General features: G+C 39.4%; 1 protein-coding gene across 1 annotated transcript; it reads left to right on the top strand.

Annotated features, from left to right (window-relative positions):
- The first annotated feature begins 31,340 nt into the window (after positions 1 to 31,340).
- LOC145131632 (REF/SRPP-like protein At3g05500) lies at positions 31,341 to 33,297 on the top strand. Its single transcript, XM_079066296.1, has 3 exons — positions 31,341 to 31,449; positions 31,541 to 31,771; positions 31,984 to 33,297. Exons 1-3 carry the CDS (start codon positions 31,435 to 31,437, stop codon positions 33,094 to 33,096), a joined length of 1,359 nt encoding a protein of 452 aa, XP_078922422.1. The 5' UTR covers positions 31,341 to 31,434; the 3' UTR covers positions 33,097 to 33,297.
- The last annotated feature ends 38,792 nt before the right edge of the window (positions 33,298 to 72,089 follow it).

Raw genomic sequence — 72,089 nt, 5'->3', positions numbered from 1 at the left:
ATATAAGAATGAATGATTTACACAATCAACCCATATATTTAATTAGTCTCCTTTTGATCACTTAATTAATTCCAAATTAATTCTTGATCAATACTAATTAAATAACCTTATTAATATATTAGAACTTATAATATATTAACCAACCTTAAGTGTTATTTCTCTCATTATAGTCTATCCAAATGCATGATGCCATGCAACCCAAATGGACCATGCCGGGTCGGGTCAAGTCTTACCAATTATAGTTATGGACTTAGACATTAATCCAACAGTCTCCCACTTGGATAAGTCTAAAACTATTATTGCGTATGACTTCAGGAACCGATCAGCAATCGTAGCTCTCAAAAGCTTCTGTCGAACTCTGACCTTGTCGATGAACTCTGACCTTTGTCAATGACTTGTCCATTAGATAAGGGATCATATATTCCTCCATTCTAGATATCATATGGACTGAGACATGGATTATCAATCATTCTCTCTGTCCATTTGTTGTTTCCCGATTTCCGATTCATGATGACTGACTGATTGAACAAATCAAATCAGTCCTGGCTTGGCCAAGCACTCACATGTATCATCTTTAAATCATCGAGGGGCCCACAGATATCGCTTTTATCCCGAAGGTAAAAGGAATGGATAAACTTCGAATCATATGGCTTGTTCTACTACTTGTTGAATCATACACAAAGGCACGTTTTATAACATCAAGTTACCAATGCGTTTTCGTGCAATCAATGTATAACCAACTCATAGTAACAACTCATATCTCTAGGTTTGAAGAATATAAGATATTATCGTCTCATGATCACTCGTGATAAAATCCATGAAGTGATTCAAATGAGCGCGGGTTGAATCCAATACTCAGAACTTATGAGCACTCATGAGTGTTGTAGCACCACTTTGTCCACCAACTTGGACCTCTACAAACCAACCCATGACAATCTTGATTCATATCTACTTCCAACATATGACCGACTGTGGATGGTTTGAATAACTTAATCATTCAGGAAGAGCGACTTAGTTATTCTGGAAGTCAAAACATGCAAGTGAAACACAAGAATAAATGAATCAAATATGGTATCAAACCCTATGAATATAAATAAACACTTTTATTTATCACCATACTGATTACTCATTATTCATTGTTTCGGTTTTATCAACTTTATACTTGAATTTAAAACAATAGTTGTCCCATGCTCCAAGCATGTACACTATGTTTTCTAAATACTAGTCATGCCATACACCAAGTATGCATACTATGTTTGTCTATGATCTTTACTTTGTAAAATGGATCAATTGAACATCACTCCAATGATCCTCTTTTCACAGTCCCAAACCTTACTGCAAATGCAAGAATTCCAAATTCATGCCATTTACTGAAATCTGTTAGATTCTAAAATTATATGCATTGATCCTCTTAATGATTATGCACAAAGTCAGAAAGACTTGACAACAATCATTACAGAGCATTCCAAAGGAGATCAGCTCCTTGGAAACATCCTTCTTTCATTAAGTTTCCTAATCTTACACAGATTGAATAATTTCTAACTTTGAAACATTTCCATATTCCATTTTGACTATCACTTCTGAACAAGAGTTGCCTCCTTACAGATTATGTCAATATGGTCCTTCCTGAATTAACATTATACTTCCAACTGTCCTTGAGCAACCAATCTTTGGTAAACCTTAGATTTTCCTCGCCAATTGCTTAATCATTTTAGTCATATCCAATTCTAGACCTTTTCCCTTCATAATGCCCCAGTCATTTAGAAAATTTTAGAAATGATGAATATAGCACATGTAATCGATCCTATATCCGAAGCATATGGGAAACGATTCATGATGTCTCACATAAAGACTAAACCAGTCTTTTGCTATAATATTTCCATTTCAATTTGCCAAGTTCTCAAAATTCAGATTATGAAAAGGGATGCCGTAATCATAATCGAATTTTAGAACGCAAATAATGGACCCATATATAGAATTTCCTTATGTTGAGCCATTCCAACATGAAATTCATATATATATCCTTGATTAAATACGATTAAAATCTCAATCTAAGCTTTTAGAATTGAAATGAAGTATAATTTCCTCTCCCTTAATTATAGCAAAACAACTTTTTCAACCCCTGCAACCTCACGAATTGAAACTTTTGTTTTCTATAATTAACATTGCTAACTTGCAACCTTTGTCATAATTATCATGCTCCCACTAACATGATGATTATTAGCATAACACTTATGCTCCCACTAGCTTTGACATGTACTCAGAAATCAGGTGACTTTCTTACCAAAGTTCAGATTTCTGATACTAGATTGTTTTGATAAAACTTTTTCAAAATCATACACCTCTCTTAGATAGCTCACATGTGTGTCTAAACAATTTTAGAACTATGAAAAGGGATGCCGTAATCATAGTCTCAATTGTTTAGACCTTTGCCACTTCTCACAAGTCCATGTTAGTGTGCCGGTAAACCACACACGCTCCACTAACAACTTTGAGAATGCAAATATCACAATTGCTATCTAGCTAAAATCTACTTAGTGAAAGTGTTTCCTCACCATCATTTTCATGAATCGGAGAGAAACCTTATGACACTTAGATTTAATTGTGTATGTGTTCTTATCCATGTGATTTTGTCAAAACCATAACCACAAGACAAGGTTAGTGACAAATCCAAACTCATATTGATTAAACTTGTGCAATCTTAAATTCTTGCCATTTGGCAGCTCAGGTGCCTGCCATTGCTTCCAAGTAGTTGTGCAACCAATTGAGAACTCTCAGAACTCCTATGCAAAGCCAACTTGAATAGGCACAAAAATTTTAACACGATAGGTTATAAACCTCAAGTCGTGTGCTAGTGAAGGACTTTAGGTTTTATTCTTGATTAAGTCTTGAAACTTTCAAGAGCTTTAAGACTCCCACTGTTCTCTTGACATATAAGACTCCCTTGTCAAATATTCAAGAGATAGTGCGGATTATTTATCAAGACTAACACTTTGCACAATTGGCCTAAGTTGGTCTCTGTTTTATCCAAAACATCACAACTTACCAATTTCAAATGTACAAGAGTAGATAACCTTTTACTCTTACATTTGACTAGTGTTAACAAACCCTCTTTAAGATATGTCACTCAAGTTACAATCTTGGAGTATGACTCTAAGAATTGTTTTGGAACGAAGTATGACTCATCTTTTTGATTTAACCATTTCAACAATTCATGACTCCTCTTCTTAGTCATAAGAATGCACTAAGATGACTTTAGAGGACCAATTGTGATATGGTATCTTAATCATTAAGATGATCATAAACATGATACTAAAGTACTCTCCCATGTTTTCAGATTTGAGAAACTTTTATCTTTCTGCCATACTTTGATTCTTCTTATTCGTTCTGTCTCACATTGAAACTTCTCCAATGCTACAGACTTATACTTAAACTTATAAGTATAACCATATTTACTGAACTTAAGTAAATCATGACGAATAATCTTCTTGATCTTTTGTGGTGGACTTGACCAGTGCACAAGAATGTGTACTCGATCCCTTAGTCCTTTCCTTATTCACATAAGGAATTAGTCTTAATTTTCCAAGCTGAAAGTTCTCATTCATCATACTATACAACTTGCATGATTCCAAGTTTCGGTCCAATCGAACCTTGGGTGATGAGAATCTTTCCTTATTTGGTAATATTAGACACTACCACAACCGAAAGAATCAAATCCATTTTTCCAATATTGCTATCAATGGAATCTTATAAGCAACAACTTTTCACAAATGCCATTATAATGTTACTTAAAATAAATAAAATCAAAACCTTTTTCTTTTATTTTAAAACTTTGCGGAAAAACTTATCCTTACAATCCATATGAAAACCTTGTTGTTATCTATTCCTAAGCAATATAAATATCATAACTCTTAAGTAATAGCCCAAAATTCTGATCACCGAACCATGCGATTGAAATCCATCTTCGCGATCAGAATCAGCATGTACTTAATAGAGTTAGACAATGGACTTTACCTGAAGTAGCGCCAAACTTATTGACTTTAACATCCTTAGGTAAATTTGGCAGCTTCGTAACCAATGCCCCTTCCTTTGGCAATAGTTACCTATGGACCCTTGATAATATGACTATCTCAGACTTCGCCTCTCTCTTTACCATTGGGTCAACCGAGTTGACTATGGCCGATCCCTTTCCATTGGGAAGAGAGAGCTTTACTGGATATCCAATGTCATCATTGTCAATGTCCATAGCGTTTTAGGAAGTTGATCTTAGCAAATAGATAAGATCATTAAGGTTCTTGTCTTAGTCTGTTTCATAGGATTCCCAAAAGAACTCACTATGTGACTTAGAAAGTAGTTGAGCCACCAACTTTCTCAAGACTTTGACACCCAACTCTCCCGGCTTGTCAATATGTGACTACATCTCCAAGATGTGATCACACCTAGACCTTGCCTTGCCAATAGGGCTTGAGTGACCTTAAACTTTTTAGGAACTTGTGGGTTAGGGAGAATAATTGGAGGAGGTGAAAGAAGTATGATATCCATGGGACATCATCTTCATTTAGGAAAGCTTGTTTCAAGAGATTTGGGAAGATCATAAATGTCTAGACCAGACATCTTTTTGGGAGATATTCAAGATAGTTGATTTAAAGTCCTTAATATGACACCCAATATGAAATATTAAGGCTAGGACCCAACAAACTATTTTATAACTTAGAAGAGGGATGCCGTAATCCAAGCTATAAAATATTTGAAGGTAGGTGAATGACGATTCACCAATTTCCACCATGAAAAACGAAATAATTTATTAGGTTTTAATTGGATTTGAAAGTCCTAGATCTTTGAGAATCATTGAACTGTTCAAAGGCATGTTTCAATCTCGAGTGTGCCCTTCAAGTTTTGTGACTGGGATGCCGAGGATCACAAAACAAGGTGTGAATAACCATGCAAATATACTTGGTACCCTTAATATTTACCCCTTAATCAGTGTGCCGGTTAACCACACACGCTCCACCGATACTATGATAAATATTAAGTTACCCTTTGCCTACCTTGTTAAGTCTAGGTTAGTGTGCCGGTTAACCACACACGCTCCACTAACGACTTAAGCAAAGTGCAAAGTGTAATTTCATGGGTTAGCACCAAATTCACATTTTCCTAAGTAACTAAGATTGGGTATTAATAAGAGTTTAGTTACTTAGTATTTATCATTAATACTTTTAATGAAAGGAGAATTATAGTCCTTGTCCTACCCGTTCGGCTAACGACCCTCCACCAGTCAAGGAAGCGGTGGGTGAGAGTGGACACCCATTAAACTGCCATTTTATAGGCAGTAACCTTATACCCCCCCTTATAGACCGGCTTCGTGAATGAGGCCTACTAACGGTAAGACTGACTTTACTCTTATACATATATATAAATATTATTAATTTATAATATTATAAAGTATAAGGGTTGAATTTTAACTTTTAAAATTCTAAGGGCTAACTTGGAATTAAAGTATTCATAAGTGAAAATTTTTCAAATTCCAAAACTTGAGGGCAAGTTTTGAAACTATTCAAAACTAATTAATTCCATCACTTATGAGTTTAAAGTAGTTTTAAAAAAAAAAAAAAAAAAAAAAAAAACTCTTCAAGTTCCATAACTTGAGGACAAGTTATGGAAGACTTTAAACTAATTAATAAAAAAAAATAACTTTTTTTTATTGTAATTTATGGAACTAATTAAGGTTACACTTTTTTTTTAATTTAATGAAGAGACTCTTCATTTTGTAACCTTTGCCAACTTTTATGAGTTTTATGATTCTTAAATGTGACTTTTCATATAACTTGAGGACAAGTTACAAAAACACACTTTGGAATCAAATCTTAGATTAAAATGGATTGAAAACAACTATTTCACACAACTTTTCTATTAATCTAAGAACCTCATAAGAACAAGATAATTCAAATCATCAATCTTCAAGAAATTAGCATGAACATACAAACTAATACAAATCTTGAAATTATGACAATTATCTTAGAAATTGGATTAGCATGAACATTACCACATCAAAAACAAGTTTATAAGTCCAAAAACATCTTAGGGTAATGTTCCTAGTCCAATTCCAGCCAAAACAATCGAATATATGCATCCAACTCGATTTTTCAGCTACTTTTGCAAGTATAACAAGAAAACAAGCCTAGGCTCTGATACCACTGTTGGGTTATGAGCATTCTAACACTCCTAAGTGTACATGCAACCTTAAATACCTTGGATCTATGTTTTCTCTATTATACATACAATTATGAACATCCAAGGTATTATCCTAATCTAGCATACAAAATAATAAATATAACAAGATAGAATACATACCTCTTTGATGTAGAATGTCTTCATGAAGCTTGAGTGCCTAGTGCCCCAAGTGTGACACCTCAAATGGTTCACACAACACCAAATGCACTTGGAATAACTTGAGAGAAACTTGAACACTCCTTGAAATCGTCTAGCCCTCACACTCACACATTAGTGCACGATTTCTTGAGCCATGGGATTCTTTTATATGGTGGCTATTAGGGTTACACCATGTAACTCATAACTTTACCCATTCCTTATGCTCAATGGATGTTAACCTCCATGGAGTATCCATGGGTCACCCCATGGACTTAGTCCAATATAAGGAATCTTGGATCACAAGCCCACATATATAAGAATGAATGATTTACACAATCAACCCATATATTTAATTAGTCTCCTTTTGATCACTTAATTAATTCCAAATTAATTCTTGATCAATACTAATTAAATAACCTTATTAATATATTAGAACTTATAATATATTACCCAACCTTAAGTGTTATTTCTCTCATTATAGTCTATCCAAATGCATGATGCCATGCAACCCAAATGGACCATGCCGGGTCGGGTCAAGTCTTACCAATTATAGTTATGGACTTAGACATTAATCCAACAGTTTGTTCTGTTTGATGACTTGAGGGTTGTCGTGTAGGGATTGAGGAGTCGAGGGGAGCCGACCTTCACGCCGAGGACAGTTCAGACACTACACGACATCGAGGTGAGTTACCTTCCAGTAGGAGTGGGTCTAAGGCACCAAGGCCGGCCCACTGGTGATTGTTTAGTTGGGATGATTATCTTTGTGATAATTGTCTGGTCTGTTATGGATGGATATGTGAGTATGCTAGATTGCTTGGTATGGAAGTATGCTAGTTGCTTTTTTTATGTGAGATAGTATTAGTAGGAGGGGACTAGTCCCCGATTCGGTCGTTAGGACCAATGGGTAGGTCGGACACCCCAGATATGTCTGACAGCATGATTGTGATATGATATTATGTGTTAGCAGTAGGGGGTGAAATAGTCCCCGTGTTCGGTTGAGATAGACCGGAGGGTAGGTCAGCACCCCAGAATGGCTTGACATGGGTAGGTCAGCACCCCAGAATGGCTCGACATGGATAGGTCAGCACCCCAGAATGGCTTGACATGGGTAGGACGGGCGCCCCAGAATTGCTCGGCAGTATGTATGCTATGTGGTTGTATGGTATGTGGTATGATGGGGAACTCACTAAGCTTTGTGGTTAAAGTTTCAGTTTTGGATTTTAGGTACCTCTTCGTCTAAGGGGAAGGAGCCGGCGGTGTAGCAGCGCGTCACACACACACCTATGATTTCCGCTTAGAGTTTTCTGGGATTGTACTATGATATTTGATACTTCAGATGTTTTGGGTTGAGACTTGATATTATGGTTCTATGTATTGACATGATTTTGGCAATGATTTGATAAACTATTTTATAAATCACTTAATTAAAATGAAATTTTTGGCCTCGAATTTTGGGATGTTACAGATTTGCTAGACTTTTATCGTGTCTATTCTAGTTACCATTGATTTCTTGTTTGTTTCTATTTTAGTTATGTGCTAATCACCCTAAGCTTCTGTTAGGTATGATGAAGCTTGAACCGATGTGTTGATTTCATGCTTTTATGACAATTTTATTTGGCTTTTCTTGTGTTTGATGAATTATAACCATAACATGTTAAAGTTTTAGTTTTCATTACCTTTCATTCAAGTTATGTGTAGTAGATGATCATTCTAGTTGCATTAATTTGATTTCTAGTTGTTTATGATCATTAAATAATTAGATCTTGTGATTGAACAAATCATAGAGTTAGGCAAAGAAAGTTAATAACTTTGGCTGTATTAGAGAGCATTAATTATCCATATTATGTGCTTGAATTGCTATCTTGGTCATAGATTAGTAGTTCCTAATTTCATCATTCATATTATGTTCAACTTGTGCTTGATCAATGCATAGTAGATCATAAATTTAGAAACACTAGAATTCTAAATCATAGTAAGTAGTATTATTTAATTGGAAGCCAATATGAATTGTCTAGTAGAAATCAACCATTTAGGAAAGGGAATTAAGAACTATCATGAGTACTCTTTAATATTTAAAGTAAAAACCGTTTTCTTTGTTTGCTTAGTCGTTATTTGTTTCATTTAAGTTAGCTGAACTTGCAAAATCAGTAAAAACCCCCAATTTACTTATTTTATTTAGTTAATTATTAGTAGTTATTTTATTAATTAGAATTTTGTTCCCTGTGAAAGACATCCGACTTACCCAACTATACTATAATCCGACTAGGTATGCTACCTATATGAGAATTAGTTAGTTAAGTTAGTTAGGTTTATAAATTTAAAAGTTAATAGGTATATTTTTTCTCATCACAATTCAATATAAACCATTCTGTATTACGTTTTTCCCTTATATCAAGATGTTTGATTTGCGTTGCACTGGCTAGTCGACACTTAGACTCAAACATCCAAAAGTTTGTTTTTTCAATGACAACATCCTCGCTTCTTTTAGGGCGATTGAATTGAGTCTGCACATCTCAAAGGTACATAAAAAAAATGATAAAGCTTCTTTAGCAACATAACCTTCAACTATACAACCTTCCGGCCTTGCCTTATTTCTGACATCGTTTTTTAGTTTTTTCATATACCCTTTGAATGGATACATCCATCTCATACATACCGGGCCTCCGACAATCGCTTCATCAAGTAAATGCAAAAATAAATGAATCATAATGTCAAAAAATGCTGGAGGATAAATCAACTCTAACTTGCACAAGATTCTAATAATGTCTTCTTTTGCTTTCCTCATTTCCTCCACCTTTAGTGTTCTGGAGCAAATTGGCTTGAAAAACATACAAAGATCTACAATTGGTGTAGAAGTTTCTTTTTCCAATAACGCTCTAACTCCATTCGGTATCAAACATTGCATAAGAATGTGATAGTCATGAGATTTAAACCCAATAATGTTAGTATCATTATCTACCACTTTCTTACTGATGTTAGATCTAAACGCATCTGGCATTTTAACATCTCTTATAAATTGACAAAAGATTTTGCAGTCGGTTTTCTTGAATGAGTAGCGTGCATGCGGTCTAGTGACCTTGTTACCCTTTTTTTGCAACCATTGATTACGCCGGATATTCAGATTTCTCAAGTCCCCTTATACATTTGATGTGTATGTACTCTTATCATTCATCATAGAAGTACCCAAAACACTCTCACCCACATTTTTCTCGACATACATCACATCTATGTTGTGCTTCAGCTGCAGAGAAGACGAATACTCGAGCTCAAAAAATATGCTACGTTTCGACCAGTTCAACTCGAATCCCCGCCGATCCATGTTATCCTTGAGAGTCTTAAGATCTTTACCCAATTTACGATGTAGTAGACGACCTAGTTGCTCTTGTGTATCTTCATCAGTAAAGTGTCTTGGAGTGGGTCTTGTCTCGGGTTATCCGTTAAATTTCAAACTCATCCTTAATGGATCACTAGCATCTAAGAACCGACGATGACCGACATAAGAGACTTTATTTGTTGCACGGTACGAGGGAGTGTCTTCATTACAAGCCGACCATTCTCTATACCATTGTCTGCTCCAACCTGATAAACTACTACGAGCTGGAAAATCGTTTATTGTCCATAACAACATAACTTTCATCGTGAAGAATGTGTTTGTCGATGTGTCTTTAATATGTACGCCTGAGTGCCACAAAAACTTAAGTTCTTCCACTAACGGCATGGTGGCAGATTGTATGTGGTGATTAAGATCGGGCACGTACTATACGGATTACACATGTTACCAAATCGATTAAAGCCATCAGCTGCCAGCCCTAGGCACACGTTGCGAGGTTCACTTGAGAAGTCAGGGTAGTCTACATCAAAATTTTTCCAAGACTCTCCATCAATGGGATGATGCATCACACCATCTTCTGATCTCCCGGTACTATGCCATATCATATTTATAGAAGTGTACCATGAACAATACAAGCGTCGTAGTCTAGGGGTCACTGGAAAGTACTGTAACACCTTATGAGCTACCTTCTTACCCTTGGTCTTTTTATCAATCCATAGACTCTCTCTACAAATGGGGCAAATCTGCAATGACTTGTGTTCCTTCCAGAAGAGAAAACAATCGTTTTTGTATACATGTATTGACTCGTACACCACACCTATCTTATTTAGTTTCTTTTTGGCTAGATAATATGAACAGGGAACCTTGTTGTCTTGTGGAAATGTTGAATGTAACAACTCAAGGAGTTGGTCAAATGAACTATGAGTCCATTTGTTGTTGACCTTGATATGCATCAACTTTGCTAAAAAATCAAGGGAAGAAAACGTACAACCAGGATATAACTTGGTTTCGACTACCTCTAACAACTACTTAAAATCATCATTGACACCGCTACCTCCTGTATTCGAGGTTCCTTCATCGAGGTTGGTATCATTTTCTCTCGACTCCTACATAACATCGTCAATAACATCATCCATCTCGTTACATAGCGCTATGACATCTACAATCGGTGGCATTTGAGGTTCACCGTGATATGTCCATGTTTTGTATGACCTACTGAAACCATATATACGAACATGACGTCTCATTGCTTACGGATCCATTAAGTAACGGTTATCACATTGCTCACATGGATATCTGGTTTCACCTTTACTATCTAGGTGTGACATGGATCTCTCGACAAAAGAGTTGAGTCCTAGTTGGAATTCGGAAGATTGACGATGTGGATTAGTAGTCCAACTTTTATCAATAGACATGATGCAACTGAAACATAGTTTAGTGTTTAGGGTTTACTCTACGGGAAACAAAAATCAAGTAGAGTATTCATAAAGTCGATGATTCAAAAAGTATCTCCAACACAGGAACACATGAACAAATAATCAGAAACTGATAGAGTATTCACAAAGGTAGGCTTCCAAATCCACTTTTTGAATACATTATCTCATATGTGAACGTGTATTACATGATTGTCTGTTTAAGAAAAATTCGGCAACATTTCCCCTTAGCTCCCACATATATATATATATATATATATATATATATATATATATATATATATATATATATATATATATATATATATATATATATATATATATATATATATAGAGAGAGAGAGAGAGAGAGCTAGGTTCATTTGTTTAAGCTAAGTATTGTGTTATCGTATGTATAAATGTGGGCCAATCAAAATTAAATAAAAAATTAAATAATTAAATAAATAAATAAGGGTAATTTAGTAATTTGTTTAGTAACTTCCAAAATTAATCCCTATAATCATGGTATTGACCTAATCTCTCCAATTTAAATCATGGACTACAAAATCGATCTCGTTCCCCTCGTTCCCCGTTCTACGTTTTTTGCTTCTGGTTTGTGTATCGTCATTTTGACCGATCGGGCACAGGGGAAAGAATGGGACGAAAGCTGTGGGAGATCGATGACATAAATCGAGGGGCACCGGCCGACCGACTATCACCGGCGCTTTCTTTCTTTTCTTTCTGCCCCGATCAGCAGCCACACGAATGGAGAAGGCAAAGAAGATCGCTGATATCCAAGGGGGTGTTTTAGGTGGTTTAATCGACTGAATCGGATGGAGAGGAGGGTGAAGCGAGGGCAGCAAGATTAACGCCGACGAGATCTCCATCGGGCCTTTGATTAACGCCGACGAGATCTATCAGATTTTGCCTCTCGGTGGAGCTACTCTTGGTAGAGATGGTACCATGGTGATTCTTAGATTCTTCTTAAACAAACAACTTTTTTGATAAATTTTCCAAACGAAACTATCAATTACGAATTCAAAAGATCAATTTATTTGTTTGTAGCGATGGCATTACGAATTCCATGCTTTCCTAAATAACATCCATGGTCTGGAATCGGCTGTTTTGAAGGGTCACGAATCCAAGTTATCAGTTTGTAAGTATTTGGTAAATTACACTTTTCATCCTTTGGTTTATTTATATTTACAGATATGGGTCCATTGAAAGCCTTGGAAGTTTTGTAAGTTCCAAATTTATTATTTTTTTCTTCAATTTATATTTGTTTTTAATAAATTCTTGAAGCATTTTATTATTTGTTTTATATGGTAATTCCAATTCAAGTGGAGTTTGGGGGTTTTGAGTGATATGGAGATCATCGTGTTTCTTTCAAATGGCCTGATTGATACAGCAAAGGGACTGATTCAAATGGTCTGATTCATATTTTAATTTATGTTTTTTTTTTCTTCTGATTTAACACTTCATTTATGTGGACAGTGCAGGATCTTGACAAGGTTGAATTCTGAAAAGCTATCAAGTATGTTTATGTAGATGCTTCAATGGATGATATTGGTGAGATTCCAATTCTATTCGAATGGAATCACGTATTCCAATTCTCTTGGAATGGAACCACGAATTCCAATTCTGTTGGAATCACAGAAGTTGATGCTTGAAGAACGGCCCATAAAATTGAAACGGACCACATTATTCTTTTAGAATGTATTAGTCGTTGTTAGATTTTGATGTTTTCTTTCCCGTTTTGAAAGTTTTTTTAGTTTTATTCTTTAACAATAAATGTAATTCTTAACAATTGTTACCCGTATTCTATAAGAAATAATGTATTTTTTGTTTTTATTCTTCAATTGATTGTTCAAGAATTTGTTATTCTACAAGAAGTTCAAGAATTTATGGTTCAAGAATATTTTTATTTTTGAGTAAATAATTAAATAAATAAACATATTCTGTCAGAATGTCCGAATTAAAATAGTTATAATTAGTAAAATCAGATTTTTAAAATTAATAGAATATATGATCCCTTAAAATATGTAATTTTCCTTTATTAAATCTATATTAATTGACTAAAATACCCTTGTAATTAAATTAGATGATATTTTTCAATTACATTTAATTCAATAATATATATTAATCACTTTCTTAAAATAAGTAAAATTGATTGGCCCATAGTTATGAATACAATAAACAACCAATTATACATGTATATGCAGAAAAACCCTTATATTATTTTTTTTGTTCAGAAAAACCCTTATATTATTATTTACGTTTCAAATAAAACCAAATCGTAAATTTTTAAGAGAAATCACCGGCTAAAATATGATATGATATACATATACCTTATATTTCTTCGATTGTATGCAAAAAACATGTCAAACCAACATACATTTGGATTACTTTCACTCGATTGCGTTATCTATATGGTTGATTTTTCTATTCTTAACTAATCGTTTTTATCCCAAATTAAAAACAATGTCGTATTAAAAAAATAAAAATATAAGAAACATTATATTTTTAGTTGTCAATTTTTCTTAAAAACCCGTATTTTGGTCTTTTTCGAATGGTAACTATTAATATAAGGGTTTTTCTGAACATAAAAATAATATAAGGGTTTTTCTGCATATACATGTATAATTGGTTGGACTTTTTTGCATTTTTCCATATATATATATATATATATATATATATATATATATATATATATATATATATATATATATATATATATATATATATATATATATATATACTCGAGGAGCAAAGAGAAAATGAGAACCGATTCTTTCTTAATAAAACAATCATGTAATACATATTCAAATCCTAAATGAGATAAAGTTTTAAAAAGCAGTCCCACAACGGGGACAACCCGAAATTAATTTCTAAATCAATTTCGGGCGGATATTTCTAGGCTCATGATGATCACAAAGAAGACACGCAAAAGAATAGAATTTGGAAGTATTTTTTTTGTCATTTATAGCCTCTTACTTTTGATATTTTTGTTATTTATGGCATATTTTGTTTTAGGTTTTCTACAATACCATTGTACTTTAAATATTATATTGTTTATTCTATTTAAGCATTGTACTTTTGAATATATATTTTTTATTTAAAATATCATATTTTATCCTATTATAGCATTGTACTTTACAATATTTTTGTTATTTATGCAATTTTTTTGTTTTAAGTTTTCTATAATAATATTGTACTTTAAATATTATATTATTTTTTTCTATTTTAGCATTGTACTTTTGCATATATATTTTTTTATATATAGTATCACATTTTATCTTATTATAGCATTGTACTTTACAAAAATTTTGGAAAGTACAATGCTATAATTAAAAAAAATAAAAAAACAATTTGTGTATTTATATATAATTTGGAAAGTACAATGCTACAATGAAAAAAAAAATAGTTTGTAAAGTACAAACTGTTTTTTTTTTCTATTATAGCATTATACTTTCCAAGTTGCACACAAATACAAAAACGTTTTTTTTCATTTTTTTCCATTATATCATTACACAAACTTTTTTTTTCATTTTTTTGCCATTATAGCATTATACAAACTTTTTTTTTCATTTTTTTCCATTATAGCATTGTACTTTCCAAGTTGCATACAAATATACATACATTTTTGTTTTATTTTTTCCATTATAGCATTATACTTTCTACATAAATATACTTAAACATGCTTCCTATTGCATATTCATTATAACATCATACTTTTTTTTTCAAATTTTCCATTATTGCATCCTATTTTTTTTTTCAATTTTTTCCATAAATATATTCATTATACACACCTTTTTCCCATTCATCATACACATTACAATATAGATAAGTACACTTAAACATACATCTTACACATTACATTTCCATTATAGCATCCAACTTTTTTTTAATTTTTTCCATTATAGCATTGTACTTTCTACATACAACCTATATTGCCTTTTTCAACACATGTTTTTGAATTTTGAGTGAAACTTTGGCCCGATGGAAGAAGAATGCACCAAGATTTGTTTATTGTTGGTGAAATATCCAAAGTACCCTTGAAATGCAACAGAATAATAAGCCACTAGAAAATAATAATAAAACTTTTTGAGACGTGTTTACATGCAAAGGCGTGGAAGCCATACACGACCTGTCAATGGCTGAATTCAACATGTTTGGCTTATTCTGTTTCAGAAGAGGAGTTATTTGCAAATACCATCCTTTTCCGGTTATCAGAGACATTTATGTCTGCTGACAAATAGACAAAGCTTTGTGTTGTAAAGATCCTCTTTACCGACCTGAACGACAGAAAAACAAAAGGTATCAAGAGTAAGTATAATTATTCAAATTTAAAGAGTCGTTCCAGTATAAACAAAATCAAAATATCTTGGCTGGACAATCCATAGGGCATATTTTCTTTAAATGTTATGTACAACTGTAAAAGTCGGTCTTAATTCGTGAAGGAAATTGAGTTGAATACAGAGATTGTCATCTCAACTCCGAAGCTTTTAGTATTGTTTGTATTGAACTTTTTATTTAGCATTGTTTTGGTTTATAATTATTTCACTACCACCAATTCATTTATGTTGAGTTCCGTTAATTTTGATTGTTAATTATGAATCAAGGTTTTGAATCTTGCCACAGGTGCTCCAGGAACGCTCTCTCTCCTTCTAATCTATCCTGAAAGAGGTAAATTTCTTTGTTAATTTTTTCTTCAAAAATTCAATTTGTAATTTGTCTATGTTCTTTCTGATGCTCGCTGCTAAACATGAAAATGTTGATGTCATAAAAATGTTGCTCGACACAGGTGGTCCATGGAACACGCTCTTTTTTTCAATCTATCTTGAAGGACGTAAATTTGTTTCATTTTTTTCAGTTGAACACCAATTGCTCGACAATTAATCTACTATCTTCCTAGCTGGTTGTTAATTATGTTGTATATGTTTGTATTAAGAGTTAATTGGTCCCTGTGCTTTATGATTTTTACTGTGTTTAGTCTAAAGTTGAAAGTGAAAAAGGTTTAATCAACTTTGGACAGAACATGATAGAAACCAAACTATATGATCTTATTTTTTATAATATTTCTTGAAACATTAATAAATTTTATTTTTTGTTTGAAGGTTTTCAAGGCAATTACGCATTCTCGGACGCAGATACATTTCATCTCAACCTTTTATTATGTTCCAGCAATGGTTTGGCAAACAATTGATCATCTTCAACATCCTACTAAACAATTGATCATCTTCAACATCCTACTAAACAATTGATCATCTTACACATCCTACCTGTAAATATTTTAGCCAGAAACAAGAATAGAGAGTTTTATCTTCGATCCAACTCCAATTAGAGTTGAACCAGATGTTTTGGTGATATTTAATTTCGATTTACCTCTGTAAAAGGATATTTTCTGGTTCTTGAATGTTGAATAGGTTTAAATCCAATAGTTGGATAAGAAATGGGGGGAAACAAAGGCTCTGAAAGCAACATTGATGTCTCTTTCATTACGTGCAACTTTACTTTTTCCTTTTGGGTCAAATTTTTGTTTAAATGGAAGTTTCATGTCAACTTATAAACTGTTCTTTAGTGTGATGTGCTGACTTTAATTGTAAATATTTAACAGATTTCAATTTCAACCATACGCTTACATGCAATCTTAATTTCTTATGTGTAGGTTGTAAATATTTAATAGATTTCAATTTCAACCATATGCTTACATGCATTCTTAATTTCTTATGTGTAGGTTGGCATCTCTTCATATAATATGAATGGCTGAAAGTCGGCACTTCTTTTGTGCTTCTCAGTTATTGTTATTGTCCTGGTATCCGCATGATATTTTGTTAATCTTTTGGTACCATTAGTAGATGTTATGATGTTTCTATGTAATTATTCGCGATCATAAATAAGTTGGTATCATATGTTTTGTTTGTCCTTTACGTTTTATTATTAAAATGGTTATTTAATTAACAGAAACATTGTGATAAACAATATTAAAAACTTGATAACTAAAATGTAGAAACGATTCACCGATAAATACTCATTCTCCAGAAAAGAATAAAAATGATTCACTAATATTAGATGATAAATGGTTATAATGATTAACAGAAAAAAAAATTGGAATACCAGTTAACCCCGCAACGGGGCAACTCTTCCCTAGTTAATAGTAACTAGAGGGTAACCCTCGCTTCGCAGCGGGTCGGAAGTTGATTTAGGTTAGGCAAACGTTTTTGTGCCTATGTTGTCGGTGGTTACTATATGTAATACATTCATATACATTTTTAAAGAAAATATATACCAAAGTACGCAGACATATTTTAACAAAAGCAAAGATAATTGTTTTTAAGCTTCGTTCATGGCTTTTGGTGGCTTTTTCAATCCCTTCCATCCTGATTAAACGATGCAAATCACTTTGGAAACTGAATAAGTTTATAGAAAAGGGGCATACATGTCTCCCAATTATCCATGTGCCGAAAATACCCCTGCAGAATAATTACCATAAATGAAGATAGCAATTAAAAGCCTTTTTGTTTTATTTCCTTGTTAAATCATTAGATTCTTTTATAGCCTTATAAAGACTAAAATACCCTTTAATAAAAGGGTCATAAACAAATTTATTTTGAGGGTTTCTGCACCTTGACAGTTATGTCATTTATATATTATTTCAATAGTAATTCATATAATCATGCAAAATAAAACATACACTTTCCATTCTTCCATTTGTCTCTCCTTCATCTTTACCCACAACAAACCATCTAAGTGCACAAAATTTAATATAAAATATTAGAAAATAACTTCAACATTTAATCTAAAACATTTGCAAATTGATTTCTTTACGAACTCATGCTCCCAACCTTGCTCCCAAAAAATTGTAATGATTTGAGTATTAGAAAATAAATGGATTCAAAAGGTAGCATAAAAAAAGTAATGTCTATGTTAATTTTAGTTAAAAAAAATTTGATTAAACCTGGTATAACAAATCTAAGAAGTCCAATTATTTGATAATTTCAGTCGATAAATGTCCAATACTTAAAAGCAAAAGAATATTAAAAAGCAGTTATATCCCTTAATGTTAAAATCAAAGTTTAAGATATAACTAAAACAAAAGCAAATATGTGGAAAACAGATAATGGTGCGTTAGTTATGTGAAATTAAGTTTTTTAGTATTGATATGATAAGTTCTTTAAAAAAAGTGTCACCAAAGTAACTGCGATTGCTTGTGCAGGGGTATGTATTAAACCTCCAGCATATAACAGAGCAACCCAGACATATATTCTCCTTTTTCTCCATTGAGTGAATGATCTTTATAAGGTTTTACTCGCTGAAGTTAATTACCCCTTTGTGCTTGACAAAAACTAATAACCCTCTAATAGTTTAAGAAAATCAACCATGAACACAGTTGCTAAAATAAGTTGATAAAGAAACAATCAAGAAATCATATTGTATTATGAATTTCATTGAATAATCATACCTAAATAAGGATGATATTAACACCCTTCTCATGAGCAAATCTCGCCAGCCTGCAATGAAAAATATTCTGTGAGAATTTAGACAAATGGATTTTATAATAATTAAAATACTTACATCCACAACTAATAAGAAAGGAAAGCATATATATTTCATTTCAATCTGAAATATTACTTGTATAGTATTCCATCATCCAAACACTAAGGTGTGAATTCGCATATGGAATCAAGTAAAACATAAAAGAATAACCTAAAAATTGAGACATTTAGTTATTATAGAATATTAATCTAGATAAAGAATGAAAACAAATAAGGTTGTGGAGAAAGTATATATGTTTAGAAAAACTACCAGATGATGTGCTGAGCCACATGTTATTGGAAAATTCATATCCAAGTTGCTGCCAATCAAGAACAACTGTAAATTGTTTATCAATGAGGAAACAAAATCCCATATATCTCCAAACACGATTTGTTGAAGATTTGAACTGTTGGAGGTGTGTTGACTAACCTCATGAGAATCGGAAGGATATTGATTCAGAAGAGCTTTGGTAATGACCGATCTGTCGTGAACCCAGCCAATAGTGTCACCGGTTAGGGCAAGATCAACGGCCTTGGCAGCTTGTTTGACAGATAAATGACCACCAGCTTCTGGGAAAGTCGGAGATGATCCTGACGATGTGGATGTTTTCGAAGAAAAGGTTGCAAGTTTCTGTGCAGTCCGCCAAAAACGTCAAATCGAGGGTGTCGATGTTGCCTGCTATTGCCGTAGAAATTGAAATTAACAGTTCTCAACACAAATACACCGATTGACACAGAAGACCCAAAAAAAAAACAGTGCGACAACCCCAAATCGAAGTAAAGAATGAAAAAAAAAATAAACATAAATCAACAAATAAACACCTGAAGAATATGCGTCCGACAGAGTAGAGAAGCGGAAGAACGGGATTACAATATCCAAGGCTCCAAGAAGAAAGGGTGAAAGATCGCGTGGGAGAAAAAACAGATACAGATAAGAACGTGAGCCAGAAACCGGTGGTAAAAACTTTAAGCCGGTAAGGGGGGTGAAGAAGAAGAATTCTGATAAGAAGATGTGACATCCCCATTTTCACGGCCAGAAAAGACCGATTTTGTTTATGCTTGTTTGAAAATCAGAGTAACATTTTACATAAAAGTGTTGCGGAATTTGTCCCAAAACAAAATATGATAAAGATTTATCAAAAGAATTTCCAAGGAAATGTATTTCATTAAAAGACTCGGGATGTCATGTTCGATACAGATCAAAAGCATAAACAGTACAATATAAGCCTTACTACATTATTTCATATCTACAGGCCTATATCCGTAATCCCTCATCCAAAACATCACATCTATGATCGAGCGCCACTACCTGTAATACATGAAACTGAGTGGGTCAGGCTTGGGAGCCTGGTGAGCACATAGGGTTTTCAACCCACAATAAATAGGTTTATTAATTTCATCAACCAACAATAACCCGATTACCCGTTCCCGTTATCCTCACTTTACGTCCCTAAACACCTATCATAAGGGACCTATCCTAAGGATCATCATCGGGATGGACACTACTGCTAAGGGGGTTCCTCAGCAATAAATTTCCTAAAGGCAACCATTAGGGGGATGGAGTACACCGGTGAACACATCGTTCACAAACACCTACAGGTTGCGAGCCTGCTAGCGTTCCACTGGACTGTCTAGAAGAGTCCGTGGTCGTCATCCATACTCCGCTAGATGACAGAATCAACAACAACAACATCGAGGCCTCTCATCATTTTATCACACATCGTCTATTACATCTACCCATGTTTTACCCCAACATTTTTTTAGATATAAAATACATATACAGTTTAAATCATTTAAAACATGTATAAAAATCTTTCATCGGCATAGACAGCAAGTATTCAGACAATATGCACACATAGCACGTAGTTTATATTAAATACTTCATATCTATGTGTAAGACGAAAGTAACTATGCACTCACCTGATAAGGTGGTGATTCTGAATTCGGACAGCGCTTCGTTACTTCTTAAAACAATTTCCCTCGACAAAACCTAGTATCAATATCACTAGGGTTTAGTTTAACGTTAACCGCGACTAATTAATACTCTAGCTATTATTATTATTATTATATAAGCGTTAAATAACACCCAATATAACTCATAATAATAGCCCAAATAATTATTTTAGGGTCCTAATAACATTACTATATTAAAACATAAGCTATACTGAAGATAGGGTAGGTATAGCTCACTTACAGCAGGTTTTTCGCAAAACCGGGCTTCGCTGAAGCAGCGTTCCCAAGCCGAAAGGCTCTTTTCTCGGGACTTCAGGAGCCTCGGGGTTTCCTTCGGATGCTAGGGGTTTTACCTAGACTTTAGGGGGGCTTAGGGAGCTTAGAGAGAGAGTGTAGAAAGAGAAAGAGAAGTTGGAAGGTGTGAGAAATGAGGGTGCCCCGACTCCCTTTTTATAGGCTGGAAATGCCAAAAACTCGTCGAGTTGGCCTCCAACTCGTCGAGTTCCAGGCCAGGTGTCACCATCTGGTGGCTAGACTTGGGGAGGAAGCAATGGTCAGGATTGCGCCACGTCACCCGATTTCGCACAGCAGCCTCCCGACTTAGAAAAATCATAACTCTCGCATACGATCTCTGTTTTTGACGTTCTTTTTTTCCACGCGTAGGTAAAAACAAGATCTACAACTTTCATTTAGACTCCGTCGGCTAATTCTCGACCGATCTTAAATTTAACAGTAGGAGGAGATTAGGCTGTTAAATGACCGCGAAGAATTCGTAACTCCTTCATACGGACTCCGTTTTCGTCTGTCTTTTTACCGTTGAGTTCTTATTAATGAGATCTTCAACTCTCATTTAGGTCGCGTAAGCCAAAAACCGCTCGAACTAAAATTCGAGTTTCGGGCCGTGCACTACTATGCCAAATCTTAGAAAATTCATAACTTCGTCATACAAAGTCAGATTTGGGCGTTCTTTTTATGGACGCTCTCGGTTTAACGTATACTACAACTTTGGTTTAGATTACTAAGGCCAAAAAGTCTTATATCGTAAATTCACTATTTTACGCTTCCCGGTGCTGTGCCGGTTCCGTCGCGAAACTTCGACGGGTCATAACGTCTTTGTTATAACTCGAATTTCGGCGTTCTTTATATCCCCGAAATCCTTGTTTCGACCATTACAACTTTATGTAAAGATATCGGTCTTATCTCACACTTTAATTTTGACGCTTATTTTTATCCTTTATTTATTTTAAATTTATAAATAAGTAATAAGCATATAAATGCACATAATTCACATAATACTCTAATATTTCATCTTTATTACATCAAAAGAGTTACAATAGTTGATCTAGACTATTACATCGTCTAAAAATGCTTAGCCCCGAAACCCGAGCGTTACAATTCTCTCCCCCTTAGGATGATTCCGTCCCGGAATCATGCATCAGCAAACAGATGTGGATAGCGACTCATCATGTCACTCTCTGTTTCCCAAGTGAGATTCGGCCCATTCGAATGTTTGCATCGGACTAGCACTAAGTCGACCATCTTGCGTCGTAGCTTCTTAGTCTTACGGTCAACAAATGTCTCGGGCTCTTCAATCAGCCTCTTGTTTTCATCCATTCTTAGCTCTGAGATCGGAATTATGTCGGGAACTTCTCCCGTGAATTTCCTCAGATAACACACATGGAAGGTGTTATGAATACCATCGAGTTCTTTAGGCAATTACAGCTTGTAAGCTTGGTTCCCAATCTTCTGAAGAACTTTGAACGGTCCAATAAACCTTGGACTTAGCTTTCCTCGTTTTCCGAATCTTATAAGTCCCTTCCACGGTGAGACCTTAAGCAAAACCGAATCCCCAACTTCGAAGGTCATCGGTCGTCTTTTCTTGTCAGCATAGCTCTTCTGACGATCCTGAGCTGCTAACATTCTTTCCCTGATCACTTTCAGCTTCTCAGCAGTCTCATGGACTATCTCGGGGCCCATAAACTGTTTTTCTCAGGCCTCAAGCCAACAAGACGGCGTATGACACTTTTTCCCGTATAAAGCTTGATAGGGTGCCATCTTGATGCTCGAGTGGAAACTATTGTTGTAGGAAAATTCTACCAAAGGTAAGTGCTCATCCCAGTTACCTTGGAACTCGAGGGTACATGCTCTCAACATATCTTCCAGTGTTTGAATCATTCTTTCACTCTGACCATCGGTCTACGGATGGTAAGCCGTACTCAAACACAACTTCGTACCCAATTCCCCTTGTAGACTTCTCCAAAACCTTGACGTGAAACGACTATCACGATCCGACACAATCGTTAGAGGAACACCGTGAAGTCTCACAATTTCCTTCACGTAAGCATTTGCAAGCTTATCCATAGACCACCTTTCGTTGGCTGCTATGAAGTGTGCACTCTTTGTGAAACGATCCACGACTACCCAAATCATGTCGTGTCCGTTCTTCATCCTGGGCAGTTTAGTCAAAAAATCCATGGTGATGTATTCCCATTTACCCATGGGTATAGGTAAAGGTTCTAAACTCCCATACAGTTTTTGATGTTGTGCCTTAACTCTTGCACAAGTCACACACTCGGCCACATACTTCGCAACATCGAGCTTCATCGTCGGCCACCAGTAGTAGGGTTTTAGGTCCCTATACATTTTAGTGCTACCGGGATGAATTGAGTACATGGTCTTGTGTGCTTCTTCCATCAGAAGATCTCTCATTCCTCCCGTCTTAGGTACCCAAATCCGATCTTTGAATACCTTCAGTCATTGACTGTTTGTACCGAACTCCAACGTTTTGCCCAAACGTTTTTCTTTTCGGTCATTATTCTCTGAAGCTTCTTCTTGAGCTTTTTTGATGCTTTCCACAATGGTCGAGACAACTTCAATTCTCATCGCTCTTGGCCTTTTCCTTTTAAGATTGACTTTTCGACTTAGAGCATCGGCGACAACATTTGCTTTACCAGGGTGGTAAAGTATCTCACATTCGTAGTCCTTGAGTAACTCTAACCAGCGTCGTTGCCTCATGTTCAATTCCTTCTAATTAAAGAGATACTGGAGACTCTTATGATAAGTGAAAATTTTGCACTTCGTGCCATAGAGGTAATGTCTCCATATCTTCAAGGCAAAAACTACCGCTGCCAACTCCAAATCATGAGTGGGGTAGTTCTTTTCGTGCTCCTTCAATTGTCGAGATGCGTATGCTATCACCTTTTCTCTTTGGGTTAGAACACAACCCAACCCGACTCCAGATGCGTCACTATAGACCGTGAAGTCTTCAGCTCCATCGGGTAGAGAAAGAATCGGTGCTTCACATAACTTCTTCTTTAGCTTCTCGAATTCTTCTTCGTGCTTTTCACTCCATGTATAAGTAGCTCCTTTGTGGGTCAAAGCAGTCAATGGAGCAGCTATCGAAGAAAAGCCTTGGATAAATCGTCGGTAATATCCAGCTAATCCAAGAAAGCTTCGAATCTCTGTGGGCCTTTTTGGTCGTTCCCACTTCATCACAGCTTCGATCTTTGCTGGGTCGACCATTATCCCCTCCTGGTTAACCACATGACCTAAGAATTGGACTTCTCGGATCCAAAAATCACACTTGGAGAACTTTGCATATAGCTTCTCCTTATTCAAGACTTCCAACACTTCTTGTAGATGTTGGCCATGCTCCTCCTGGCTTTTCGAGTAGATGAGAATGTCATCTATGAACACTATCACGGATTTATCGAGGAATGGTTTACAAACCCTGTTCATCAAATCCATGAATGTTGGTGGAGCATTGGTTAGTCCAAACGACATAACCAAGAACTCATAGTGTCCATACCTTATTCTGAATGCAGTCTTCTCGATATCCTGCTCTCTTACTTTCAGCTGATGATATCCTGACCTAAGATCGATCTTTGAGAAATAGCTCGAACCTTGCAGCTGGTCGAATAGGTCATTAATCCTCGGCAATGGGTACTTGTTCTTCACCGTTGCCTTGTTCAGCTCTCGGTAGTCTATACACATTCTCATGCTTCCGTCTTTCTTCTTCACGAATAGCACCGGAGCTCCCCAGGGTGATGAACTAGGTCTGATAAAGTCGTTGTCCAACAACTCCTGAAGTTGTGTCATAAGCTCCTTCATCTCCGTCGGTGCTAATCGGTAAGGTGCCTTTGCTATCGGTGTTGTACCTGGTAACAAGTCTATTCGAAACTCTACTTGTCTATCAGGTGGTAATCCGAGAAGATCTTCGGGAAAGACTTCCGGATAATCACACACAACCGGTATATTCTGCACCTCTTTCTTTTCCTTCTTAGCATCGATTACGAATGCCAAGTATGATGCACATCCCTTGGACAAACATTTTCTGGCTTTCATCAGGGAGATGATTCCAGAATTCACTATGCGTTTGTCCCTGCACACCATAAATGATTCCTTTCCAGGGGGATTTACCCTAACTATCTTCTTTCGACATAATATCTCGGCATCGTTGGCGCTAAGCCAATCCATACCCAAAACGATGTCGAAACCGTTTAACTCTATGGGTAACAGCTCCTCGTGGAATTCGTTTCCGTTTAGGTCGATGACGATGTTCTTAATACGATTACTAACAGGTATGAACTTGCCACTGGCAACTTCCACAATTAGGGCATTATCAAGTTTTTCTACATGCAATGCTAATTTTCCTCCAAATCTATGCGATACAAAGGAATAGTTTGCTCCCGAATCAAATAGTATATTGGCAGGCAATCCATTTACAAGAAAGGTACCTGAAGCGACATCTGCTGCCTCCTTTGCAGCCTCGAGTGTCATTCGGAAGGCTCTTGCCTTCGGCTTCGGTGGAATGTTGGGTCTTCCTGCCTCCTTCTTCTTTGGGCAGTCCCTCGAAATGTGCCCCTCCTCGTTGCACTCATAACAGACCTTCTTAGTGAACGTGCATTCGTTGGCATACTGCCCAGGCTTCCCACATTTGAAACAAGTGACTCCTCCGTCACATTTCCCCTGGTGCTTCTTCTTGCACTTGTCGCACCATTTTGCTTCGGATCCCCCTCCTCTCGAACCAGACTTCGAGAATTTACTCTTCTTACCGAACCTCGAGGATCCGTCAAATTTCCTTTTCTCACCAACCTCGGTCCTCTCTAGACCCTTTTCCTTCTGCTGGGTTTCCACATTCTTAGCTGCTCGAACAGCTGATTTCAGATTGGTTGCCATCTTGACTGTCGGGCCAAAGTCGGTTGGCAGTCCATTTGCGAACCTCTCAATTTTGGAGAGTTCGGTTGGCACTAGGTATGGAAATAACTTCATCTTCTCAGTGAATGCGGTAGCGTAGTCGTCAACGCTCATTCTCCCCTTCCTTAGGTTTTGGAACTCATTGTTCAGATCAATCAGATCTATTTCTGAACAGTATTGTGCCTTCAGTTGTTCCAAGAACTCATCCCATGACATCTTTAGGGCTTCTCCTCGCGGCATTGTATCTGCCAGTAACTTCCACCAGCTCAAGACTCCAGTTTTCAGTTGTCTTACTGGGAAGACGGTCTTCTGTTTCTTGCTACAGCTGCAGCTCTCGAACACCATCTCCATTTCGGAGATCCAATCCATAATCTCAACAGGCTTTGGGCTTCCTGAGAGACTTGGTGGCTTGGCACCCAAGAAATTCTTATACATCCGTCCATCCTTGTCGTTTCCCCTCTCCGGGTCATTCCTTCGTTCTCCTTGAGTCCCAACTTGACTCACATGGCGGCTATAGTTCCTTTCCTCCAATTTCTCGGGACTCAGCTCGGGTTGCTCAACAGGCATGGTAGGTTCATCCCTATTCAACATCTGCCTCATTTATTCCCTTTGTTCTGCTAACATCGCTCGAATCATGGCTTGTACTCCAGCCATGGTGATTGGTTCGAGTGCAACTTCTACTACAACAGGTATTTGCTGAATCACTGGGGGTTGATTCCTATTCCCATTCGCATTCCCAGCTCCACTGCGGGTTCTTTCCATTTTGATCTATACACCGAATAAGGTGAATTTAGATCTTTATTCAGGATAGACGTTTAAATCATCCTTATCTCTCCGAAACGTTTACATGCTAGTTCTAATATCGTAGTTGTACGTTTAGAATCCTAAACATATAAGGTTTCCAGATCCGGTCGGCAACAGACCATAGATCTGAATAAATAACAACATATAAGGCACAAAGCATTTAGCACATAAAAGCATTTTAGGCATAATTCCTAAAATAAGCTAGTGCTCACACCTCACAATCATCGCTTAGCATTCTAAGTTTAAGTCTAGAAATCCTACAAATTCCTAGTTCGCTTAAACTAATTCTCTGATACCAACTGTGACATCCCCATTTTCACGGCCAGAAAAGACCGATTTTGTTTATGCTTGTTTGAAAATCAGAGTAACATTTTACATAAAAGTGTTGCGGAATTTGTCCCAAAATAAAATATGATAAAGATTTATCAAAAGCATTTCCAAGGAAATGTATTTCATTAAAAGACTCGGGATGTCATGTTCGATACAGATCAAAAGCATAAACAGTACAATATAAGCCTTACTACATTATTTCATATCTACAGGCCTATATCCGTAATCCCTCATCCAAAACATCACATCTATGATCGAGCGCCACTACCTGTAATACATGAAACTGAGTGGGTCAAGCTTCGGAGCCTGGTAAGTACATAGGGTTTTCAACCCACAATAAATAGGTTTATTAATTTCATCAACCAACAATAACCCGATTACCCGTTCCCGTTATCCTCACTTTACGTCCCTAAACACCTATCATAAGGGACCTATCCTAAGGATCATCATCGGGATGGACACTACTGCTAAGAGGGGGTTCCTCAACAATAAATGTCCTAAAGGCAACCATGAGGGGGATGGAGTACACCGGTGAACACATCGTTCACAAACACCTACAGGTTGCGAGCCTGCTAGCGTTCCACTGGACTGTCTGGAAGAGTCCGTGGTCGTCATCCATACTCCGCTAGATGACAGAATCAACAACAACAACATCGAGGCCTCTCATCATTTTATCACACATCATCTATTACATCTACCCATGTTTTACCCCAACATTTTTGTAGATATAAAATACATATACAGTTTAAATCATTTAAAACATGTATAAAAATCTTTCATCGGCATAGACAGCAAGTATTCAGACAATATGCACACATAGCACGTAGTTTATATTAAATACTTCATATCTATGTGTAAGATGAAAGTAACTATGCACTCACCTGATAAGGTGGTGATTCTGAATTCGGACAGTGCTTCGTTACTTCTTAAAACAATTTCCCTCGACAAAACCTAATATCAATATCACTAGGGTTTAGTTTAACGTTAACCGCGACTAATTAATAGTCTAGCTATTATTATTATTATTATTATATAAGCGTTAAATAACATCCAATATAACTCATAATAATAGCCCAAATAATTATTTTAGGGTCCTAATAACATTACTATATTAAAACATAAGCTATACTGAAGATAGGGTAGGTATAGCTCACTTACAGCGGGTTTTTCGCAAAACCGGGCTTCGCTGGAGCAGCGTTCCCGAGCCGAAAGGCTCTTTTCTCGGGACTTCGGGAGCCTCGGGGCTTCCTTCGGATGCTAGGGTGTTTACCTAGACTTTAGGGGGGCTTAGGGACCTTAGAGAGAGAGTGTAGAGAGAGAAAGAGAAGTTGGAAGGTGTGAGAAATGAGGGTGCCCCGGCTCCCTTTTTATAGGCTGGAAATGCCAAAAACTCGTCGAGTTGGCCTCCAAATCGTCGAGTTCCAGGCCAAGTGTCACCATCTGGTGGCTAGCCTTGGGGAGGAAGCAATGGCCAGGATTGCGCCACGTCACCCGATTTCGCACAGCAGCCTCCCGACTTAGAAAAATCATAACTCTCGCATACGAGCTCCGATTTTGACGTTCTTTTTTTCCACGAGTAGGTAAAAACAAGATCTACAACTTTCATTTAGACACCATCGGCTAATTCTCGACCGATCTTAAATTTAACAGTAGGAGGAGATTATGCTGTTAAATGACCGCGAAGAATTCGTAACTCCTTCATACGGACTCCGTTTTCGTCTGTCTTTTTACCGTTGAGTTCCTATTAATGAGATCTTCAACTCTCATTTAGGTCGCGTAAGCCAAAAACCGTTCGAACTAAAATTCGAGTTTCGGGCCGTGCACTGCTATGTCAAATCTTAGAAAATTCATAACTTCCTCATACGAAGTCAGATTTGGGCATTCTTTTTGATGGACGCTCTCGGTTTAACGTATACTACAACTTTGGTTTAGATTACTAAGGCCAAAAAGTCTTCTATCGTAAATTCACTATTTTACGCTTCCCGGTGCTGTGCCGGTTCCATCGCGAAACTTCGACGGGTCATAACTTCTTTGTTATAACTCGGATTTCGGCATTCTTTATATCCCCGGAATCCTTGTTTCGACCATTACAACTTTATGTAAAGATATCGGGCTTATCTCACACTTTAATTTTGACGCTTATTTTTATCCTTTATTTATTTTAAATTTATAAATAAGTAATAAGCATATAAATGCACATAATTCACATAATACTCAAATATTTCATATTTATTACATCAAAAGAGTTACAATAGTTGACCTAGACTATTACATCGTCTAAAAACGCTTAGCCCCGAAACCCGAGCGTTACAAAAGAAGCAATGGAAGAGTGAATTTAATATGGAATCAGTGTTTCTAGAAACCATGAGAGAAGCATTGGATAGAAAAGAGGAGTGAGAAACGCAGGTGGGGAAGAGAAAGAGATAAAGACGTATCAAAGGACAGTGTGTATAGGTGTTGGGTTCACTGAGGAAATAACACCTATAAATCAAGCCGATGATAGTGCCATTTAGCAGCCAAAGAAAGAAATCAGCCACCATCAACCAGCCGCTGACCCATCGCCTCCAAACCAGCCAGCCAAAAAAGAGCTGGTTTGCCTAGGCTCTGAGACTGACCAGGAAAGACGAATATGTAATATTAATAAAGAGCTGGACCAATTGTGATATAGAGAAAATATCTGGACCAAATATGTCAAAAAACCAACAGGTTTACTGTTCCTTTTCTTCAGAACTTTAATATATATATATATATATATATATATATATATATATATATATGCTTAAATATGCTTCCTACACATATTACATATTCATTATAACATCTTATTACACAAACGACATATATAATTTTTATACATACAATACACATATACAAAACTAATACACATCCCATTATAACATGCTACTTTGTTTTTTCCATTTTCTTCATTATAGCATTTGTAGCTTCCATCAACAAACTACATACATTATTCTTACTATGTTTTTTCCAACATATTACACATATACATGCACACATACAAATATATATATATATATATATATATATATATATATATATATATATACAAAAAGATACACATATATGCATCATACACATAAAAATAAACATCATGCATACACAAAATCAAAAAAATTATACATATATAAAACAAAAAAAAAACCTTTTCTTTGGTGGCTCAATTTCCGACGAAAAGTGGTGGTGGCGGTGGGGATCTTCAAATTCAGTCGCAACGATTTCTCACGAAAAATGAAAATGGGACGCACACTGAACTGGGACAAAACGAAGGGGGTATAATCTGCAACGAGTATTAGCATCGACATATACTAATTGCGGCGACGAAAGGATTAATAGCGGCGGCATGTGCTGGAGAGAATCTTTGGCGGTAATTTTTTGAGTATTAGCGGCCACGTTGTCGCCGGTAAAGGCGTTGCTACTAAAGTTATTAAACGAAATGGATTTCTTGGCGTTGGATTAGGACTAAATCAACGGCTATCAATTCGCCTCGTCATTTGACACAGATCGATGATGTATGCCCATTAGCGGCAACAAACAACACGAAACTTAATTGTCACAGCTAAAGGTGTGCGTTATCGCTAATGCTCACATTTCTTGTAGTGATATATATATATATATATATATATATATATATATATATATATATATATATATATATATATATATATAAAAGGTTCTAAATAACGTAAGTCGTGACTTGGCGGCAATGTCAAGCGTCAAGTTTTTCTAAGTTTTGGCGAGCCACGTCGTTTTTAAAACGGCAATTTTGTATATAATTAATATTTTTATATGTATTTTCAATTATTATTCATTTTTAATCACATGCATAAGTTAAGACGTACGGTATTTTGGTAAAGGTTGGCGGCAGGTACAAGTCTTAGAGCCATGACGAGCTTTTTTAAACCTTGTGTTTAACTCTATAATATGGAAATGCATTATACTTCTTCGGTAAAAAAACTATCACGATGTACAGAGTAGGTCACGTAAGATATTCTTTAAGATGATGTGCCGAGGAACTCATCCCTGAGATATCATTTCTTAAGACTGGTGAGAAGGTAGTGACGTGAGTTGGTTACTTTAATAACATAGTATTATTTTAATATAAATACATTACAAACCTTTTAGCATCATATGTGATTTCTGCATGTAACTTCTTTTACACATGTGTACCATGACCGGCGAGGAAGTCATTAAAATTAATTATCAAGATAAACTAAAATTTACATAATTTTGATTACTCAATTACTATTGTTATTTCTGAATATTATTATGTTAAATCAGAGTTGCGTTTTCCACATAAAAAATGTGTTCTGGATAGGTCATTAGTTAAATGCCACAGAATGTAAAAGACAAAAATGATAAGAGTATATAAACACATAGGCAACCCATATTTTACATGAATTATATAGATATTTTTCATAAATTTCCTTAAATTTTGTGGCCTACGAATTTCCATAGTTCCGAGCTCGTTCACGGAGTTCGACTAACCATGGATTCAGACGAGGTTGGTTACCATATATTGATGTTTCAATTTAACATGATTCTTTCTCAAATTTTACGAAATCATTTGACAATACCGAGTTGGTATTATGCAGGATAATGTCGAGCAAGGATCCACAGAGTTAAAATACCTAGAGTTTCTGAACAAGATTGTCGCGTTATTTCTGGCATTACTGTCGAATGTGTACACTTTCATAAAAGAACACATTGGCATCTCTGAAAAAACCATTGCTTCTGTAGAAAGCACCGTAGGTTCTGCTGTCGGGCCGCTGTTCAACAAACTCACGGATTTTCTTCAAAGTATTCTTGTGTTTGCTGATGACAAGGTAGAGAGAGAGAGAGAGAGAGAGAGAGAGAGAGAGAGAGAGAGAGAGAGAGAGAGAGAGAGAGAGAGAGAGAGAGAGAGAGAGAGAGAGAGAGAGAGTTGAACTATTTAGGTCATTATAGTTTTAAGTGATGTTTTTTTTCCAGATAAACCCTGCATGTTAAAAAAATCAAAACTAATTTATAATATATAAATGTAATTTTGCTTTGACAGATTGACGAGTATGCTCCATCTTCATTGAAGAGCCTTCTTGGCAATTTGCATTCTCATATCTCCAATCCAACAGACACCGCCAACGCCGCAATAACAAAAACCAAGTCCTTTTTGGGTGGTATCCCAATCTTGGGGAATGTAGTGGGCGGTGTAACAGACTCGATCTCCAATACAACCGACGCAGCTCATCAATTGATCGATAAAACAACTTCTTTAGTCACCGATAATCCTCTATCCCAAGCTCTCAACACGGCGGCTGGCAAAATGATGCAGGAAGCTCAATCAGCAGGGAAAAAAGCAGCATTGAAATCAGTTTATGCATCGTTGACCCTTCTTGCCGTACCATTAATCGCCGAGGTTTGGTATAAAGCCAACACCAAAGAATGGTTTAGAAGACTGGCAAAACTGATTCTCCCACTGATCGAGAAGTTGTGCAACGCGTACAATAATTTAGTCGAGAAGATGGTAGACAAGGGTTATAGCTTTTTCGATTATCTACCCACGATACCAATCAAAGAGATGGAGGCCGCCTACAAGTTGGTGAAGACAAAGAACGATAGTTTAGCAGCGGTTGCCGGTGGTATAGAGGATGCTGGCGAAATGGCTTCCAACATCATGGGAAATATCCCACTCGTGGGAGGTATAGCAAGCTCGATCACCGAGACAGCAGACCATATGATCGATAACACAGCTTCTTTGGTGATGGACAACCCTCTATCACAAGCTGTAGAATCAGCAGCCGATAATATGATACAGGGAACTGAAGAATTCGCTACAAAAGCAGCGTTGCATTCTGTGTACTCGGCGTTAACCCTTCTCATTTGTCCGGCGATCGCTGAGATTTGTTATAAACTCAGTCGATACAAACTCATTAAGGCATTGGGAAAAGCGATTCTCCCACTGATCGAGAAGTTATGTGAGTGGTACAATCAAAAGTTGAAAGATTTGGATGAACAGGGTTATAGCTTTTTTGGTTATTTGCCCATCATACCCATTGAGGAGATGAAGGTTGCATACATGTTGGTGAAGACCGCTAATGCTGGATTAGAGACTGTTGGCAGTGGTTTATCAGCTGTTGGCGATGTAGTCGGGTTGAACGATGATGAAGATTAATTAATACTCGGTTATCTGCATATATAAATGATGGGTTATCATGTTATTTGTACCCTACTACAATGTGAAGTTCTATCTATATATGTAATATATTATATATGTAATAGGACCCTTTAAAAAAGATTACGGCTGCAGCAGATTAGATGCCCAAACCAATTTAATCGATTTGTTTGGCTTATATACGATGCCGATTGCCGAATACATGGTAGCTGTATCTTACGTACCATACGAATTAGAGTAAGGAAGCTAAATAAAAGATATTTGCATTGTTGGGAGATATCTAAAGCTAAATAAAAGATATTTGCATTGTTAGTGAGATATTTAATTTCTCATCTAAACATATTTCTTATTATTTTCTATGCCCAATCTTTATATATAGCAATCAATACTATTATTTATACCCATAATGATAATGATAAATGATAAATGATCGATGCACTCAAATTAATTCCGGCAGGAAACAAAAGTAATATATACTATGGTCCTGACATTAAAATTCAAAGACCCTTATGAATAGTTACATTTTATCATTTCGGACATTGGTCATAATAGTTCGAGGGGTTGGCAAGTTTAGTTCTTTAAAGTTGGCTGGTCAATTACCGGATGCGTATCTTAGACACGTGTTATTCTTCCTAATGTTGCCATGAAGCGTTCCTTCTTTGAATTATCGTCTTCTTCGAATTATCGTCTTCTTCAAAGAACTCCGAAAAGCTGATGTAGCAACGTTGACTTCCTCGATTTTGGTTTGATCCTTCTCTATTCGACTAGGGCTTCAATTTCCGACAAACCACCACACAAAAGCCAGAAGATCCTTTCGATTCTCCGCAACATGAACTCGATTTCAGGTTGGCGATTAGGGTGTATAAATCAATCACTAAATTGATATATTTTTGAATTAGAAACAAAATCATTTTTGGGTTGCTCTCATACCTAGTAACTGAATAAAATGACTTTTAGAGAGAAATGTTGATTTGTTAATTTATTATATAATTAATAAACTAATTAGAAATTGAAATAAATAATTTATTAATATATTATATGATTAATGTAACGTCTCATTTTCACAACCAAAACTTTTCGTTTTATTTAAGTAGAGCTCCCCATTTATAAATCCATTTTGAATAAAATTGTTTATTCCAAATACATTTATTAAAATCAGAGTAATATTAAAGCGCAAAATCTTCATTGTTGCTAATGAATGTGTACAGTCACACTTTCGTTTTCCCATGACGACTGATGATACCTGAAACAATAAACAACTGAGTAAGCACAAAGCTGAGCGAGTTTCACCCAAAATACCCATACGATAAACATACAAGCATGCATCGGGTCCACTTAGCCATCTGGTTGGAATACTCAAGGTTTGTTGGCCTACCGCCTCAACCCAACTGCTCTTCCCGAGCCTCCGTGCCTACGGCTTACAGTCGGCCCACACCGGGTATCTTGGCATAGAGTACAAAGCAGGATCGCCTCAACCCACTACCACCATATGTCGACATATAAACAATGAAGGATCAAACAGACACATAATACAGGCAAACAAGAAGCATACAACTCACTACCGCCTACTAGTCCTCACACCGCACACTATCTCAATACCAACTAACCTCCATGAAGTACAATCCCTAGGGCACTCCACTAGATGATAACCAACAAGTGTAACACCGTAAATTTTCAAACAAATTTTTCATTTTAAAATCACATGATTCTTATAACACATTTCACAAAAATCCCAATTATTTAATTAACAAAACGCAACTCCATAATTGTTTGATTAATAATCCAGGATCCTCAAAACATAACTCTTTCTCTTGTGTGTACAATCAAGCCGGCGCCTTCCCGCGATCCTGAGAAGAACCTGAAACACATATCACACATAACACGGTAAGCACGAAGCTTAGTGAGTTCCCTAAAATACCACATATACAAATAATAAGCCTCTCATGGATATAACTCGGCATGGACCCTCCGGTCTCATGTGTCTCGGTGTGGACTCTCCTGTCATGTGTCTCAGTGAGGACCCTCCGGTCTCACAGCTCGGTTTGGACCCTCCGGTCCTGTCTCAGTGGAAACCCTCTGGTCCCACAACTCGGGTTGGACCCTCCGGTCCGATCTCAGTAAAACGTAAAATATAGCATATATATCACATAACTCAAATAAGCACAAAAGACCCTTCGGTCACACATAGATACCACTCATGGTAAGTATAGTGAGAAGACTCACCTCGGATGATGAACAACTCCTATAATCGTTTTTGTTGCGCACCGACCTCTATCTCTGAGCCAAACCCACAATTAACCCAATTAGGATCTAAGTTGAAACTCTCACTCATTAGGTCTAAAGGTAGTCCACTAACCAGCCCAACCATAACCCAAAACCCATTGGGCCCACCAAGGCCCAATAATAAATGGGCTCTCCCGAGGCCCAACTCTCAAGTCTAAATGGCAAGCCCAACACAAGGGCCCAAGGCACATATATATGATATTTCTCTGATCAAAATCTCTAGTACACAAGCCCAAAAATCCAGGCCCAACCCTTAAGGCCCAATATAAGATTTAGCCCAAAACACCCACAGCGAGGTTACGCGGGGCGTACCTCCCTTGGTACGCTCAGCGTACACAAGCATGCACGAAGCCTGATCAGGGACACCTACCCAGTACGCGGGGCGTACTAGGAATACGCTCGGCGTACGTCCAGTATGGCTTTTCTCACTCTCTTGGTCTTAACCCGTTAAGACCTTTGCTCATATCACAGATCTGGATTCCCTAGAGGCTCTTACTCCATAAAGTATGTGACTTTAAGCCTTTGCATGGCTGATAAAGTCCCAAACACCCAAAACTCACACTCTCTTATCTCAAAATGATCATATCTCATGCATGGGTTGATTCAAACGTCCAAGTCTCGATTTTTATAACTCTACACCATTTAAGATACTCAAAGGAGTTGATAATAAACTCTGGAGCACAATATCTCATAAAGTCTCCAACTTTGGGACTAAAACCCTAAAATTCACTAAAATGATGCACAAACCAAAAGAGGGAGAAAGCTTTGAGCTTTATACCTCAACATGAAGCTTCAAACTCAGATAAGCTCATATCCAAAGCCTAGAATCCCACTCCTTCTTCTTCAAGGCTCTTTCTTCACTCCAAAGAAATACAAGATCACTCAATACCTCACAAATGGACACACAAGCTCAATGGATGAGTATTTAGGGTTTGAGAGGGTTGATTGTCTGAGGATGGTGGCCAGGAATGAGGCCATCTTATTATTTATGTAGGGACACCTCCTCATTTAGTGTTTTCACTTTGTGCCTAGTACGCCTAGCGTGTCCTCTGGTACACCCAGCGTACTAGGTCACCCTGCTTCAAATTCACGCACATGAGTACGCAAAGCGTACACACACGTACGCCCAACGTACTCAACTGCCACCTTTCTCAAATAAGGGACTTATCTTGCCAAAACTCCAAACTGTCATAACTTCCTCGTTATATTTCCGTTTCCAATGAACCTCAAATCCACGGAAAGGTGACGAGAAGCCCTACGCTTCCAGCAACTCGTCGCAGCCCTGAGGCTTCTCATGCCCGGCTTGCAGCCCACGAACCCTAAATCATGGACGATCCGAAACAGGATGTTATAATTCTCCCCCACTTGAATTAGATTTCGCCCTCGAAATCGCTCCTTATCAACACATAGATCGAACCCAATAACCCCATAAATACCACCGATAGGACCTCATATCATCCAACAATCTCCCCCAAAGACACTTGAACCCAAACATAAACTCTCAATCCCGAAAAAGGACAGACTCATCTGCTGCTGCGGTTCTCATTCTGTCTCTCCAGAACTTGAAAACTTTAGTGGTCTGTCTCCCTGCCAGACCGTCCTCGCAAGATATCATCATGTTAATCGCTCATTGAATAACAGACTCTAAGAACACTCTACCATTTCTGATTCTCTAATCGATCCCAGTCGTAACTCAAAAGGAATGGAAGGGTCATATCCCACCAAGGACCCACAACCTAAATAGCTATCATAACTCTTCTGAAGGAATGATCCTCAAAATTTGTCCCCAAACACAAGAAAATGATCATGTCAACTCGGAGCGATCCTCTAACACACATAATCATAAGCCCCAGTTCCTCTCAAATGTTCCTTCCGACACTGAACACCAGGTCAACTCCCGACCCCAACAGTTGGACCTCGAAGGCTACTCGTTTCCCATCCAACAGTCAACTTTATAATTCCTTTTTGCAATAGCTTTCGCAGCCCATCATGTGACCCGCGAAGTCACGAAGTTCGCATTACCTCAAACGAACTCTACAATCCCCTTCAGAAGTCGCCTCACCTCCGACCCGTGTCGTCTACTACTCGCTAGTTCCAAGCATCTCGTGGTCCTTCTCAAACCAACGAACTGGCCCACTCAAGTCTAAAATAGCAGATGAAAACACATCCCTCTCAGAATGAGATCCACCCGAATTTCCAACTTGCTCGTCCTCTACAAAGATAGAGCCAAACTCACCCATCAGAGTCTGGTCCGACACATAATTGGAACCACTCGTTCCAATCTAGCGCTCAACTCATGACCCATGTTCCACGATTATACGTATGAATTACACCTCGATCCGTCTGATTCGCGACAATCCCTCTCTAACTCAAAACATAAGGGGTTCTAACCACTGCCGAGACCCAGTCTCGCCCTTGGTTCGGCCACCAGGCCCTCACAGACTCCTCTGGTATGGCTACCCAGGCCTAAGAGCCCCTCTGCACCAACCCTGACTAGTAAGGTTGCGGCTCTCGCAGTTATACAACACTCTCTCACTGACTAACAAGTGTTACGGCTCCCCGCAGTCGTACGATACTCTCTCTCTCTCTCTCTCTCTCTCTCTCTCTGACTCACGTATGTTACGGATCCCTGCGATCATACGACTCTCTCTCTGACTCATGTATGTTACGGTTCCCCGTAATCATACGATACTCTCTCTCTGACTCATGTATGCTACGGCTCCCCGTAATCATACGACTCTCTCTCACTCTCCATGGGCTCTCTCCACGGTCTTCCCTGACAGTCCTAAGTGATTACTCCCACTCGGATCTGTTCCCTCTTTTATCACCCCACATTCTCATCCTCCAGTCGTCACCCCACTGAGTCCACTAGCTCATGCTTTGTGGTCCAACCATAGATAGGTACACACACCTACCCAGATTAAGCATCTCTACTTCTGACGACAATTGCCGCAACAAGACACTTTCTCCTGCTACAATTCACATTTGGATAGTCCCGTCCTATGACAATTAGTTGAAGGGTTCCCACTGGAACAATAGTGAAGGGCTTTGAGAATTCTAACACTCCTATGGTGTACATGCAACCCTAGAAACCTTGGATCTATGTTTTATCTATGATACATGCAAATTTGTTTTTCCAAGGTTCATAACCTATCTAGCATACATGGGGAACTTTTAAACATAAAAGATAGTAAGAAATACATACCTTTAGTTGCTTGAATTCCTTGAGAACCTTGTGAGCCTAGCACCTCAAGTGTGATTCCTCAAATGTTTTACCTATTAGCCCACTATACAAGTATGGGTGATTTACACAATCAACCCATATATTTAATTAGTCTTCTTTTGATCACTTAATTACTTCCAAATTAATTCTTGATCAATACTAATTAAATAATATATTATTAATATATTAGAACTTATAATATATTAATAAACCTTAAGTGTTATTTCTCTCATTTTAGTCTATCCAAATGCATGATGCCATGCAACCCAAATGGACCATGCTAATCGGGTCAAGTACATTCCATAAATAGTTATGAACTTAGACACCTAATCCAACAGTCTCCCACTTGGATAAGTCTAATAACTATAACTGCAAGAATGACTTCAGGAAATGGACCATGCTAATCGTAGCTCTTTCAAGGTCTCGCGGAACTGAGATGATGATGATATGCCATTTAAGATAAGTGATCATATAATCCTCTGTTCTAAATATCAGCCAGACAAATACATGGAACAATGTCTTACTTATTGTCTAGCAGTTTGTTTCTCGATTTCCGATTTGTTTGACATAGAACTTAATTGAACACATCAACTTAGTTCTGACCGGGCCCGGTACATGGGTCAACACAAAATCATCGAGGGGCCCAGATATCGCTTTTAATCCAATAAGGAACAAATAAACTTCGACTCATATGCTTGTTCTACTACTTGTTGAATCATACAAAAATGCACGTTTTATAACATCGAGTTACCAATGCGTTTTCGTACAATCAATGTATAACCAAATCATAGGCAACAAGTCATATCTCTAGGTTTGAAGACTTATATGATATTACCGTCTCACGATCACTCGAGATAAATTCCATGAAGTGATACTAGTGAGCGTGGGTTGAGTCCAATACTCATAACTTATGAGCACTCATGAGTGTTGTAGCACCACTTATGTCCAACATCTTAGACCTCTACAAGCCAACTCATGACAGTCTTGATTCATATCTACTTCCAACATATGACCGACTGTGGAGAATTTGAATAATATGAAATAACATAACATAATTATTCTGGAAGTCAAAACATGCAAAATGAAATGATAGTAAACGATTGACAAAGGATAGCAACACTTTACTCATAAATAAATACAACTTTTATTTATCATCAAATGTCAATTACACTTTACACATTTCAAAGCTATCTAACTACTAAAACTAATATCATCCTTCAGCCCTATGCGCCTTGCATGCTGGAGATGCTTAACCCTGCCCAGTCCCTTCGTGAGGGGATCTGTCGGGTTCTCATTCGATGATACCCTCTTTGCCACGAGGAGTCCTTCTTCTAATCGATGTCTGATGAAATGATATTTTCTGTCGATGTGTCTGGATCTCCCGTGATCCCTTGGTTCCTTGGCTAAGGCAACTGCACTTTCACTATCACAGAAAATCTCTATAGGCTCCTTTATAGCTGGTACAATTCCAAGGTCTCCAATGAAGTTCTTTAGCCATATAGCCTCCTTCGCTGCCTCGCTTGCCACTATATACACTGATTCGCAAGTTGAATCAGCCACTGTCTCCTGCTTGGAACTTTTCCAAGAAATTGCTCCTCCGTTTAAGGTAAAGACCCAGCCTGACTGAGAGCGAAAATTATCCCTATCAGTCTGAAAGCTAGCATCACTATACCCTAATACTCTCAAGTCTTCACTCCCACCGAGGGTAAGGACCTAGTCCTTAGTCCTCCGCAGGTACTTGAGAATGTACTTTACCGCAGTCCAGTGAGCCTTGCCAGGGTTCCTCTGATATCTGCTGACCATGCTCAATGAAAAGGCCACATCAGGACGAGTACAAGTCATAGCATACATGATCGAGCCTACAGCGGAAGCATACGGTACTCGACTCATTTCTGCTATCTCGGCCTCTGTACTCGGACTCTGAGTCTTACTCAGTCTGGCGTTACTCTGGATCAGTTGTTGGATTAGATGTCTAAGCCCATAACTATTATTGGTATGTACTCGACCCGAGTGTAGCATGGTCCATTTGGGTTGCATATCATCATGACAATTTGTTAGGATGAACTTTTGAGATAAGGTAATTTATGGTTTATGAATATATTATAAGTTATAATATATTAATATGCAATCATATGTTTTAATTAGTATTGATAAATAATTAATTTGGAATTAATTTAGTGATCAAAAGAGACTAATTAAATCTGTGGGGACTAATTATGATAATTAGTTATATTTATATGTGTTGGGCTTATGATCCATGTTGGACCAAGTTTATGTATGGATACATAAAGAGTTGGGCCACATGAACCATGGATCATAAAACCCATGGGTATGGATTTGGGTTATACCCATGACCCTTGGAATCCACACATATAAATACATGCTCTTAGCCTCAAAAACGCCACTTGAGTCATTCTTGGAGTTCATGGGTGTTTTTGGGTGCATGAAATTCTCTCTCAAGTTCCACCTTTGTCCATGATGTGTTGTGACTTCATTTGAGGCTTCCATACTATTGGGGCTAAGCTCTTTAAGGCCAAATACACCAAGACTTCAAGCTCCATCAAAAGGTATGTTATCCTAACTAGTATCTTATATGGTTTATGTCAAATGTATGCTAGTTATAGGTTTAATGCCTTGGAAACCATTTGCATGTATAATTAGTGAAAACATAGATCCAAGGTATTTAGGGTTGTATGTGCACCATAGGATGTTGTATTATACCAAAAACCCAACAGTGGTATCAGAGCCATGGGTTGTTTTCTGTTATATTGATGCAAATGTTTTATTTTCAAGTTGAAAAAAAAAGGAAAAAAAACATGATGTTTGTCAAATTTTAAGATAATTACTTGTTTTTGTGAAAAACTAATTATTTGTAAAATTTGAATCATTTGCTATATGAGTTGAATTAGGTCAAATTTAGTAAAAGATAAAATGATATGATTATTTTATTAGTTTTAAAAGTTTGATCTAAAGAGTTTTTTGAAACCTCCATAAGTTATGGATATGAAAAGGTTTTTAAAAAAAATTGATTCAAAGTTTTTTTATGGAGTTACAAAACTTGGTCTTAATGTTTTAAAGAATTTCATAACTTGTTCTTAAGTTATGGAACATGAAAAGTTTCATCATAAAACAAGTATTTAACTCCATAAGTTATGGAATCCAAAAGTTTTCAAGAGTTACAAAACTTGCCCTCAAGTTTTGAAATTTGGAAAAAGTTTTTTATGATAAAAAAAAGAATTGAATTCTAAAACTCTTGGGTTCATAACTTAAACAATTAATTAAATAGTTTTAATTTTGAATTTAATAATTGGAATTATGATGTTTTTATTGAATAATTCAATTAACTCTTATGGACTTTATTAAGAGATAATTAAAGTGTTTAATTAAAAGAGAATTAATAATTCCATAATGACATGGTTTAAATTTAATTAAATTAAGAGTATAGTTTAATTAATAGATTAAACCACCAAGTATTTTAAATGTCTAAAATACACCCTTATACTTTATAATATTATAAGTTAATAATATTTATATATATGTATAAGAGTAAAGTCGTCTTACCATTAGTAGGCCTCATTCACGAAGCCGGTCTATAAGGGGGTATAAGGTTACTGCCTATAAAATGGTAGTTTAATGGGTGTCCACTCTCACCCACCGCTTCCTTGACCGGTGGAGGGTCGTTAGCCGAACGGGTAGGACAAGGACTATAATTCTCCCTTCATTAAAAGTATTAATGATAAATACTAAGTAACTAAACTCTTAATAATACCCAATCTTAGTTACTTAGGAAAATGTGAATTTGGTGCTAACCCATGAAATTACACTTTGCACTTTGCTTAAGTCAGTTAGTGGAGCGTGTGTGGTTAACCGGCACACTAGCTTGATTTAACAAGGTAGGCAAAGGGTAGCTTAATGTTTATCATAGTATCGGTGGAGCGTGTGTGGTTAATCGGCACATCGATTGAGGGGTAAATATTAAGGGTACCAAGTATATTTGCATGATTATTCACACCTTGTTTTGTGATCCTCGGCATCCCAGTCACAAAACCTGAAGGGCACACTCGAGATTGAAACATGCCTTTGAAAAGTTCAATGAATCTCAAAAGAATCTAGGAGTTTCAAAACTAATTAAAACCTAATAATACATTTCGTTTATCTTGGTGGAAATTGGTGAATCGTCATTCACCTACCTTCAAATATTTTATAGCTTGGATTACGGCATCCCTCTTCCAAGTTATAAAATAGTTTGTTGGGTCCTAGCCTTAATATTTCATATTGGGTGTTATATTAAGGACTTTAGATCAACTATCTTGAATATCTCCCAAAAAGATGTCTGTTTCAGACATCTATGATCCTCCTAAATCTCTTGGAACTTCACTTCCTCCACCTCCTCCAATTATTCTCCCTAACCCACAAGTTCAAGGTCACTCAAGCCCTATTGGCAAGCAAGGTCTATGTGTGATCGCATCTTGGAGATGAAGTCACATATTGACAAGCCGGGAGAGTTGGGTGTCAAACTCTTGAGAAAGTTCGTCACTTTCTAAGTCACATAGTGAATTTCTTTGGGACTACTATGAAACAGACTATGACATGACCCTTAATGATCTTATCTATTTGCTTGGTGCTGCTTAATCAGCAATAATTTGGAGCACTGGGAGAGCAAATTTGATTAGTAGATCAACTTCCCAAACTACCATGGACATTGACAATGGTAACATTGGATATCTAAAAAAGCCTTCTCTTCCTAAGGAATGGGATTGACCATAGTCAACTAGGTTGACCAAATGGTAAAGAGAAATGCTAAGTCTGCGATAGTCCCATGTACCATTCCCAAAGAGTCCCTATGTTTCTCTTGCCAAAGGAAGGGGCATTGATTGCGAAGCAGCCTATTTACCTGAAAGATCATAAGGTTGATCAAGTCAAGAAGATTGACTCTACTTCAGGTAAAGTCCACTATCTAACTCTGTTAAGTTTCTATTCTGAGATTCTTGTTACATGATGTGACTAGGTCACATGTTGATGTTTTAAGAATCAAAGAAAAGTGAAGAAACTTAAAGAAAGTATATGCTGATTCTGATCGCGAAGATGGATCTCGATCGTATGGTTCTGTCATCAGAATTTTGAGCTGTTGCTTAGGAGTTATGATATATTTCTTATGAATAGATAACAACAAAGTTTTTCATGTGCTTTTGCACTGTAAGGATAGTTTTTCCGCAAAGTTTTTAAAATAAAAGAAAAAAAATTTGTTTTTATCCTTACAATGACATTTGTGAAAAGGAAAAAAAAATTGTTGCTTATATGATTCCACTGACAGCAATATTGGAAAATGGATTTGATTCTTTCATTTGTGGTAGTGTCTAAATTTACCAAATCAGGAAAGTTCCTCATCGCCCAAGTTTCAATTGGACCGAAACTTGGAATCATGCAAGTTGAATAGTATGATGAATGAGAACTTTCAAGCATTGGAAAATCAAGACTAATTACTTGTTCACATGGATGTGTGAGTCAAGTGAAGGACTAAAGGGATCGAGTACACATTCTTGTGCACTAGTCATGTCCACCACAAAGCTCGTTAAGACTATTTGATTTACTAAAGTTTAGTAAATATGGTTATACTTACAAGTTTAAGTATAATTCTGAAACATTGGAAAAGTCTCAATGTATGGCAGAACGAATGGGAAGAATCAAATTAGGCAGAAAGATAAAAGTTTCTCAAATCTGAAAAGATGGGAGAGTACTTTAGTATCATGTTTGTGATCATCTTAATGATTTAGAAATCATATCACAATTAGTCCTCTAAAGGTCATCTTAGTGCATTCTTATGACTAAGAAGAGGAGTCATGGATTGTTGAAATGGTTAGATCAGGAAGATGACTCATACTTCGTTCCAAAACAATTCTTAGAGTCATACTCCAAGATTGTAACTTGAGTGACATATCTTAAAGAAAGGTTTAAAACACTTGTCAAATGTAAGAGTAAAAGTGTCCTACTCTTGTACATTTGAAATTGGTAAGTTGTGATGTTTTGGATAAAACAAAGACCAACTAAGGCCAATTGTGTGAAGTGTTTGTCTTGATAAAGAATCCGCACTATCTCTTGAATATTTGGCAAGATAGTCTTATATGTCAAGAGGGTAGTGGGAGTCTTAAAGATCCTAAAAAGAATTTCAAGAACTAATCAAGAATAAAGCCTAAGGTTCTTCACTAGCACACGACTTGAGGTTTATAACCTATCATGTTGACATATTCTGTGCCCATTCCAGTTAAAGTTGGCTTTGCATAGGAGTTCTGAAAGTTCTCAATTGGTTGCATAACAACTTGGAAGCAATGGCAGGCCCTGTACTGCCAGGTGGCAAGAAGTTAAGATTACATAAGTTCAGTCCATATGAGTTTGGATTTGTCATTATCCTTGTCTTGTGACTATGGTTTTGACGATTCACATGGATAAGAACACATACACCATAAAATCAAAGGGTCATAAGGTTTCTCTCCGATTCATGAAAATGATGGTGAGGAAACACTTCCACCAAGTAGATTTGAAGCAGATGGCAAAAGGTCTAAACAATTGAGACTATGATTACGGCATCCCTTTTCATAGTTCTGAAATTGTTTAGACACACATGCATGCTATCTAAGGAAAGGTGTATGATTTTGATAAAGTTATATCAAAGCATCTCGTATCAGAAATCTGAACTTTGGTAAGAAAGTCAATAAAGTATTGATTTCTAAAATCCAGCTGATTTCTGAGTACATGTCAAAGCTAGTGGGAGCATAAGTGTTATGCTAATAATCATCATGTTAGTGGGAGCATGATAATTATTGTTAGTGTTGCAAGTTAGCAATGTTAATTATAGAAAACAAAAGTTTCAATTCGTGAGGCTGCAGGGATTGAAAAAGTTGTTTTGCTATAATTAAGGGAGATGATATACTTCATTTCAGTTCTAAAGGCTTAGATTGAGACCTTAATCATCTTTAGTCAAGAATATTTATATGAATTTCATGTTGGATTGGTTCAACTTAAGGAAATTCTATATATTGCGTTCTCAAAATTCGATTATGATTACGACATCCTTCTTCATAGTCAAATTTTGAAAACATGCCAAATAAAAATATTGTAGCAAAAGACTGGTCTAGAATCATGTCTTTTTGTGAGACATCATGAATCGTGTACCATTTGCTTTGGGTACAGGATCGATTGCATGTGCTATAATATTTGTCATTTCTAAATTTTTCCAAATGCCCAGCGGCATTAAGAAGGGAAAAGGTCTAGAATTGGATATGACTAAAATGATTAAGCAATTGTCGAGGACAATCTGAGGTTTACCAAAGATTGGTTGCTCAGGGACAGTTGGAAGTATAGTGCTAATTTTGGAAGGACCATATTGACATATTCTGAAAAGAGGCATCTCTTATTCAGAAGTGATAGTCAAAATGAGAATATGGAGTTGTCTCCATAGGTGGAAGTTATATGTGTAAGATTAGAAAACTTAATGCAAGAAGCATGTCCAAAGCAATGTACTTTGAATATGAGACTTAGTTTCCATGGAGTTGATCTCCATTGGAATACCTTATAATGACTGTTGACAAGTCTTTGTGACTTTGTACATATTCATTACAGGAGGGTCAGTGCATATAAGTTTAAAATCTAAACAGATTTCGATAAATGATAGGAATTTGAAATTCTCACATTTTTCGATAAGGATTTGGGAGTGTGAAATTAGAATCATTGAAATTATGTTCAATTGGTTTATTTCACAAAGTAAGGATCATAGACAAACATAGAGTGCAGACTTGGTGTATGGTAAAGCTATTGTTTAAGAAAAACATAGTGTACATGCTTGGAGCATGGGACAACTAGTGTTTTTAATTCAAGTATAAAGTTGATAAAACCGAAACAATGAATAATGAGTAATCAGTATGGTGATAAATAAAAGTGTTTATTTATATTCATAGGGTTTGATACCATATTTGATTCATTTATTCTTGTGTTTCACTTTGCATGTTTTGACTTCCAGAATAACTAAGTCGCTCTTCCTGAATGATTAAGTTATTCAAACCATCCACAGTCGGTCATATGTTGGAAGTAGATATGAATCAAGACTGTCATGGGTTGGTTTGTAGAGGTCCAAGTTGGTGGACAAAGTGGTGCTACAACACTCATGAGTGCTCATAAGTTCTGAGTATTGGATTTAACCCGCGCTCATTTGAATCACTTCATGGATTTTATCACGAGTGATCATGAGACGATAATATCTTATATTCTTCAAACCTAGAGATATGAGTTGTTACTATGAGTTAGTTATACATTGATTGCACGAAAACACATTTGGTAACTCGATGTTATAAAACGTGCCTTTGTGTATGATTCAACAAGTAGTAGAACAAACCATATGAGTCGAAGTTTATCCATTCCTTTTACCTTCGGGATAAAAGCGATATATGTGGGCCCCTCGATGATTTAGCGATGACACATGTGAGTGCTTGGCCAAGCCAGGACTGATTTGATCTGTTCAATCAGTCAGTCGTCATAAATCGAAAATCGGGAAACAACAAATGGACAGAGAGAATGATTATAATCCATGTCTCAGTCCATATGATATCTAGAATGGAGGAATATATGATCCCTTATCTAATGGACGCGTCATTGATTTGTTCAGAGTTCGACAACGGCTTTAAGAGCTACGATTGCTAGTCGGGTTAGGATGTCGTACTTGCAATAATAGTTTTAGACTTATCCAAGTGGGAGACTGTTGGATTAGATGTCTAAGCTCATAACTATTATTGGTATGTACTCGACCCGAGTGTAGCATGGTCCATTTGGGTTGCATATCATCAGGACAATTTGTTAGGATGGACTTTTGAGAGAAGGTAATTTATGGTTTATGAATATATTATAAGTTATAATATATTAATATGCAATCATATGTTTTAATTAGTATTGATAAATAATTAATTTGGAATTAATTTAGTGATCAAAAGAGACTAATTAAATCTATGGGGACTAATTATGATAATTAGTTATATTTATATGTGTTGGGCTTATGATCCATGTTGGACCAAGTTTATGTATGGATACATAAAGAGTTGGGCCACATGAACCATGGATCATAAAACCCATGGGTATGGATTTGGGTTATACCCATGACCCTTGGAATCCACACATATAAATACATGCTCTTAGCCTCAAAAACGCCACTTGAGTCATTCTTGGAGTTCATGGGTGTTTTTGGGTGCATGAAATTCTCTCTCAAGTTCCACCTTTGTCCATGATGTGTTGTGACTTCATTTGAGGCTTCCATACTATTGGGGCTAAGCTCTTTAAGGCCAAATACACCAAGACTTCAAGCTCCATCAAAAGGTATGTTATCCTAACTAGTATCTTATATGGTTTATGTCAAATGTATGCTAGTTATAGGTTTAATGTCTTGGAAACCATTTGCATGTATAATTAGTGAAAACATAGATCCAAGGTATTTAGGGTTGTATGTGCACCATAGGATGTTGTATTATACCAAAAACCCAACATCATTAACTCTCCTTTCTTGGAATTCTACATGCTGAATCTATTCAGCACCTTCTCCAAGTAGGTACTCTGACTAAGTCCAATTAGTCTTTTACTCCTGTCTCTCAAAATCCTTATCCCTAGGATATAGGTAGCTTCTCCAAGGTCTTTCATAGTGAAACACTTCCCAAGCCAGGACTTAACTTCCTGCAGAGTTGGGATGTCATTTCCTATGAGTAGTATGTCATCCACATACAGTACCAAAAAACGGACTATACTCCCACTAGCCTTGACATATACACAAGATTCATCTTCACTCCTCGAAAAGCCAAACTCTTTGACCTTTTCATCGAAGCAAAGATTCCATCTGCGAGGTGCTTTCTTTAATCCATATATATATTTCTCAAGCTTACACACTCTATTAGGGCACTCTGTACTGACAAAACCCTTTGGCTGACTCATGTAAACATCCTCAGCCAACTTTCCATTAAGGAAAGCGGTTTTGACATCCATTTGCCATATTTCATAATCATGAAATGACACAATGGCTAACATAACCCTAATAGACTTAATTTTCGCTACAGGTGAAAAGGTCTCATCATAATCAACTCTCGGAGTTTGAGAAAATCCCTTTGCAACCAGTCGCGCCTTATAAGTGTGTACATTACCATCCATGTCGGTCTTCTTCTTGAAGATCCATTTGCACCCGACTGTCTTGCGACCTGGTACATTGTCAACCAAGTTCCAAACTTGATTGTCATACATGGATTGTATCTCGCTGTCCATAGCCTGTTTCCATTTAGCAGTCTTAGGGTCTGCCATGGCTTCCTTGTAGCTGTTAGGTTCATCTAGACTCACCAGTGTGCTATCACTGATAAGTGTATCACCTTCCGCAGTAATATGGAAACCATAGTAATGCTCAGGTGCATTCCTAACTCTCGTGGAACGCCTCAGAGGTACAGACTCCTCTGTCGGATCAACGGGAGTTTCCTCCTCAGGTTGATTGCTAGGGTTTGAGGTTCCTTCACCACTTGACTCTTGAATTTCTTCAAGGTCAATTTGCCTCCCACTGTTTCCTTGGCTCATGAATTCTCTCTCATGAAAGACTCCTTTCCTTGCTACAAAGACCACATTATCACTAGGTCTGTAGAAAAGGTAACCAAAGGATCTCTGTAGGTAGCCGATGAAAATACACCTCTCACTTCGAGGTTCGAGCTTATCGTGAGACTCGCGCCTCACAAAAGCCTCGCAACCCCAAATCTTGATGTGGTCCAGATTGGGAACTTTTCCGGTCCACATCTCATGAGGTGTTTTGGCAACCTTCTTTGTAGAAACTAGATTAAGGATATGGGCGGCAGTCTCTAAGGCATACCCCCAAAGTGAGATTGATAGCGAAGCTCGACTCATCATGGAACGAACCATATCCAACAAGGTTCGATTGCGCCTCTCAGCCACACCATTAAGCTGTGGTGTCCTGGGAGGTGTCAATTGTGAGATAATCCCACATTCCTTAAGATAGTCAAGGAACTTTGTACTAGATACTCACCACCTCGATCGGATCGTAGCATCTTAATGTTCCTGCGCAACTGATTCTCCACTTCGTGCTTGAACTCTTTGAATCTATCAAAGGTCTCTGACTTATGCTTGATTAGGTAGACATATCCATATCTACTAAAATCATCAGTAAAAGTCACATAGAAGCGGTTCGCATCTCTTGTGGCAGTTCTGAAGGGTCCACACACATCAGTATGTATGAGGTCCAACAAACCCTCACCCCTAGCACAAGTGCCAGTGAAGGGTGACTTGGTCATTTTCCCAAGCAAACAAGATTCACAACTATCATCTGACTTTAGGTCAAACGACTCCAAGACTCCATCCTTTTGGAGTTGGCCTATGCGTTTCTTGCTTACATGTCCACGACGACAATGCCATAAAGATGCTTTATCCAAGCTAGTGGAAGAATCGATACACAATACATTATTTCCTAGGTTATCAACAACCGACACAGTTTCATATACACCATCACAACGTAATGCTTTAAAATAAAAGACATTATTAAAGAAAGCATTAATACCACCACTATCATTATCAAATGAAAAGGTAAAACCTTGTTTGTACAAACCATGAAAGGAAACAATATTTCTCGCCTTTTCAGACGAGTAACACCATTTATTCAAATCTAATACTAATCCACTACTTAGCAAAAAAGAATAAACTCCAATCTTGGTGATCTGTGAAGCTTTCCTATTCCCCATGATCAAGTTTATCTTCCCATGCTCCATATTCTCACTTCTTCTTAGTCCCTGCAAATCAGTACATATGTGAATACCACACCCTGTATCAAGGACCCAAGAATTAGAATGGGGTGAATTATTAGACAATATAGTGTATTTGCCTGCATGGTTGGGTTTAACTTTCCCATCCTTCACATCTTGCTGGTACTTTGGGCAGTTTCGCTTCCAGTGCGACTTTTAATGGCAATAGAAGCATTGAGCCTCTTTAGGGTTAGCAGAAGGAGTGACGAAACCTTTCTTGGTTCCACTTGAAGAGGATCCATCAAGGGACTTTCCCTTGGTACCCTTCGAAGGGCTCTTCCTCTTCTTTCCTTTGCCTTGCCCGATTGCCAAGACAGGGGCCGTGGTAGGAGTAGGAGTGGTAACAACCGATTTACTCTTAAGACCAGTTTTTGCGGTCTTCAAGAGTCCTTGAAGTTTGCTGAGTGTAACTTCCTCCTTGTTCATGTGGTATGTCATACGAAATTGATCATAACATGAAGGTAAGGAGTGGAAAATGATGTCTATTGCTAACTCCTTGGGGAAGTTCACATTCAGTTTCAGCAAACGGTCTACATACCTTTGCATTTTCTGCATGTAGCCCGTGATGGGTTCACCATCCTTCATCCGGCTTGTTATCATGGAGGAGATGATCTCATATCGCTCTTGACGAGCACTCTGATGGTAGCGGTCCATCAAATCCTGGTGCATCTCAAAAGGATAGTAGTCCTCATAGGACTTTTGGAGCTCGGCTGTCATAGTGGCCAACATGATGCATGCCACTTTGGTAGCATCTCTTTCATGTGCCTCATATTCAGCGATCTCCTCAGGAGTAGCAGACGGCTCGAGTTCTTTAAGCTCCTTGTCGAGGACATATTCTTTGTCCTCATACCGAGTGACCATCTTGATGTTCCTGATCCAATCCATAAAGTTGGATCCATCAAAGATGACTCTCCCACAAAGGTTCATGAGAGAGAAGGAGTCGGTAGGGTTTGAGCCAGAAGCAGCATTGTTGGAAGACATCTGAAAAGAAGAAAGACAAGTTTTGATTAGATATAAAGATAGTCCTTAATAAAACACCCAAATGTAATATTAAGGCTAGGACCCAACACAATATTTTATAACTTAGAAGAGGGATGTCGTAATCCAAGCTATAAAATATTTGAAGGTAGGTGAATGACGATTCACCAATTTCCACCATGAAAAACGAAATAAATTATTAGGTTTTAATTGGTTTTGAAACTCCTACATTCTTTGAGATTCATTGAACTTTTCAATGGCATGTTTCAATCTCGAGTGTGCCCTTCAGGTTGTGTGATTGGGATACCGAGGATCACAAAACAAGGTGTTAAGTAACCATGCAAATTACTTGGTACCCTTAATATTTACCCCTCAATCGATGTGTCGGTTAACCACACGCGCTCCACCGATACTATGATAAATATTAAGTTACCCTTTTCCTACCTTGTTAAGTCCAGGTTAGTGTGCCGGTTAACCACACACGCTCCACTAACGACTTAATCAAAGTGCAAAGTGTAATTCATGGGTTAGCACCTTATTCACATTTTCCTAAAGTAACTAAGATTGGGAATTTATAAAAGCATTTAGTCACTTTATACTCATCATACTTTTAATGAAGATTTAAAGTCTTTGTCTTACCCATTCGGCTAACGACCCTCCACCGATCAAGGAAGCGGTGGGTGAGAGTGGACACCCATTAAGCTGCCATTTTATAGGCAGCAACCTTATACCCCCCTTATAGACCGGCTTCGTGAATGAGGCCTACTAACAGTAAAATGACTTTTTCTTATAAATATATAATTATTATTAAACTTATAATATTATAAAGTATAAGGGTTGAATTTTAACATTTAAAATTCTAGGGGTTGGAACTAAAGTTTTTTTTAAAGTGACTTTACATGTTCCAAAACTTGAGGGCAAGTTTTGTAACTTTACAAAACTTTTTATTTCATAACTTATGAGTTAATGGTTTGATAAAATGAGTGACTTTTCATTTTATGTAACCTATGTGTTTCTTTAATGGTCTTTAAAAGTGTGACTTTTGGTAATCCACAACTTGAGGACAAATTATGGATTCCATTAAAACACATAATGATCAAGAATTAAACTAACAAGCAAGTTACAAATAATTCCTATGATCTTCTAAACTCATAAGTTCATGAACATGCATATCAACAATTTCAAGAATCATAAAACTAACCATATAAAACTTGAAATTTTGATAATAGCTATTGAAAATGGATTAGCATAACCATTACACCATCTAAAACAAGTTTTATAACACCAAAACAGTTTAGGGTAATGTTTCTAGTCCATTTCCAGCAGCAAAACTCGAAAAACAGCATTCTGGGGCTCCTACTCGTCGAGTGCATGAACCTACTCGACGAGTAGGATGAGTTTCCTCATGGACTCGTCGAGTCCCCCCATGGACTCGGCGAGTTCATGCTGCAGAGTGCAGAAAAACTGAGTTTTTTCACAATTTTGCATCAAGTATCAAACAAAACAAGCCTAGGCTCTGATACCACTGAAGGGCTTTGAGCATTCTACCACTCCTATGGTGTACATGCAACCCTAGAAACCTTGGATCTATGTTTTATCTATGATACATGCAAATTTGTTTTTCCAAGGTTCATAACCTATCTAGCATACATGGGGAACTTTTAAACATAAAAGATAGTAAGAAATACATACCTTTAGTTGCTTGAATTCCTTGAGAACCTTGTGAGCCTAGCACATCAAGTGTGATGCCTCAAATGTCTCACACAACACCAAATACACTTGGAATAACCTTAAGAGAAATAGAACACTTCTAAAATCGGCTATGCCCTCTTGTTCTCACTAGTGCCGATTTTGATCTACAACATGTTGCTTATATAGTGTGTCATAATTAGGGTTACACCATGTAAACCCTAATTGACATGACTCTTCATTTCCATGATCCATGGGTACAAAAACACCATGGAGCATCCTATGGGTTTTAGCCCAACTTGATAATCCATGGAGCATTAGCCCACTATACAAGTATGGGTGATTTACACAATCAACCCATATATTTAATTAGTCTTCTTTTGATCACTTAATTAATTCCAAATTAATTCTTGATCAATACTAATTAAATAATATATTATTAATATATTAGAACTTATAATATATTAATAAACCTTAAGTGTTATTTCTCTCATTTTAGTCTATCCAAATGCATGATGCCATGCAACCCAAATGGACCATGCTAATTGGGTCAAGTACATTCCATAAATAGTTATGAACTTAGACACCTAATCTAACAAATAGTCACTCAGTACTCCACTTGTCATCTCACAACTCAAGTCTGAAAACAATCCCAAAAGTTTGGGGCGTCATACTCAGATACCCCGGTACACCATCACAAAACCTCACGATTTCTTGTCTCGTCCAAGGATCTTCCACTCACTGCAATACACCCTCTCAGAATCTCACCATGTCTTGCCTCGACCACTGATCTTCCACTCGCACAGCTCGCAACCCCGAAATACTCCAACTCACAACTGAAAATACGGAGGAATCATCAACGACCAAGAACACGTTGACAACCATCCGAAATCCCATCTCCTACTGCTCAAAACCCATGCGAGAATACTCATACCGAATCTGAAGTTGATTGCCAAACAATTGTTGCCCTTCCTGGAGTGCATATAATAACCCATACACCGAACTAGAAATCCTCAACAGTCGAAATTGGACCTCAACGAGCCAACCGCCTCGAATCACAACCACTGCCACTTGAAGAGTTCCTAACCACAATAAGGTCCCTAGTCAACGGCTACTTACTGTGGTTGCATTATCTCAATCTACACCTTGTCTCATCCACCAATGACCCAAGTCTCATATTTCCGTACCGCAGATCTCCATAATCAGTTCTCTAACCGCACTTGAACAAATATCTGATCCTCTTAATAAAATACTCAGTTCTCCCCCACTCAGGGTTCGAACCATCACCAATTGGCATGCCAACAGTCTACTCCACAGACTGTTTCACCAGACAAAAATCTCAGAATCCTCACAATGTAACTCCAAATATCCCGTAACTCAGACAGTCTACTCCACAGACTGTTTCACCTTCCCGATGGAGACCAAGCAACTCCAAATATCCCGTAACTCAGACAAAATTCTCAGAATCCTCCCAACGTAACTGCCTCTAGTTATCTCGAAGCCTCTGACCGACACACCGCCGGATACCCCAACTGTTCCAAATTAGTCTTGACTCTCAATCTGGAAATAATGCACTATCACACACCTCGTCTCTGATTCCTCGACCAACCTCCCATCGCGGGAATCATCATAAAAGCAAGAGACCTCACTCTCACAGTCGATACACAACGTAGACAACGAGGTTCACTGCCCCGGTATACTCCTCTTAATCACCTAGAACTGCTGCTAAAAAGTATGCCTCTCTCAATAAGGCACCACCTTGTTCTCTTCCATATCAGCCGCCACTAATGACTCTCTCGTGGTATAAGAAATACCACGCAGCAAACATACTGCCCAAATACTCTGGTGAAAAAGGTTGCAACCATATGCTACCCCACGGGGTTTACCTCCAAACTTTGAAACCGGAAGCTCGTTATCTCTTTTGCTTCTCCCAGGAAACAGGGACAGCGCAATTCTTTTCACCGAAGGTGACATCTCACCAATCGGCCGATTGCTCAACTCGGATCGCGATCCTCCATAAAGCATCATCTCTACTCATCCCTGGGTCTTTCGACTCTAACTAGCATCTCACCAATAAAATCTCTCAGAAACTAACTCGATTTCCCTCTCAAGGTATGTTCCATTGAAACTCGTTCGACATGGCCCTCTGGACCCACACTCTATCATATATGTTCTCAGTCTAATTAATCACAACGGGATAACTGGTAAACTCTGAAGCACTAACCGCCACGAATCATGGTACCCGAACCATGTTATCACCTCTCAATCTGCTACGAATCATGGTACTCGAACCATGTTATCACCTCTCAATCTGCTACTTATCATGGTACTCGAACCATGTTATCACCTCTCAATCTGCAACTTAGAACCTCTGGAATTCTCCCTGTTACGATTACGGGTGCTCTTCTTTCAGTAGTGTGGGCCCATACTACCTGCCACATCTACCCATACTTTCCACACGGATCGTCCCAGATTTTCTAAGTAGCTGTTCAACCTTCTCGATCACCAATCTCGATACACCTGGTCGCTACCCAATGAATACTCTCCTCTATCAGCGTACTCTTCTGACTAAAGTCACTCCCTAGGCTCTTCCTAGGTTCTCACACTTCTCTGCCATCAGCTGCTGAAGAACTCCTTATGATGCCAACCATCTACCTCCTGAATATCGTCATATTCACTTAGTAGCTGACTCCCATCATGAAGAGTTCCACAAAGCACAAAGCAAGCAGCATTCGGGCATCGAATAATCTCCACCAACACGTAAAACCACTATAGGTTACAACTCCACTTGCTCTATTCGCACTCAAAAGGTATCACCGAACTCAAGCAACCCTACCCCTCGTGGGTATCTAACTACTCTCTTAGTAGGTTCCTCCAATGCTCATCTAGGTATCTCTCCTAGATTACTCCTCTACTCAAAGCTCTCTCTAAAAGATTCATGCTGGATACTCTTACTCCGCACATACTCAAGGCACATCACATATAACAAAAATTCCTAGGCTAAGGCATCACAAATCAGGCAACTCTAGCCCTAAAATATGAAATACCTAGCCTATCCTCTAGCATGCATCACTAATATATCAATGATAACTCATAACACAAATAAGTAAGGGTATTTTGGGAAATCACCGTTCGAGCTCTGGCTGATTGTACATACTGCTCCAACTCGTTTTCTCTTTAAGCTCTTTCTCATTTTAGAAAATTCATTTATTTTGAAATTTTTTCTCAAATCCTCAGTTTGAGTCCAGACACACCCGAAGGCACATCCGAATCCCTCAAACCAAGGCTCTAATACCAACTTGTAACACCGTAAATTTTCAAACAAATTTTTAATATTAAAATCACATGCTTCTCATAACATTTCACAAAAATCACAATCTAAGAGTTAGCCCAAAAAAGGGCCCAAGGCACATATATATGATATTTCTCTTATCAAAATCTCTAGTACACAAGCCCAAAAAATCCAGGCCCAATCTAAGATTTAGCCCAAAAAGCCCACAGCGAGGTTACGCGGGGCGTACCTCCCTTGGTACGCTCAGCGTACACAAGCATGCACGAAACCTGATCAGGGACACCTACCCAGTACGCGGGGCGTACTAGGATTACGCTCGGCGTACGTCCAGTATGGCTTTTCTCACTCTCTTGGTCTTAACCCGTTAAGACCTTAGCTCATATCACAAATCTGGACTCCCTGGAGGCTTTTACTCCATAAAGTTTGTGACGTTAAGCCTTTGCATGGCTGATAAATTCCTAAACACTCAAAACTCTCACTAGATCTCTTATCTCAAAATGCTCATATCTCATGCATGGGTTGATTCAAACGTCCAAGTCTTGATGTTTATGACTCTACACCACTTAAGATACTCAAAGGAGCTGATAATAAACTTTGGAGCTCAATATTTCATAAAGTCTCCAACTTTGGGACTAAAACCCTAAAATTCACTAAAATGATGCACAAACCAAAAGAGTGAGAAAGCTTTGAGCTTTATACCTCAACATGAAGCTTCAAACTCAGATAAGCTCAGATCCAAAGCCTGGAATCCCACTCCTTCTTCTTCAAGGCTCCTTCTTCACTCCAAAGAAACACAAGATCACTCAATAGCTCACAAATGGACACACAAGCTCAATGGACGAGTATTTAGGGTTTGAGAGGGTTGATTGTCTGAGGATGGTGCCCATGAATGAGGCCATCTTATTCTTTATATAGGGACAACACCTCATTTTGGGTTTTCATTCTATTCCTAGTACGCCCAACGTACCCTCTGGTATGCCCAACGTACTAGGTGACCCCGCTTCAAATTCACGCACATGAGTACGCTAAGCGTACACACACATACGCCCAGCGTATTCAGCTGCCACCTTTCTCAAATAAGGGACTTATCCTGCCAAAACTTTAAACTGTCATAACTTCCTTATTATATGTCTGTTTCCAATGAAACTCGAATCCACGGAAAGGTGACGAGAAGCCCTACGCTTCCAGCAACTCGTCGTAACCCTGAGGCTTCCTCATGCCAGGGTTGCAGCCCTCGAACCCTAAATCACGGATGATCCGAAACAAGATGTTACAATTCTCCCCCACTTGAATTAGATTTCGCCCTCGAAATCGCTCCTTATCAACACATAGATCGAACCTAATAACCCCATAAGTACCACCGAAAGGACCTCATATCATCCAACAATCTCCTCCAAAGACACTTGAACCCAAACAAAAACTCTCAATCCTGAAAAAGGACAGACTCATCTGCCGCTACGGTACTCGTTCTGTCTCTCCAGAACTTGAAAACTCTAGTGGTCTGTCTCCCTGCCAGACCGTCCTTGCAAGATATCATCATGTTAATCGCTCATCGAATAACAAACTCTAAGAACACTCTACCAATTTTGATTCTCTAATCGATCCTAGTCGTAACTCAAAAGGAATGGAAGGGTCATATCCCACCAAGGACCCACCACCTAAATAGCTATCAGAACTCTTCTGAAGGAATGATCCTCAAAATCTGTCCTCAAACAGAAGAAAACGATCATGTCAGCTTGGAGCGATCCTCTGACACCCATAATCATAAGACCCAGTTCATCTCAAATGCTCCTTTCGACACTGAACACCAGGTCAACTCCCGACCCAATAGTTGGACCTCCAAGGCTACTCGTTGCCCATCCAACAGTCAACTTTATAATTCCTTTTTGTAATATCTTTCTCATCCCATCATGTGAACCACGAAGTCACGAAGTTCGCATTAGCTCAAGAGAACTCTACAATCCCCTTCAGAAGTCGCCTCACCTCCGACCCCTGTCGTCTACTACTCTCTAGTTCCATGCATCTCGTGGTCCTTCTCAAACCAACGAACTGTCCCACTCAAGTCTAAAACACCAGACGGAAACACATCCCTCTCAGAATGAGATCCACCCGAATTCCCAACCTGCTCGTCCTCCACAAAGATAGAGCCAAACTCACCCATCAGAGTCTGGTCCGACATAGAATTGGAGCCACTCGTTCCAATCTAGCGCTCAACTCATAACCAATGTTCCACGATTATACGTATGCATTACACCTCGATCTGTCTGATTCGCAATTGTCCCTCTCTAACTTAAAACACAACGGGTTCTGACCACCGCCGAGACCCCAGTCTCACCCTTGGTTCGGCCACCGGGCCCTCACAGACTCCTCTGGTAAGGCTACCCATGCCTAAGAGCCCCTCTACACCACCCCTGACTAGTAAGGTTGCGGCTCTCGCAGTTATACAACACTCTCTCACTGACTAACAAGTGTTACGGCTCCCCGCAGTCTTACAATACTCTCTCTCTCTCTCTCTCTCTCTCTCTCTCTCTCTCTCTGACTCACGTATGTTACGGCTCCCTGCGATCGTACGACTCTCTCTCTCTCTGACTCATGTATGTTACGGCTCCCCGTAAACATATGATACTCTCTCTCTGACTCATGTATATTATGGCTCCCCGTAATCATACGACTCTCTCTCACTCTCCATGGGCTCTCTCTACAGTTTTTTCTGACAGTCCTAAGTGATTACTCCCACTCGGATCTGTTCCCTCTTTTATCACCCCACATGCTTATCCTCAATTCGTCACCCGACTGAGTCCACTAGCTCGTGCTCTGTGGTCCAACCATAGATAGGTACACACACCTACCCAGATTAAGCATCTCTACTTCTGACGACAATTGCCGCAATAAGACACTTTCTCCTGCTACAATTCACATTTGGATAGTCCCGCCCTATGACAAATAGCTGAAGGGTTCCCACTGGAACAATAGTCACTCAGTACTCCACTTGTCATCTCACAACTAAGTCTCAAAACAGTCCCAAAAGTTTGGGGCGTCATACTCAGATACCCCAGTACACCATCACAGAACCTCACGATGTCTTGTATCGTCCAAGGATCTTCCACTCACCGCAATACACCCTCTTAGAATCTCACCATGTCTTGCCTCGACCACTGATCTTCCACTCGCACAGCTCGCAACCCCGAAATACTCCAACTCATAACTTGAAACACAGAGGAATCATCAACGACCAAGAACACGTTGACGACCATCCGAAATCCCATTTCCTACTGCTCAAAACCCATGCGAGAATACTCATACCAACTCTGAAGTTGATTGCCAAACAACTGTTGCCTTCCTGGAGTGCATATAATAACTCATACATTGAACTAGAAATCCTCACTAGTCGAAATTGGACCTCAACGAGCCAACCGCCTCGAATCTCAACCACTGCCACTTGAAGAGTTCCTAACCATAATAAGGTCCCTAGCCAACGGCTACTTACTGTGGTTGTTGTTGGATTAGGTGTCTAAGCCCATAACTATTATTGGTATGTATTCGACCCGAGAGTAGCATGGTCCATTTGGGTTGCATATCATCAGGACAACTTGTTAGGATGGACTTTTGAGAGAAGAGGTTATATATGATTTATTAATATATTATAAGTTCTAATATATTAATATGAAATCATATGTTTTAATTATTATTGATCAAGAATTAATTTGGAATTAATTTAGTGATCAAAAGAGACTAATTAAAACTATGGGGACTAATTATGGTAATTAGTTATATTTATATGTGTTGGGCTTATGATCCATGTTGGACCAAGTTTATGTATGGACACATAAAGAGTTGGGCCACATGAACCATGGATCATAAAACCCATGGATATGGGTTTGGGTTATACCCACGACTCTTAGAATTCAACACATATAAATTGTAACGACCCAAATTTCAAGTCCGAAAAATATCATTTTTAATTAAACATTTTGCAAAACATTTGAAAATAAACAACATTCGATCATATCATTTCTTAAAACATGTTACGTGTCTGAATCCAACATACAAAACAACCATAATGTCAGAGTACAAAATCCCAGAATAGCTCCTGATGCGGAAAACAATGTGTGTGCATGATGTGCTGCTACCGTGCCAGCTCCTTCCCCTTCGATGAAGAGGTACCTGAAAACAAAGTTGTAAACTGTAAGCACAAAGCTTAGTGAGTTCCCCCATAATGTCACATACCATACAATCATATAATGAACAGGTAAGGGATACGGGCCTCGCCCACACCCATAGAGATACGGGCCTCGCCCACACTCCGCTAGCTAGGAGATACGGGCCTCGCCCACACTCCACTATCTGAGAGATACGGGCCTCGCCCACACTCCGCTATCTAAGAGATACGGGCCTCGCCCACCCTCTGCTATCCATGGAGATACGGGCCTCGCCCACCCTCTGCTATCCATGGAGATACGGGCCTCGCCCACACTCCGCTACTAAACCATAACATACAAGTATCACACAGACAGCAAGTATAAGCAATTCTATCATACTGGCATATAACACAATCAAACTCAACTATGAGAAACGGGTTCCGCCCACACTCCGATACTAACATATCGTCTATACGGGCCGGCCTTGGTGCCGTAGACCCGTCCCTACTGGAAGGAAACTCACCTCGAGAGTAGCTGCCGAAAACCTGCTCAAACTACGCCTGGCTGCCGCACCGGTAATCCCTCCGGCTATAAATCCGTAAACATGGATTAGGTACTCATAAATACCCCTAAGGTCAAATGACTGGTCAAAGTCAACTTCTGATTGACTGGACTCGCCGAGTCCATATAGCGACTCGCCGAGTCCTTCTACATCTAGTCCGACTCTGACTCATCAGGTCCCTGTTCCCACTCACTGAGTCAGCCTGACTCGCTAAACGGGGACAACTAACAAACTCACGACTGGACTCGCCGAGTCCAAGGGAGACTCGCCGAGTCCGACGAAAAGATCTCACAAATCGCTCCAATCTTCCATTAGAACATCAACCTTGGAGATTTGGAGATTCTGGGACTATAGCTACACGTTAAATTGCTAATTGCGCGTGCGGCTACGAAGGGTTGGACCTCCTACACTTAAACCCTTCTTATCCTCGTGACAGTTCATATGACTCGCCGAGTTTGAAGAACAACTCGCCGAGTACCAAACAATCTTCGTAGGACTCGCCGAGTTGTTCATCCAACTCGTCGAGTCTAAGGCCATCTTCATGGAACTCGCCGAGTGCACTTTGGCACTCGCCGAGTCCGTTCGAGCCTCCTCACATGCAGGCTAAATCTGAGACATGCAACGGTTCCAAACCATAATCTAAGCTCCTAGGGCATAACACATGGAGTTTGGGGGGTTTTCTAGGGCTTGCAAACCACATATTAGGGACAAAAAGGGAATCTATAGAACTAAAGATCAAAGTAGGAGCTTTCTTACCTGAATAGAAGCTTCTCCCAGAGTAGATTTCGGATCTACTTCCCTTCCTTGCACCCTCCAACCTCCTCCTTCTCTTCTAAGCTCCAACTTCCTTCACAAGGCCAAGATCATTCACAATAACACTATGGGGGCTAGGTGTTGCTTTACAGCTCTCTGGGAGTGTTAGGGACGAGAGAGAGAGAGAGAGAGAGTGAGTTAAAGTGACTAAATGGGGTGCAACACCCGGATTTGAGTTTTATGTCCAAACAGGGCCTACTCGCCGAGTACAGGACCCGACTCGGCGAGTCCATGACTTAGACTCTGCGCCTCACCCCGCTCCTACTCGGCGAGTCGATCTGTTAACTCGCCGAGTCCAAGGCAAAAATGCAAAATGCTCTAAGAATTAAATAAAAGAATACGTACCAAGAACGAGGTGTTACAATCTCCCCCGCTTATTTTAGACTTCGTCCTCGAAGTCTGCTGCTCGATCCTGGAACAACTCTGGGTAATGCTCCATCATCTCATCCGTCGGCTCCCATGTCCATTCCGAGCCCTTCCGGTGCTGCCATTGCACCTTTACCAGCTCAACCTTCTTGTTCCTCAGATCCTTCGACTTCCGGTCGAGGATCGCTACAGGCCGCTCGGTATAATTCAGGCTGTCATCAACCTGGATGTCCTCCAATGGTACCACTGCTGAGTCGTCCACCAGGCACTTCCGCAGCTGGGAGACGTGGAAAGTGTTGTGGATCTGACTGAGTTCGGCTGGCAGATCCAGCCGGTATGCCACCTTGCCCACTTGGGCTGCAACCCTAAACGGTCCAATATACCTGGGACCCAACTTGCCCCGTTTCCTGAATCGGATGACGCCCTTCCAAGGCGACACTTTCAGGAGAACCATATCCCCGACCTGGAACTCCAGGTCTGATCGGCGCTTATCGGCGTAACTTTTCTGCCGACTCTGAGCAGTCTGAAGCCTGCTCCGGACCTGCTGAATCTTCTCTGTCGTCTTGAGCACTACTTCGGTGCTCCCCATGACCCTCTGGCCAACCTCGCCCCAGCATATCGGAGTCCTGCACCTCCTCCCATACAACATCTCGAAGGGAGGACGGTCAATACTCGCGTGATAGCTGTTGTTGTATGAAAACTCGGCTAAAGGAAGATAGGTATCCCAGCTACCACCGAAGTCTAAAACACACGCCCGCAGCATGTCCTCCAGAGTCTGGATGGTCCGCTCGCTCTGGCCATCCGTCTGCGGGTGAAAGGTTGTACTAAAATGTAGACAAGTACCCAGCTCGTCATGAAACTTCTTCCAGAACCTGGAAGTGAATCGCACATCCCTATCCGAAATCACTGAAACTGGCACCCCGTGTCGTGCCACCACCTCTCTGATGTAGATATCGGCCAATTTTTCGGCCGAGATGCTCTCCTGAATCGGGATAAAGTGGGCGCTCTTGGTCAATCGATCGACGATGACCCATATCGAATCCACTCCCCGCGCGGTCCTGGGAAGCTTGGTGATGAAATCCATCGTGATGTCTTCCCATTTCCACAGCGGGATATCCAACGGCTGCATCTTGCCGTGCGGTCTCTGGTGTTCGGCCTTGACCTTCCTGCAGGTCAGGCACCGCTCCACATACCATGCTACGTCCCGCTTCATGCAGGGCCACCAATAATCGGGACGAAGATCCCTATACATCTTCGTCGCTCCGGGATGGATGGAAAATCGGGATTTGTGCGCCTCCTCCATCAGGACTTGGCGCACGCCTCCATGATAAGGGACCCACACCCTACGGTGAAGGGTCAGTAACCCTCGGCTATCATAATCGAAGGAGGAAACATGTCCCACAATCCGCTCGCTCTTCCGATGTTCCTCCTTCATAGCCTCCTGCTGAGCCTCCCGGATCCGCTCCAAAAGCGGAGTCACCACTGTCATCCTCAGGCAGATATCCCTGATCGGCGCCGCCTTGCGGCTAAGCGCATCGGCCACCACGTTGGCCTTTCCCGGATGGTAAAGGATCTCGCAGTCGTAATCCTTTACCACGTCCAACCACCGACGCTGCCTCATGTTCAGATTCGGCTGATCCATGAGGTACCTCAAGCTCTTGTGGTCCGTGTAAATCGTACATCGAACCCCATAGAGGTAATGTCGCCACATCTTGAGGGCGAACACAACAGCCCCCAACTCCAAATCATGCGTCGGGTAGTTCGCCTCGTGAGGCTTCAGCTGCCTCGACGCGTAGGCGATGACGTGCCCTCTCTGCATCAATACTGCGCCCAAACCTGAGATGGACGCATCGCAGTACACAACAAAATCCTCCATGCCCTCTGGCAGGGCTAAGATTGGCGCCTCGCATAATCTCTGTCTCAGTGTCTCGAACGCTGCCTGCTGCTCAGGCCCCCAACGAAAGACCACAGCCTTCCTCGTTAGCCTGGTCAAGGGTAATGCTATCTTGGAGAAATCCTGGATGAATCTCCGATAGTAGCCAGCTAATCCCAGGAAACTCCGAATCTCAGATGGAGACTTCGGAACCTCCCATCTCATCACGGCCTCTACCTTGGCCGGATCTACCGAAATCCCGTTCTGGTTGACAAGGTGCCCAAGAAACGGCACCTCGCGCAACCAGAAATCACACTTGGAGAACTTGGCGTACAAGTTCTCCCTCCTCAAGGTCTCTAGAACCTCTCGCAGATGCTCCTCATGTTCCTCCTGCGTCTTGGAGTAAGCCAAGATATCATCAATAAACACTATCACAGACCGGTCTAACATCGATCTGCACACACGGTTCATGAGGTCCATGAACGCGGCAGGAGCATTGGTGAGCCCGAAAGGCATCACCACAAACTCATAGTGGCCATAACGCGTCCGAAACGCCGTCTTCTGCACATCCTCCTCCCTGACCCTCATCTGATGATACCCTGAACGCAAATCTATCTTGGAGAACCAAGATGCTCCCTGAAGCTGGTCAAAGAGGTCGTCAATCCTCGGGAGTGGGTAACGGTTCTTCACCGTTACCTTGTTCAGCTCCCTATAGTCTATACACATACGATGCGACCCATCCTTCTTCTTCACAAACAGAATCGGGGCTCCCCAGGGTGAACTGCTCGGTCGAATGAAACCCTTGTCTAACAACTCCTGAAGCTGTGTAGACAACTCCTGCATCTCAGGAGGAGCCAACCGATACGGTGCCTTGGCTATCGGAGCCGCACCAGGGACTAGGTCGACCCTGAACTCCACCTGTCGCTCCGGAGGTATCCCTGGCAACTCCTCGGGGAATACATCCGCGAATTCTCGTACTACGGGCACATCGCCCACCGTCGCCCTACCCGCCTCCCGGGTATCCATAACATACGCGACATAACCTGCGCAACCCTGCTGAAGGTAACGCCTAGCTCTCGCTGCTGAACATAAGGCTGGTCCTCGCTGTGGCCTCTCGCCCTGAATCACCAGCTCTCCCCCACTTGGGGTCCTGATCCGCACCAACTGCTGCGCGCAGTCGATCACTGCCCCATTAGGGCTGAGCCAATCCATGACTATAATCACCTTGTTCCCACGCAATGGAATGGGAACCAAGTCTACCAAGTAGCGCTCCTCAAATAACCTCAGCACACAATCTCGGAAGACCTCAGATGCTCGCACTGATCGGTCGTCCGCAATCTCGACCTCTAGAGGGCAATCCAACATACCCGAAGACTCAGAAAACTTCTTGCTAAGCGCAAGAGAAACGAATGATCGGGTAGCACCCGAATCAAACAGTACCTGTACTGGGATACCGTTCACATGGAACGATCCCGTCACCACATCGGGTGCAGCGCGTGCCTCCTCGGTAGTCAGCTGAAATGCCCGACTCCTCACCACTGGAGCCTCTGCCTTGCCCTGCCGGCCATCGGTCATCCGCAGGGTCGCTGGAGTTGGCGCCTTTACTGGCGTTGCTGCTGTGAACTGGGGGCAGTTGGCCCTCTTGTGGCCCCTCTGGTTGCAGTGGAAACACAGCAACTCAGATGTCTGAATAACCGGAGCAGGGGCAGTACAATCCCTGCTGAAGTGTCCCGTCTTGCCGCACCTGTAGCAGCCTGATGATCCCAATCTACACGCTCCCTCGTGCGACCTGTCGCACTTCCTGCAGCGGCCCGGTCCTGAATGGCCTTTCGGCCTACCATCTGATCCCTTGGGCTTCTTCCCCGAAGCCCCTATCGTCTGTCCCTCCTCTGCCTTCCTCTTCCGGATATGCTCCAGATCTATCTCCCTCTCCCTCGCCCTAGCAATCATAGAATCTAGGGTAGGGCAAGCTAAAAAACTGACATGCTCCCGAATGTCGGCTCGCAGCATGTCATGGTAGCGGGTCCTCCTCATATCCTCATCACCTGCATACTGGGGCACCAGTAACGCCCTCTCCCAGAACTTGGCGGTGATCTCCGCCACAGTCTCCGTCGTCTGTCTCATATCCAAAAACTCTCTGGCTAACTGTTGGAGTTCCATTGCAGGTGCGAACTCCGCTCTGAACCGGGTCACAAAGTCCGGCCATGTCATAGCCTCAACAGCCGAGGCTCCCAATGAGTCACCAACAGACTCCCACCAATCCCTAGCTCGGTCTCTCAAACACCCTGCTGCATATCTCACCTTCGACCCCTCGGGGCAGAAGCTGGTCAGTTGCGCAGACTCAATGTCTACGATCCATCGTCTGGCCACAATGGGGTCCTTCGCCCCATGGAAATCCGTCGCACCGCTGCTCCTGAAGTCCTTGAAGGACAGTGTGCGAGATCCTGACTGGCTAGATGCCATGTCACTCCTGAACGCCCTGAGGCGGTCTTCCATCAGCTCAACTATCCCTTCCTTGATCAACCCAAAAATGATGGGGGTCGAATCAAGGATGCCTCTGGTGATTTCTGACGCGATGAACTCGCATAGCCCCTCATCTACTGGTTCGGAACCTGAACCCGAACCCGACCCCTCTCCCGAACCGCCAACTGCTGGCCTCGAACGTAGTACCACCATTCTGCAATACATAACGACAACTGTCAGTGGTACTGATACATCTAGAGGGATCACATCTACTGCAAGGTCCCTGGTCTCGCCTCAGCCTTCCTCAATTCAAGTACGGATCCTCTGCTTTCAGTAGTACGGGCCCATACTACCTTCCACATCTATCCGTACTTTCCTCAAGAACTGCCTCGACTCCACCAAGTCCCTTCTACTACTACTGCTGTTCTCGTGCTAATCTCATCCTAGGCTTGTCCAAGGTAATCGCCATCCCACTCTCTGCCATCAGCTGCATAAGAAGTCCCTGCTTTCTTCCCCTAACTAGCTCGCGAATACTACTACATATTACTCAGACTAGATAATTCTTTGAATGAGAGGTCCTACCCTACAACGGTTGGACTCAGACAAGAGCTGCGAAATAGGGCCAGACCCAACCTTCTGAAACTATTTAGTCCTTGCAATATGTAACTTAGCATATTCGTTCACTAGTTAGTGAAAGACAACTAGAACTCCTAAAAGCACATAGCAAGCAGCATTCGGGCATTGAGTACACATAATCAAGTATATACTACTCTGGCTATCATACTGACTGATCTGTACTAGCATACAATGCTAAGCTCATACTATCAGACATAACCTAAACAGGCTATCCTGCTACTGTCTACTCAGTACTAGCATGCAATTCTCATAAAGTTGGAACACATAAAGCAGGCACATAAGGCATCATTCCTAGATCCTTAGTCCTATTCTAGCATGTTGTCCTACTGAAACTGAAACTGATAATTATGACAATAACTTGTATGGGTACTTTGGGGAAAACTTACTTGAGCTCGGCCGGTCGCGCACATCACACACCTTGTTCTTTCTCGAAACTCTTTTACTTAGTCTTTAGAAAATCATTTCTTTAAAAAAAATCTTTTAATCCCTCGATTTGAGTCCAGACACCCCCGAAGGTGCGTCCGAATCCCTCAAACCAGGGCTCTGATACCAACTTGTAACGACCCAAATTTCAAGTCCGAAAAATATCATTTTTAATTAAACATTTTGCAAAACATTTGAAAATAAACAACATTCGATCATATCATTTCTTAAAACATGTTACGTGTCTGAATCCAACATACAAAACAACCATAATGTCAGAGTACAAAATCCCAGAATAGCTCCTGATGCGGAAAACAATGTGTGTGCATGATGTGCTGCTACCGTGCCAGCTCCTTCCCCTTCGATGAAGAGGTACCTAAAAACAAAGTTGTAAACTGTAAGCACAAAGCTTAGTGAGTTCCGCCATAATGCCACATACCATACAATCATATAATGAACAGCTAAGGGATACGGGCCTCGCCCACACCCATAGAGATACGGGCCTCGCCCACACTCCGCTAGCTAGGAGATACGGGCCTCGCCCACACTCCACTATCTGAGAGATACGGGCCTCGCCTACACTCCGCTATCTAAGAGATACGGGCCTCGCCCACCCTCTGCTATCCATGGAGATACGGGCCTCGCCCACCCTCTGCTATCCATGGAGATACGGGCCTCGCCCACACTCCGCTACTAAACCATAACATACAAGTATCACACAGACAGCAAGTATAAGCAATTCTATCATACTGGCATATAACACAATCAAACTCAACTATGAGATACGGGCTCCGCCCACACTCCGATACTAACATATCGTCTATACGGGCCGGCCTTGGTGCCGTAGACCCGTCCCTACTGGAAGGAAACTCACCTCGAGAGTAGCTGCCGAAAACCTGCTCAAACTACGCCTGGCTGCCGCACTGGTAATCCCTCCGGCTATAAATCCGTAAACATGGATTAGGTACTCATAAATACCCCTAAGGTCAAATGACTGGTCAAAGTCAACTTCTGATTGACTGGACTCGCCGAGTCCATATAGCGACTCGTCGAGTCCTTCTACATCTAGTCCGACTCTGACTCATCAGGTCCCTGTTCCCACTCACTGAGTCAGCCTGACTCGCTAAACGGGGACAACTAACAAACTCACGACTGGACTCGCCGAGTCCAAGGGAGACTCGCCGAGTCCGACGAACAGATCTCACAAATCGTTCCAATCTTCCATTAGAACATCAACCTTGGAGATTTGGAGATTTTGGGACTATAGCTACACGTTAAATTGCTAATTCCGCGTGCGGCTACGAAGGGTTGGACCTCCTACACTTAAACCCTTCTTATCCTCGTGACAGTTCATATGACTCACCGAGTTTGAAGAACAACTCGCCGAGTACCAAGCAATCTTCGTAGGACTCGCCGAGTTGTTCATCCAACTCGTCGAGTCTAAGGCCATCTTCATGGAACTCGTCGAGTGCACTTTGGCACTCGCCGAGTCCGTTCGAGCCTCCTCACATGCAGGCTAAATCTGAGACATGCAACGGTTCCAAACCATAATCTAAGCTCCTAGGGCATAACACATGGAGTTTGGGGGGTTTTCTAGGGCTTGCAAACCACATATTAGGGACAAAAAGGGAATCTATAGAACTAAAGATCAAAGTAGGAGCTTTCTTACCTGAATAGAAGCTTCTCCCAGAGTAGATTTCGGATCTACTTCCCTTCCTTGCACCCTCCAACCTCCTCCTTCTCTTCTAAGCTCCAACTTCCTTCACAAGGCCAAGATCATTCACAATAACACTATGGGGGCTAGGTGTTGCTTTACAGCTCTCTGGGAGTGTTAGGGACGAGAGAGAGAGAGAGAGAGAGAGAGTGAGTTAAAGTGACTAAATGGGGTGCAACACCCGGATTTGAGTTTTATGTCCAAACAGGGCCTACTCGCCGAGTACAGGACCCGACTCGGCGAGTCCATGACTTAGACTCTGCGCCTCACCCCTCTCCTACTCGGCGAGTCGATCCGTTAACTCGCCGAGTCCAAGGCAAAAATGCAAAATGCTCTATGAATTAAATAAAAGAATACGTACCAAGAACGAGGTGTTACATAAATACATATGTTATGACCTAAAAACCGCCACCCTTTAGTGTGTGTGCATGTTCTTGGAGTTTATGAAGGTTTTAGAGTGCATGGAGATTCTCTCTCAAGTCCTACCTTTGTCCTTGATGTGTTGTGACTTCATTTGAGGCTTCCACACTATTGGGGCTAAGTTCTTAAGGCCAAATACATCAAGACTTCCAGCCACACAAAAGGTATGTTACAATATCTAGTATTTTATGTAGTTTGTATGACAATTGCATGCTAGCTATAGGTTCAATACCTTGGAAACCATTTGCATGTATAATTAGTGAAAACATAGATCCAAGGTATTTAGGGTTGTATGTGCACCATAGGATGTTGTATTATACCAAAACCCAACAGTGGTATCAGAGCCAAGGCTTGTTTTCATGTTATACTTGCTGAAATGGCTGAAAAATCGAAAATTTTGGCTATCTGAGCACTGGACTCGCCGAGTCCACTGATGGACTCGTCGAGTCCATGAAGAAATTCATCCAACTCGTCGAGTTGGTTCATGCACTCGACGAGTAGGACCCCCTGACAGCATATTTTCTACTTTTAAGGCTGGAATTGGACTAGAAACATTACCCTAAGCTGTTTTTTGTCTTGTAGACCTGTTTTTGAAGTGGTAATGTTCATGCTAAACCAATTTCAAAGATAATTGTCAATAGATTCATGTTTTGTATTAGTTTAATGGTTAGGCTAACTTCATGAAAAAGTTTGATTTGAATTGTCTTGTTCTTATGAGTTAGTCTAGATTAATATGAAAAGTTATGTGATAATTTGTTTTCAATCCATATTAATCTTAAAGTTGCTCATGAAATGTGTTTTTGTAACTTGTCCTCAAGTTATATGAAAAGTCACATTTATGATTTTTAAAACTCATAAGATTTCCATAAGTTAGGAAAAATGAAGAGTCTTATTTTCTTGAATGATTTTGAAGTCTTCCATAACTTTGTCCTCAAGTTGTGGAACTTGAAGAGTTTATCCATTAAACTACTTTAAACTCATAGGTTATGAAAATGAAGAGTTTTTTTTTCCTTAAATGTTATTTTAAAGTCTTCCATAACTTGTCCTCAAGTTATGGAACTTGAAGAGTTTTCATTAAACTACTTTAAATTCATAAGTTATGGAATTGAAAAAGTTTTTGAATTGTTCAAAACTTGCCCTCAAGTTTTGGAATGTGTAAAGTTTCCCCCCATGAATACTTTAGTTCCAAGTTAAACCCTTAGAATTTTAATAGTTTAAAATTTAACCCTTATACTATTATAATATTATAGGTTTAATATTTATATATATGTATAAGAGTAAAAGTCAGTCTTACCGTTAGTAGGCCTCATTCACGAAGTCGGTCTATAAGGGGGGTATAAGGTTACTGCCTATAAAATGGCAGTTTAATGGGTGTCCACTCTCAGCCACCGCTTCCTTGACTGGTGGAGGGTCGTAATCCGAACATGTTTGACAGGACTATAATTCTCCCTTGATTAAAAGTATTAATGATAAATACTAAGTAACTAAACACTTATAAATTCCCAATCTTAGTTACTTAGGAAAATGTGAATTTGGTGCTAACCCATGAAATTTACACTTTGTACCTTACCAAGTCGTTAGTGGAACGTATCTGGTTAACCGACACACTAACATGGACTAGTAAGTGTGGCGAAGGGTAACTTAATGTTTATCATAGATCGGTGGAGCGTGTGTGGTTAACCGGCACATCAATTAGGTGATAATATTAAGGGTACCAAGTGAATTTGCATGGTTATTCACACCTTGTTTTGTGATCCTCGGCATCCCAGTCACAAAATCTGAGAGGGCACAATCGAGATTGAAACATGCCATTAAAAAGTTCAATGAATCTCAAAAGATCTAGGAGTTTCAAAACCAAATAAAACCTAATAAATTATTTTGTTTTTCATGGTGGAAATTGGTGAATCGTCATTCGCCTACCTTCAAATATTTTATAGCTTGGATTACGACATCCCTCTTCCAAGTTGTAAAATATTGTGTTGGGTCCTAGCCTTAATATTTCATATTGGGTGTTATATTAAGGACTTAAATCAACTAACTTGAATATCTCCCATTTTAGATGTCTGGTTCAGACAACTATGATCTTCCCAAATCTGTTTCCTCCACCTCCTCCAATTATTCTCCCTAACCCACAAGTTCAAGGTCACTCAAGCCCTATTGGCAAGCAAAGTCTATGTGTGCTCACATCTTGTAGATGAAGTCACATATTTACAAGCAGGGAGAGTTGGGTGTCAAGGTCTTGAGGAAGTTGATTGTTAACTTGTTTCTTCAATCACTTTCTAAGTCACATAGTGAATTCCTTT

Source organism: Lactuca virosa, chromosome 8 (assembly GCF_052849685.1).
Source record: "Lactuca virosa cultivar CGN04683 chromosome 8, Lactuca_virosa_CGN04683_v6, whole genome shotgun sequence".
Taxonomy (NCBI): Eukaryota; Viridiplantae; Streptophyta; class Magnoliopsida; order Asterales; family Asteraceae; genus Lactuca; species Lactuca virosa.
Note: the sequence above shows the minus strand (reverse complement) of the source record. Positions and strands in the feature narration are given on the sequence as shown.

Excerpts from the sequence above, each read along its gene's own strand:
- LOC145131632 (XM_079066296.1), top strand. Across the intron at positions 31,772-31,983 it reads TTGTGTTTGCTGATGACAAG|ATTGACGAGTATGCTCCATC; the intron begins GTAGAGAGAGAG and ends TTGCTTTGACAG.